Here is a 72089-nt window from a genome sequence, read left to right as displayed (position 1 = left end):
TCTTTTACATTGGTTTTACTTTTGTATATTTTATATAAATTTTACATATTAGTACAAATTTGTGATTAATTTTGTTTAAACATAATATACATACTTTTCTAATCTTGTTCAAGGTATTGTACCTATACAGCTGATGTAACAATATAATGTAAATTTCTAGTCCTTAAAAATAATTATTATTAACTGTTTAAGAAATAAAGAAATATAGGTTCACTTAATCCAAACTAACTAAAAAGCAGAGAAAGACTATCCAAATTAACAAGATCAGAAATTGAAAGGGGGACATAACAACAGACATGGAGAAAATCCAGATGACACTCATCAGGTCATATTTCAAAAACCTGTACTCCACAAAATTGGAAACCTTAGAGGGAATGGACAACTTTCTGAAACATATCACTTACCAAAATTAAATAAAGATCAGAAAAGCAAACTAAATAGACAAATAATTGCTAAAGAAATAGAAACAGTCATCAAAAGTCTCCCAGCCAAAAAATTAAAAAGCCCAAGACTGGATGGTTTTAGATCAGAATTCTCCAAGATTTTCAAAGAAGACCTTACACCAATGCTCCCCAAATTGTTCTACACAATACAAAGCAACGGAACATTGACAAACTCTTTTTAGGAGGCTATAATCACCCTGATACCCAAATGACATAAAGACATTGCAGACCAATCTCACTCGTGAAAATTGATGTACAAATACTCAATAAAATACTGGCAAATTGATTCCAAGAACACATCAGAAACATCATCCACCATGATTAAATTGGCTTCTTCCCAGAGATATAGGGATGGTTCAACAAAAGAAAATCTGTCAACATAATTCACCATTTTAACAAACTGAAAAAAAAACAACATGATCATCTCATTAGATGTTGAAAAAGCCTTCTACAAAATATAACATCCCTTCATGATAAAGGTCTTGGCAAGAGCAGAAATACAAGGAACATAACTAAACAGAATAAAGACGATATGCAGCAAGCCAACAGCCAACATCAAATTAAATGGAGAGAAACTGACAGCAATCACACTGAAATCAGAAACGAGAAAAGGTTGTCCACTCTCTCTATGTCTATTTATTATAGAACTTAATGTCCTAGCTAGAGCAATAAGACAGCAAAAGGAGTTCAATGGGATACAAATCAGAGGAGATGTCAAGCATTCACTATTTGCTAATGATATGAATGATATGATAGTTTACATAAACAAGCCCCAAAATTCTACCAAAGAATTTCTACAATGTATAAACCTTTCAGGAATGTAGCAGCAGGATACAAGATTCACTCAAAAAACTCAGTAGCTCTCATTTACACAGATGATAAATGGACCGAGAAAGAAATCAGAGAAACATCACCCTTCATAATAGCCACAAATAGCATAAAACATCTAGGAAAAATTCTAAACACACAAGTGGAAGACCTGTATGACAGAATTTTAAATCTTTGAAGAAAGAATTTAAAGAAGACAACAGGAACTGGAAAGATCTCTCATGATCTTAGTTAGGTAGAATTAACATAACAAAAATGGCAATCATACCAAAAGCAATCTGCAGATTCAATGCAATGCCCATCAAAATCCCAGTAAAATTCTTCAAACACCTCGAAAGAACAATATTCAATTTTGTATAGAACAGAAAAAAAGGTCAGGATAATCAAAAGAATTCTGTACAATGAAGGAACTTCTGGAGGCATCACAATCCATGACTTCAAACTCTACTGCAGTACTACAGTATATAAAACAGCCTGGTGTTGGCATAAAAACAGACAAAAGGATCAATGGAACTGAATCAAAGATCCAGATATTAATTCACACATCTATGAACAGCAGACTTTTGACAAAGAAGCAAAAGATATAAAATTGAAAAAAAGAAAGTATATTTAACAAATGGAGCAGGCATAACTGGATATCAGCATGAAGAAGAATGAAAATAGACCCATATCTATCACCATGCATAAAATTCAAGTCCAAATGGTTCAAAGACCTCAACTTAAAGCCAACTACACTGAACCTTATAGAAGAGAAAGTTGTTACACTTGAGCATGCTGTCACAAAAGACCATTTCCTAAATATAACTCCAGTAGCACAGACACCGAGAGAAACAATTAATAAATGGGACCTCCTGAAACTGAAAAGCTTCTATAAAGCAAAGAACACAGTCAGCAAGACAAAGCAGCAGCCTACTGATTGGGAAAAAAAATCTTTACCAACCACACATCAAACAGAGGACAGATCTACAACACATACAAATAACTCAAGAAATTGGACATCAAAAGTACAAATAATCTAATAAAAGATGGTGTATAGACCTAAACCGAGAACTCTCAAGAGAAGAATCTCAAAGAGTTGAAAGACACTAAAGGAAATGATCAACATCCTTGGCCATCAGATAAACACAAATCCATAATTCTTACTTTTAAAAGAATGGACAAGATCAAAAACACTGATGACAATTTATACTGGAGAGGATAAAGGGAATACTCTTGAATTGCTGGTGGGAGTGTAAATTTGTAGAGCTCCTTTGGATATCAGCATGGCAGTTTCTCAGAAAATTGGGAAACAACCTTCCTCAAGACACAGCAATACTGATTTTGGGTATATACTCAAAGGATGCTTTGTACCACAAGGACCTGTGCTCAACTATGTTCATAGTGCACTGTTTGTCATAGCCAACACCTTAAAACAACCTAAATGCCCCTTGATTGAAGAATGAATGAGGAAATTGTGGTATATTTACACAATGGAGTACTACACAGCAGTCAAAATAATTACATCTTGAATGTTGCATGAAAATATAGAAAACATCATATTGAGTGAGGTAACCCAGGCCCAGAAAAATGAATATTATATGTACTTATTCAAAAGTAGCTTTTAGTCATAAAGCAAAGAAAACCAGTTTACAATTTACAATCCCAGAGAAACTAGACAACAATGAGAACCCTAAGAGAGGCACAGATGGATATAATCTCCATGGTAAGTAGAAAAAGAAAGAACTTCTGAGTAAACTGGGAGCATGGGAGCAATGGGAAATTGTTAAAGGGAGGAGAGAGGAAGGGAAGGGAGAAGAGAAAAATGTTTAGCTCAATAAAATCATTAAAAAGAAAGACACGAGGGATGCGATCACCCACTGATACAAGGGGACGGATCTAATGAGAGTTTACCAAGGCCAGCTGGACTGGGACAGAACGAGGACGCGATCCAACCAGATTCTCTGAATGTGGCCGGATTCTCTGAATGTGGTTGGCCTGGAGTCTTTCTGAAAAGCCATTGACAATGACACTGGGACTTGTTTCCTCTGCATATGCTGGATTTTGTGGATCCAGTCTGTCTGGGCACTCACCTTCCTGGACCTGGAGGGAGAGGGGAGGAACTTGAACTTCCCACAGGGCAGGAAACCCTGAGTGCTCTTAGGGATGGAGAGGGAGGAGGAGAGGGAGTGGGGGGAGTGGGAGGGTGTTGGGAGGGGGGCGGAAATGGAAACTTTTATAATTTAATAAACTTTGAAAAAAATAAAAATAAAAATGCCCTACAACCACCAAAAAAACCCATGAATAAATAAATAGATACATTTATTCAACAGGATCCATTTAAAGTTTCTTGTACAGATTTATTAAATCTGAAGACTTTGATATTGAGTAACCAACTGAGGAACTTGTCTTCTCAGAAGTCCTTTATTAGCTGTACCAGTTTATTTAAAGTGAATCTAAGAAATTTCCTCCCTCTGTCTACATTGCCATGGAATCTATTCAAATTTTCTACATGCAGTTTCTGTGTCCTAAATAGAAGGCTCAAATCCTGATCTGCTAGCCATTCCTATCTTTCCCCTTCCGAGGTGTCCCCTCATAGCAGGGATTGTTTATTTCTTATTCTTTGCCTGACATACCAAACATAGGTTTTTCTCTGCATTTTGACCAGTTGTAATTTCTACAATTATCTATATTTGCCACAAGAAGTAGTTTTAGTGATGAGGACTGTGAGCTATACTTACCTGTGGGTATAAGAACAAGTATTAAAAAGTCAGTAGGAATCTCTAGGGTATATTCCCAAGAGTGGAATTGCTGGGTCCTGAGGGAGGTTGACTCCCAGTTTCCTGAGAACCCGCCACACTGATTTCCACAGTGGCTGCACAAGTTTGCATTCCCACCAACAATGGATGAGTGTTCCCCTCACCCCACATCCTCTCCAGCATAGGCTATTGTTGGTGTTTTTGACTTTAGCTAATCTGACAGGTGTAAGATGGTATCTCAAAGTGGCTTTGATTTGCAGTTCCCTGATCGCTAAGGAGGTTGAGCATGACCTTAAGTGTCTTCTGGCCATTCAAAGTTCATCTGTTGTGAATTCTCTGTTCAGTTCAGTACCCCATTTTTTAATTGGGTTAATTAGAGTTTTAGTGTCTAGTTTCTTGAGTTCTTTGTATATTTTGGAGATCAGACCTTTGTCTGATGAGGGATCTAATGAGAGTTTACCAAGGCCAGTTGGACTGGGATTGAACGAGGACGTGATCTAACCAGATTCTCTGAATGTGGCTGGCCCGAAGTCTTTCTGAAAAGCCATTGACTATGACACTGGGACTTGTTTCCTCTGTATATACTGGATTTTGGGGATCCAGTCTGTTTGGATACTCACCTTCCTGGACCTGGAGGGAGGGGGGAGGAAACCCTGACTGTCCTAAGGGACGAAGAGGGAGGAGGAGAGGGAGTGGGGGGAGTGGGAGGATGTTGGGAAAAGGGGCGGAAATGGAAACTTTTATAATTTAATAAAATTACTTTCAAAAAAAGTCAGTAGGAGAGTGATTATCCTGACTTGTGAAAGTGATAGTTGAAGGTTCCCCTCTATATGCCATGGCATCACTAACCATGTGTCTATGATTACAGTAGCGAAAATTTATCCCATCTTATTGTAGGGGCCATGAGACCAAATTAGATAGTTTTTGATTATTGCCAAGATATATGTTGCACTTTGGGGTCTCCCTCAATACTGGTCATTCTTGTGGGTTCACAGGTGCCAAGGTAGGTAGGTAGGTTAACAGGTGGGAGCCATGATACTTCTTCAGGGGACAAGGCTTGAGAACCACACAAACAAATTTACCTTGTTGTTGCAGGGCCTTAGAAAGACTATGGCCCATTTGGCAAAGCCTGAAGATAGTTTGCCCATAATTATGGGCATGACTCTAGGAGTGTGTATGCTATATGCTCCCCTTACTTTTGCAGTATCAGTCATATCGCTGGATACCTTTGGTTTCAAATTCTCAGAGTTATGAATAAAATAGCTATTTCAAAAGGAAAACGTCTCCCTGATGACTCTCCTCTGGGCAAGTCAGACGGAATATAGTTAAAAAAATACCTCCCAATTTTTTGTTTGTCTTTTCTTCCATTTCCTTAAGGGAGTTTTTCAAAAAGTTCAAGAAGTTCTGTTTAAAGTCATTTTCTTCTGCTTCTTCTGTTATAGTATGATCAAGTCTTTCTATTGTGTGACTACTGGGTTCTGGTGTAACCACGTTGCTTTTTAAGCTGTTTGGATGAATTCTTGCCTTGGCGCCTACCCACCTCTTCTTTCAAATGAGTCCAGCAGCATATCTGAGTTTTGTTTCAACCCTTGCCGTGGCTGTCTGAGTGTTTGTGACTTCCTACACTAGTGGTATGCTAGTGGTCTATAATAATTTGATTTATTTTTAAATTTACTCCTTTTCTCTCTGTTTCTTCTTTTGACCTCTGTGTGTAGCTTCATTATCCAATATTTATTGGTTGGCTTATTTTTCTTGATGCTTAGTTTTTTTTAGTTTTTGTATATTCTAGAACCTAATGTTTTGTCAGATAAAACCATCATAATTTTTCCCATTCTGTAGGTTCTTTCTTACCTAAAATGGTGGTGTTTTGCTGCATATAAATAATACTGACTTTAATAGGACTGAGTTAGTGTTCTCTCCTGCCAGCAGAAAATCAAGGTTCACCTTTGTGCAAGTTCACATCGTGTTGTCATTTGCCATTTTAACTGGCATAAACTGGAATCTGAATAAAATTGTGATAGCATTTACTAACAATTAGTGAGGCCAAATATCTCTTTACTGCTTATCAGTCTTTTCTGTTTCTTCTTTTTAGAACTGACTTCTTCCTCAAATAACCCATTTTAGAGTTTCAGAGAAAAACTATTGAAAAAACTTTGGTATATTACCTGAGTTAGTCTACTCGATACCAGAAAGAGTCATTTAGAGAAATGGGCTATCATTCAAAAATAGGCTCCATTAGATTTGCTTATAAGGATTTAGTGAATTTTCTTAACTAATAGTTTTTAGTGATTAGTTCAGTACACTGGGGATGACACCACTCTGGGCAAGTGGTCCTAAATGGTATATCAAAGCTGTCCAAGCATGTTATAAGAAACAAGACAGTAAGAAGCACTCCTCTGTGTCTTCTGTGTCATGTGTGAGTTTCTGCCTTCCTTTCCTTCATGATGGATAACAAATGTAGCTAGATAAACCCTTTCTATCACAAGAAGGTTTTGGACATGGTATTTTACCACAACCATAGAAAATCTAACTCAGCCTTAAGCTTAAGGCTTTCTAAACAAACCTCTAACAATTCATGAAAATGTCTCAATGGTTAAGGATAACTTCATAAAATTAAAATGCTTGCATACAGGAAAAAAAAAGTGCCGTTAGTGATGAAGCATCCTAGAAAATCTGAGGCTTCCTTTTATTGATGTATATCTTACAGAGGTTAATTAGAATGTACAAATAATTAAAGAATAAGTCAAAAAATCTAACATCTCAATCCACTTAAATCAAGAAATAAGATTTATATGTATGTTTGTATGTATATATAGGGGTGGGTGTTTAAGTATTTTTGTTATATCATTATAAGGCAATTCCCAGACTTTTGCATGGATTATGAGGAACAAAGCCTAGGTAGCAAACTTGTACTATAAAGCATTTCTCATTGGAGCCATCACCCATGCTTAACACAACTGAGTTTATGATTTTCTTTCTTGTTGGTAAATGTCCCCATCATATATAATGTTATAATGCAACCTATTCCCCATTTTTACTATCCAATTTTTTTCCTATTCCTCCTCAAGTTTTCTTCCCCAACTACATATGCTTTGTTTTAAAGCCCACTGAGTTTATATAATGTTTTCCTAAAATACCTGAATGTCGTATCAACAGTCAGAACACTAACAGAGTCTTAGAAACCAAAGATCCAAAGAAAACTGACTGACTCTCACTTCACCATCAATTGCTCCTTAGGCAAAAATGAGAATTCATGATCCAATATTCTAGCAATTCAGGGATTTTACTCGACTTGAACTTGTCCAGCTCTTGTGCATGCTATCACAGCTGCTTTGAGTCCTGCATGCAACAGCACTGTCACATCTGGAAAATATTTTTTAGCTGCAACCTTCCCCTCCTAGTTCCTACAATCTGTTTACTCAGTCTTCCATGATGATTGCTGAGGTACAGATTTAGGGGTTGTCTTACTACTGGATCCACAGATTTTCATCTATTTCCTGACATGTAATAGTAGGTCTTTATCTCTACAGACATATACTGAAAAAAATTATCTGCTTGTAGGGTAAAAGGGCCAGGACAAACACACATGTGCACACACACACACACACACACACACACACACACACACACACACACACACACACACATTTTGGCCCTTAAACCAGAGCCTGTGAAAGAAAAACTCCCTGCCTCTGAATCTAGAGTCAAAGGTCTGGAAAGGGCCAGTGAGAGAAACCAGAGCCAAATCTATGCCTGACCAACTGAGCATGAAACTAACTAACCCCTGAAAAAAGAAAACAATCAATTCCAAAAAGAATTTTGGGTGAGGACCTTCTTTCTCCAGAGTTTAGCTGAATCTGTGCTGGAAAACTATCTGTGCAGAATGAAGCAGATAAGCAAGGAACCTCTCTACATGGAAACTCCCTTTTGAAGTGAGCCAAGAAGCAAGGGGCATCTCTGCTGTGAAAATCCCTTAGGCAAGTGCAACAGAAATAATAACTTTTTGCTAGAGTCAGAGAAGATTGTAACATTTTTGTAAGGGCTTTCTCCCTAGCACTGAGCAGTAGAAGAAGTAATCTCTTGTACCAGAGCAGATAAGAAATATACCTGTCTGTTGGGAGGCTCCCTAGTTTAGTGAAATAGAGAAGCAAGGGATACCTCTGCTGGGAAACTACCTGAGGGGAGTGGAGCAGAACTCAATTGTAGAAGCTGTTTTTAATAGAGGAGTAGAATTGCCTCATCTTGCAGCAACCATTCCCCATGGGAATGCAGCTTCAGGAATAGCCTGACTTCTTGACAAATCAGGATATCATTCTCCTCACTGTTGTAGGTATCCAAAACATCACAGCCATATGTAGGTATAGTCTGACTTCTGATAGAAAAGATAACTTTCTCTCCAGAACTCTAAATCTTGCACTGATGGGGGTTAAGAGCTACACTAAACTAGGGATATATTGATAACAACTAAGGAAGAACTATTATTATACCCATTTTGCAAAATGATATTTTTTCATTATCCTCCAGGACATTGGACCTAACCAGTTACATGTTTTGGACAATGATAATCTTCCATACATTAATTCACCCCTATAGTGTAGGCTTTAAATGCAATCAAAAAGTGGTTAGCTATTCTCATACCTATTATATATCAGAGAGCTTATATACTCAGGGAGGATATTGTTTTATATCAACAGATTCAAAGACAATTAAGCGTTGTGTGATACTATTCCTTAGGGTGACATGAACAAACTACTCAACAAAGACAAGAACCCCCCACAGACCTATCTAAGGATAACACCAAATCAAAGTTGTTGAACAATTGAGCTTTACTTGGATCACTCACAGGATTGAGTATTTATGGAAGAAGATCCGACTTCTGGTGGTTTGAATGAGAATGACTACCATAGCCTCTTATATCTGGATGCCTGGTCCACAGTTGGTGAAAGTGTTTGGGTTTAGGGGATGACACAATGGTGGAGGATGTGTGTCACTAATAATGGTTTTAGAGTTTTCCAAAGGCCACAATATTCATAATCCTGTCTGTTTCTGTCTCTGTTTTTCCCTTGCTCCCTTTCTCTTTCTCTCCTTACTTCAGATGAGATTTAAGTTCTCAGGTATAACTCCAGCACTGTGTAAGATGGTAAACCCTGTGTTTCCTCACCATTACACTTGTGGAGGATATATGCCACTAGGAGTAGTCTTTGCTTTTTTGAAACACCACAGCTTCATTCCCATTCTCTCCCTGTTTAATCTCTCTCAATCTCTCTCTCTCTCTCTCTCTCTCTCTCTCACACACACACACACACACACACACACATACACACACACACACATGCACACACACACGCACACACCATAAACACACACAAGTTCCTTCCAGAGGATATCAGTTCTCAACCTTTCCTAGAATACTGTGATGACTGGTGTAATGCCCTGTTCTCTACCGTGAAAGTCACGGCCTCAAACATCCTCAGGAACCCTGAATCCAAAATTAAATTCTTTTTTATATGTTGCCTTGGAAATGTTGTTTTGTCACTAGAAAAATGAATAAAGACCTCCATCATTACAAGCCCACCAGCTCAACAAACCTGGAAATCTGGAGCTCCTAACTTTCAGGCAGCCCCACAGGTTACATAGTGTCTCAGAGACTCACAATTTGTTCAGTGTCTCATGTATCTTTATCTATATTTTCTTTTTTCTAGGGAGTTAAACTTGTTTTCAAGTTTTTCTCAGTTTTCCTTCCTACTTATCTTGACATTAAGGGGGAGAGTTTTAGTGTCTTTGATCAGTTCCAGAGAGTACTTGAAACCTTTGAGTGCTTTACATTCTAGTTGTAAGGAACCACCATGTAGTATGGGATGTTTTACCTCCTTTAGAGCATCATGTGTTCTAATGAACTTCATAGTATCTACATTCTATCTCTATTTCTTTACATCACTCTTTGGACCCTCTTTAATTTTCTGACTTCTATGTGTACTCTGATTAAAAACATGTGTAGATTTGATAAATGTTTTTCTATCTTGTTCTAACCAAAAGGCAGAAAGAGAATATCTAAATTAACAGGATCAGAAAGGGAAAAAATAAATATAACAACAGACACTGAGGAAATTCAGAAAATCATTAGGTCATGCTTTGAAAATCTATACTTCCTAAAATTAAAAAATCTAAAAGAAATGAACATTTTTCTGCATAGACACAACATATCAAAATTAAACCCAAACAAGATATACAATTTAAATTAATCTTTAACCCCTAATGAAATAGAAGCAATCATCAAAAGTCTCCCAACCTAAATAATAATAATAATAATCTCAGAGCCAGACAGTTTTAGTGCAGAATTCTAACAGAACTTCAGAGAAGAGCTGATACCTATACTCTTCAAATTGTTTCACACAATAGAAACAGAAGGAACATAGCCACACTCTTTTTATAATGCTACAGTTACTCTGATACACAAAATACATAAGGAGCCAACTAAGAAAGACTAGTATAGACCAATATTCCTCATGAATATTGATGTCAAAATATTCAATAAATACTGGCAAAACCAAATCCAAGAACACATCAAAAATTCACCATGATCAAGTTGACTTCAACCCAGAGATGTAAGGATGGTTCAATATATGAAAATCTGTCAGTGAAATCCATCACCTAAATAAAATGAATGAAAAAATCTATGTGATCATCTCATTAGATGCTCACAAAGCCTTTCACAAAATTCAACACCTCTTCATAATAGAGGTCTTGAAGAAATAAGTGATACATGGAATGTATCTAAACATAATAAAATCAATATATGGCAAGTCAACATTTAACATCAAATTAATTGGAGAGAAATTCAAAGTAATTGCACTGACATCAGGAACAGGAGAAGGCTGTCCACTTTTTCCATATCTACTTAATACAACATTTGAAGTTTTAGCTAGAGCAATAAGACAAGAAAAGGAGATCATGGAGATACAAATTGTTAAGGAAGAAGACAAACTTTTACTATTTGCAGATGATATGATAGTATACATAATTGACTCAAAAAAATCTATCAGGATTCTCCTACAGGCGAAACAACTTCAGTAATGTGGCATGATACAAGATTAACTCAAAAAAATCTGTAACCCTCCTATACACAAATGATAAAAGGGCTGAGAAAGAAATCAGAGAAACATCACCCTTCACAATAGTCACAGATATCAGAAAGTATCTCACGGTGACACTAACCAAGGAAGTAAAACACCTGTATGACAAGAACTTTACATCTTTGAAGAAAAAAATTGAAGAAGATATCAGTGAATTAAAAGATCTTTCATGCCCATGGATAGGTATAATCAACATAATAAAAATGACAATCTTACCAAGAAAACCTACAGACTCAGTGCAATCCCCATCAAAACCCTAACACAATTCTTCAAAGAGCTTGAAAGAGCAATACCTACCTTTATATGGAAAAACAAAACATCCAGGATAGCTAAAGGAACTTCTAGAGCTTTGCCTTTCCTGATTCAAGTTCTACTATAGAGCTATAGTAATAAAAACAGCTTGTGACTGGAATAACAGCAGACTTGTGGACAAAGGGAATTGAATTGTTGAAACTTACATTAATACACACAAGTATGAATACCTAATTTTTGAAAAAATCTAAACTATACAATGGTTAAAAGAAAGCATCTTCAATAAATGGTGCTGGCATGACTGGATGTCAACATGTATCATATATATCCATATATATCAACATGCAGAAAACTCATTTCTAAGTGAATGAAAGACCTGAACATAAATTCAGTTACACTGAACATGACAAAATTAAAAAAACCTTGGAAAGTAGCCTTGAACACATTGGCACAGAAGACCACTTTTTAAATATAACACCTACCATTGACTATGGTGATATTTTATTTATTTTTTAATAAATAAAGCTTCCCTAAGGTCAGAGAACAAGACCAAGCCACTAGAAGCCAGGCAGTTGTGGCACACAGCGTTAATCCAAGGATTTGGGAGACGGTTCAGATGGATCTCTACATTTCAAAGGCCATTGTGGGCTACAAAAGATCAAAGCAGAAACATATCCAGTTGGTGGTAGCTTACACTTTTAATCCCAGTACTAGGGATTCACACTTCTTGAATCCAAGCACTAGAGAGAAATATAAAATGGGAGGAGACAGAAAATCAGGGTTCAATCTGCAGTCACCCAGCCTTGGTGAAGGTAAGACTTCTCTAGTAGCACGATTGTTTTGCTTTTCTGATCTTCAGCTTGAACCCTAATATTTGTCTCTGGAATTTTATTATTAATACTATATTTGGCACCCAATTTTGGGGGTACAGATTCTCAAAAAAAGTTTGCCGGTGACTTTATGGCCACCTGCATAGGTTGGAGCTGTATGTGACTACTGTCACTGCTTTACCAGCTTGGTTTTTCTTTTTTTTTTATGGTGGGCTCTGCCTGAACCCCCTTCTCAGGCTACTACCAAGCTAAGTAGCTTCCTCAAATTCTAATAAAGATTTTATTGTTCGATGCAACAATAAAAAGCATCATATTTTCATCAACATCATTGGAAGATGTGGTAAGACAGTTTGAATTTGGTAAAACAAGGAAGAAATTAGTTAAAAGGTAGAGATTTTCCCACATTAAAAATTGAAAAAAAATTAAAATGGAGGAATTTTGGTCTCTGTATGATAATATGTTGGAAAGTTTGAAAATAGAACAATTAAATAAGAAGATAACAAATTTAGATAATGTCAATTTTTAGCATTATTAGCATTATCATTTTTGTTTTATCACTAAAAGTTTGGTTAATCTGAGTGGTAAGATACAGACCTTAATAAAACTTAATAAAACACATCACAGAGATATTCAAATTAAAGTGATTTAATGGGAAATCAATTCCAGCACTGCACTATAAGGTTAGAGAGGAACAAGTTAAGATTTTTAATAACCAACTTTAATGTATTCAGCAACTGTAGAACTCTAAAATAACTCTGAAGCCTCCCAGTCTTAGTACTTTCCCCCCCTCCCCTGGGAACCAGGAATCTAACAATTACCCACACACATACTGATATTTTGGGAACTTTCCATCTCTCTGAGTCCTTGTGAATGTTCTCCAAATAGAACTCAGTTATTGGAATAGGGGCAAGATAATCTTTAGGTGTTTGTTCAGTTCCTGATGTTTTGACCCAGTCCCTGAAAAGAGGTCAAAGTAACCCTCAAATGTTTTCTCTTACCTCACCTGATCTGGCAATCACTCTCCAGTCCTGGCTCAGACCAATTATTTTTAATAGCCCTTTGAATAAGGCAATCCCAATAGTTGGAAAGTAACCCCCAGACTCCCCCCCCCCCGCCTTCGCTGGCATTTTATTTCAAAAGTAGCCTATGCCAGCTATTTGGGTTCTTTCTGGCTTCTCGAATGCTGAAAGACCCTGTTGCAACAGACTTAATTAAATCCTCATGCTTTTACATCAACTGTGGTGTGAGATAAATGCCAATTATCTCTATAATAGGATGATTAGGCTGATAAATGTAAGGTCATCAGCTTTGAAGGAATGGATATGAGATACCATAAATATTGAATCTCTTGAAAACAGTATTGCATAGATAAAAGAGGTTATATCCAGAAGTTTGAGGAAAAATTAAAATGTCAAATGTTATAATTATGGGAAGGAAGGTCATCTTAAAACACATTGTAGAGAGAACATTCCTAGAAACTGTAATTTTTTTCTAAGTATAATCCAGAAATAATCCTTCTGGAATATGTGGAAGGTATGGCAAAGGCAGGCATTGGAATAATGAATGTAGGTCAACAGGAAATATTCAAGATAAACCATTGTCATCAGGAAACTCTACAAGAGGCCTCTATTAGGTCCCTATGTCAAATCCGGTTCAGTCATTTCCTGCCATCATAAAGGAAACTACTTACCAGAGAAATTAAAAGACCTAATGCCTACTGTAACAAAGCATACTACTCTGGATAATAGAACAGCTAGAGAAGAGAAAACATAAAGTTCAGGAGAAATCATAAACTAGTATTTTGTCAATCTTCCACAGATGAACAAAAATGGACATTAAATATACAAATAAATGGCACTGTCATTGAAGGTCTGGTAGATACAGATGTGGATATACTAATAATTTCAACAGAATCTTGGTATCTAAATTGGCCTCATCAGGATGTAAATATTCAGTTTTTAGGAATCAAAACTTACTCTCAGGTGAAACAGAGTGTGAGATGGGTTGAATGCATAGGGCCAGAAAGACAGAGAGAAATATGAAAATCATATGTGGCCAATATAGCAATGAATTTGTGGGGCTATGATTTGCTATGGCAATGGAATACTCAGGTTAACATTCCCCCAATTTACAAACAAACCATAAATTAATGTATGTTACTGGGAAAAATATTAGGTTTTATGAACAACTGTCACTGATTATTCAGGCTTATAAGAATAGGGTACAACAGCTGTTGTTATTTCAAAGACACTAACAACCCTACCTTTCGAATGGTTGACAGACAAACCTGTATGGGTTAATTAATGATATTTAGCAACAAAGAAACTACAGACTTTAGAACAGCTGGTACAGGAGTAACTAAATTATCAGCACATTTAAGAATCAAGCAGCCCTTCAAATGCTCCTGTATTCATTGTTAAAAAGAAATCTGGATCTGTGGGACATCTATGCAGGACCTTCTGACTTTTAGAGTTTCCACTGAAAAGCCAGGTGTAATTCTGATAGGTCTGCCATTACATATTACCTGACACTATTACTGTGCACAAAACTCAAGTCCAAATGGATCAAAGATCTCAACATAAATCCAGCCATGTGGAACCTCATAGAAGAGAAAGAGGAAAGGAGCCTTGAATGCATTGGCATAGGAGACCACTTCCTGAATATAACACCAGTGGCACAGACACTGAGATTGAATACTAATAAATGGAACTTCCTGAAAGTGAAAGTTTCTGTAAGCAAAGAACAATGTCAAAAAGAAAAAACAGGGACTTAAACAATGGGGAAAAAATCACCACCCAACCTTTGACATTTGTGTTTAAGTCATTGGTCAAGCAATGATTTAAATAATATAGGTTCTGCGGGATTACTTAGGTTCTGGGTATCTGGGAATGAATGAACAGAATCCAACTACAATGTATATAATACACAATTATTGATTGAAATTGTGCTGAAGGCCTCATAATTTCATAAAAACATCATGTCAATAGCAAAGGTTTAAAAATAGACTTTTCCATCACATGGCAACAAGCCAAGGAAATTATAAAATAATATTCTATTTTTTCTTTAAACATCCAAAACCATTTTACCTTCAGGAAGTAACCACAAGGGTTCTCAAAGGTATAAAATCAAGATGTGTTCCATTTTGTTAGAATTTGGAAAAGTGAAATATGTGCACCTCACTGTTGATACCTATTAAGGTTTGCAATGGGAAACAATTTTGAGTTTGGAAAAGGCTGATTAGGCAATCACACATTTGCTAGAAGGTAACGCCATCGTCAATATACCCATGTAAATATAGGCAGACAATGCCCCAGCATATGTCACTAGTAAGTTGAAACAGTGTTTTTCTTGTTATAATGTAAAGCATATTACAGTATACCACACAATCCAAGAGGCCAGGCATTTATAGAAAGATGAACTCTAAAGGATATGTTAAATTTTCAACTCTAAAAGATATATTGAGTAAACAGAAAGGGATGATAAAGACTTCCAGAAATTGACTACATAATGCTTTATTAACTTTCAATTTTCTAAATGCCAATGAGAAAGGAACAAAAGATATGGAAAGAAATTGGATAGTAGTAAAAACTTTGAAATTGAATCAGCTAATATACTTTAAAGATGTGCTGACCACAGAATGGAAACCAGTAATGTACTTCACTGGGAAAGGGGTTTTGCTTTTGGTTTCACAGTAGAAGAAAAGCTATAGAAATCACCAAAATTGATAAAGATTCCATTTGAACAAAAGACACCTTTCATTTGGACCTTGGGAGCTCAGTTCAGTGCTCCATTGTGGGTCTCTGTCTCTATCTCCATCCATCACCAGCTAAAGGTTTCATGGTGATATGCAAGATATTCATCAGTGTGGCTATGGGACAAAGCCAGTTCAGACATCCTCTCCTCTGATGCACAAGGAACAAGCTGGGGACATCTCCTTGGACCTGGAAACCCCTCTAGAGTCAAGTCTCTTGCCAACCCTAAAATGGCTCCCTTAATTAAGATATCTACTTTCCTGCTCCCATATCCACCCTTCCTCCATCCCAACCATCCCATTTCCCCAAGCTCTCCCCAAACCTCCCCTTCTCCCTTCTCTTTCCTCATCTTTCCTTACATCCACCCCATGAGCAAGAAAGTCAGGACCATGAGGGGTGCGTCCACCCACTGAGACGGTGTGGCTGATCTAATGGGAGCTCACCAAGGCTAGCTGGACTGGTACTGATGGAGCATGTGATCAAACTGGACTCTCTCTGAATGTGGCTGTCAATGAGGGCTGGCTGAGAAGCCAAGGACAATGATACCGGGTTTTGATTCTACTGCATGGACTGGCTTTGTGGGAACCTGGTTTGTTTGTATGCTCACCTTCCTAGACCTGGATGGAGAGGGGAGGACCTATAACTTCCCATGGGGCAGGGAACCCTGACTGCTCTTAGGACAGGAGAGGGAGGGGGAGGGAGAGTGGAGGGAGTGGGAGGGAAATGGGAGGGGGTGGAAATTTTCAATAAATAAACAAACAAACAAACAGTGTAGAGCCCTCTAAACTGAAAAACAAAAGCTATATGATTTTTGAAAAAAAAAGACACCTCTCAATTATAAGAAAAAACAGTTCATCAAATAGCATGGCCATTTAATCTAAACCAACCTATAAAACTCACAAATTCTTTTTATTTTCTCAGATATAACTTGCCAAAAGAGAATCTCCTAAAAGTTAGGTCTGGAGAAGTGTTCTGTTTTTGTCATTTTAGGAGAATAAAGGTATTCAGGTAAGGGAGACTTAATGGGTTTAGTGCCCCCCCACCCCTGAAAAAAGGCCTCAATAGCAAATAATTTTTATAGTCTCCATCTAGTTAAAGTTTAAATCTGACTTTGGATTTCAAGTCTGGCTCTTTCATTCTCTAAACCCAAGTATGATTATTAAAGTGAAATCCAAAATCTCTGTCTCATGTCTCAATAGCCATCTGACATGAGAGTGAAGAAAAACAAATATTTAAGGACTATTTTACTGTCACTAATGTCATAATCCTTTGATTTTGTATTGATAATTCAATAGCCTTTCTTAAGGTTTAAATTTTACAAGATATGCAAGACTGGTGGCTGGCCAGATGATGTAGGTGGGTCTTCTGTCTATGTGTTATTTTCATTGGTTAATAAAGAGACTGCCTTGGCCCTTTGATAGTACAGAAAATTAGGTAGGCAGAGTAAACAGAACAGAATGCTAGGAAGAGGGCAATGAGGCAGACGCCATGGAGCCAACCACCAGGTCAGACATGCTGAATCTTTCCCGGTAAGCCACCAACTCGTGGTGCTACACAGATTATTAGAAATGGGTTAATCAAGATGTGAGAGTTAGCCAGTAACTAACTCTCTAGAGATAATGGGCCAGGCAGTGTTTAAATGAATACAATTTGTGTGTTGTTATTTCTGGGGCTAAGCTAGCTTTGTGGGAGCCGGGCGGGATGAAAAGCAGGCCTGCCCACAGCTCCTCACTACATATGGCTCCCATACGTGGATAACTGACTCCACAGAAAGTCTGAGAAAGCTTGGGAAAGAATAGAGTAAAGCATATTTTCTTGGTAGCAGCAGTTTCTTGAGTCTGCTCTGCTTGCTAAAGGCAAGCAAATGCTCTCATCTAAGAGAGGCTACCTGACTCAGCTTTAGCTGCGGCTCTTTTAAGAGGTCCTGCCACGAAATATTTAAATGGTATTGATGAAAAGCTGAATGCATGCTTTTCGGTTTTCAGCTGTAGCAGGAAAAAAGCCATGTTGTTTTAAAATGCTGGCTTTCTAGGCCAACCTGCCAGGGCAAACTCTGACTCTTTCAAGCAAGCAGTGCTGATTACAGAGGTTTTGAGTGTTGCTTAACACTGTTGCAGCTTGCTTGCTCGCAAGGACCTTGAAAGGCCTTGGAGTTGTGGAGATGGGGCTACAACCAGTACCTCTGCCTTGAGGCTGGAAAGCTAAGGAATGGGCTGTATCCAGTGGTCAAAGCCACGGCTCTCCATATTGCTTAGTAAATTAAAGATTCATGTGGTCAAAAAAAGAGAGATATACAGTAAAGAGAGATTCAAAGATGAAGAAAACCTCTAAATGGTTTACAGTGTGTTAAAAATATATGCAGGCTTAAAGTTAAAAAGAAAGAGAGTAGGTAGGTGTGGTGGTACACACCTTTAATCCCAATGCCTGGGAAGCAGAGGTAGATTGACCTCTGTGACTTCAAGGGGCAGAGGTAGGTTGACCTCTGTGACTTCAAGGTGTGGTCTCACACACCTTTAATCCCAATGCTTGGGAGGCAGAGACAGACAGATCTCTGTGAGTTCAAGGTGTTGTAGCACACACCTTTAATCCTAGCACTGGGGAGGCAGAGGCAGGTGGATCTCTGTGAGTTCAAGGACAGTCTGGTCTACAGAGTTATTCCAGGACAAAGATATACAGAGAACCCGTCTCAAAAAGTAAAAGTAAAAATAAAAGAAATAGAGGTTAAAGTAAAGCCACATAAAGATGGAAAATACACAGAGAATCTTGATACTGTTTGCTATTATGCTCTCTTTGAATTGTTTGAATGCTGAGGAAGGAGCAACAGCTGCTAAAAGACTTTTGTTTATAAATGCTGCTGAACTAACCCAAGATAGGTATTTTCAAAATACCTTGGCTTCAAAATTGAAGTCAAAAGGTATGTTACTTTGGAGAAGAGATTCTGCTTTTGTTTCCACAGAAAACGAGAGGCTCTGGATTTATTCAGAGTTAAGAAAAATCATCTTTGACCAAGGGAGGCCGCCTGAAAAATTTCCGACAGGAATAGATGGCCCAGATGTCTGAGTTCTACATCCAGAGCAGATTCAAAACTGCTGCCTGAGATAATCAAGACTCACAGGATACTCCAGTCAGAACTTGTTTATAACTCTAAATTTTCTTTAGGTCCCCATAAGATCATCAGCGCCCCCAACCAGCAGGAAGTAGCCTGAAATACTACGCCCACATTTCCAACAAATGGACTATGGATATTTCCCTTTGTTTAAAAAAAAAAAAGAGGGAAATGATGCGGGAGAATTGTCTGTATTCTGTCAATCATGCATTTTAATAAAACGCTGATTGGCCAGGCAGGAAGTATAGGCGGGTCAACCAGACAGGAAGTATAGGCAGGTCAATGAGAATAGGATAAGGTTACAGAGGAGGAAACTCCCTCAGCCACTCCTGCGCAGACCACCGAAGAGGCAGCATGTAACTTGCCCAGGTGAAAAAGGTACCGAGCCATGTGGCTATCATAGATAATAATAATGGGTTAATATAAGTTACAAGGGTTAACAAGATGCCTGAGCTAATGGGACAATCAGCTTTATAACTTATGGAGATCTCTGTGTGGTTGATTTTCTTTGAGATATGCCGGCTGTAGGGTACTGGGCGGGACAGATACCCCAACAAGCTGGCCCCAGAAAGGGAGCACAGGCACCCTCCATTCCCCTAGACTTTCTGGCCATTCAGCAGAGGCTTCTTCCTGTCTAATGCCTTTCTCTTCTTATCCATCCCAACTTGACCCCCAAGCACCCCTTTCCATCTGTGGGGTCATAGGATCCCCCAACTCAGCCTGCTTTAAGGCTGAGGGTCTGTGGACAAAGTGGTGAGGGCAACAGCTACAGGAGATTCTTTGTCCCATTGATTCTGCACCCAGCAAGTGCACCCTTTTGTCTGCTACGTCTCTGGCCAGCAAGTGGCCTGATCCTGTACCAGAAGTTCCATCCCTCAGAAGGGGTAAGTGAGTGCCTGAGTGGATGGTTGGACGCCCTGGGAACAGAAAACAGGTACCCCCTAAACCCTTAAACTTTCTGACCATTCAGAGGGGCTTCACCCTGGCTAATGCCTTTTCTATTACTCCACCCCAGCTTGCCCCTCAAGCACTTCTTTCCATCTGTAGGCTCCTGAGATCCACCACCACAGCCTATTCCAGGGTGGAGAGGATCTGAGAAACTCCAGTGGTAAGGAGACCTAAGAGAGGGCAAAGTAAGAGAAAACTCCAAGTACATAGGTAGTCATAGCAAAGATCAGACCAAGCAGCCAAGACTCTCCTAACAGCATTTGAAGGCAGAAATGGGCAGGTGCCAATGCAAGAATTCCTTCAACAACCTGAAAGGCAACATGTTAACACCAAAATCCAGGGATCACGCAACAAGAAGAATTGAACACCCTACTCCAGAAGAAGCAGAGGAAATCAACTTTAAAGAGAACATTATGAAAATAGTAGAGGACCTAAAACAGAATGTGAAAAACTGATGTAAAGAAATGGAGAAGACAAACAAAAAGGTAGAAGAAATGAATAAATCTCTCAAAAACACCCAAGAAAACCAAGAAAAAGCAATCAAACAGGTAATGGAAACAGTTCAAGGCTTGAAAACTGAAATGGAAGTAATAAAAACACAAACCAAGGGACGGCTGAATATGGAAAATCTGGGTAAACAAACAGAAACTACAGAGACAAGTATAACCAACAGAATACAAGAGATAGAAGAATCTCATAGCTGAATATACTATAAAGAAAATAAACTCTTTGATCAAAGAAAACAGCATATCCAACAAATTCTTAACACAAAACATCCAGGAAATCTGGAACAATATGAAAGACCAAACATAAGAATAATAGGGGTAGAAGAAGGAGAAGAATCACAGCTCAAAGGCCCAGAAAATATATTCAACACAATTATAGAAAAAAACTTTCCCAACCTTAAGAAGGATATTCCTATGAAGGTACAAGAAGCATACAGAACACCAAATAGACTGGATCAAAAAAAAAACCCTCTCGCCATATAATAATCAAATCACCAAACATACAGAATAAAGAAAGAATATTAAGAGCGGCAAAGGAAAGGTTAAGTAACATATAAAGGTAAACCTATCAGAATGACACCTGACTTCTCTATGGAAACCAAGAAAAACCAGAAGGTCTTGGATATATGTGCTGCAGAAACTAAGAGACCATGGATGGAAGCCCAGACTACTATACCCAGCCAAGCTTTCTGTCCCTGTCAAAGGAGAAAACAAGGTATTCCAGATAAAAATGAATTTAAACAATATTTAGTCACAAACCCAGCCTTACAAAAAGTAATAGAAGAAAAAATCATAACCCAAGGAACCCAACAATACCCACAATAACTTAGACATCTAACAACCCTCCACAAGCAAAACCCAAAGAAAAGAAACACACAAACTCTACCATTAAAAAAAATAACCTGAGTTAACAACCACTGGTCATTAATATCACTTAATATCAATGGTGTCAATTCACTTATAAAAAGGCACAGATTAAGAAAATGAATGCAAAAGCAGGATCCAACATTCTGCTGCCTACGAGAAACACACATCAACCACAAAGACAGACATTTACACAGAGTAAAGGATTGGAAAAAGGTATTTCAATCAAATGGAATTAAGAAACAAACAGATGTGGCTATACTAATATCTAACAAAATTGACTTCAAACTAAAATCAATCAGAAGAGATGGAGATGGATACTTTATAGTCATAAGAGGAACAATTCATCAGGATGAAGTCTCAATCCTGAATATCTGTGCCCCTAATATAAAAGCACCCACATATGTAAAAGAAACGTTACTACAACTCAAAGCACACATCAAACCCCACACACTAATAGTAGGAGACTTCAAAACACCTCTCTCACCAATGGACAGGTCAACCAGACAGAATACTAACAGAGAAATAAGAGAACTAATGGAGGTAATGAATCAAATGAACTTAACAGACTTCTATAGAACATTTCACCAAAACAGAATAGAATATACCTTCTTTTCAGCATCTTATGAAAAGTTCTTGAAAATTGATCACATACTCAGTAAGAAAGCAAACTTTCACAGATCCAAAAAAAAATTATTAACTACCTGTATCTTATTGGATCTCCATAAAATAAAGCTAGAATTTAACAACAATTCTATCCCCAAAACCCTACAAACTCATGGAAGCTTAACAGTCAACTACTGAATCACTCCTGGGTCAGGAAAGAAATAAAGGAAGAAATTAAAGTCTTCCTTGAATTCAATGAAAATAAAGACACAACATACCCAAACCTATGAGACACAATGAAAGCAGTGCTAAGAGGAAAACCCATAGCATTAAGTGCCTACACTTAACGGAGAAAGCTCACATTAGACACTTAACAGCACACTTGAAACCTCTAGGGAAAAAATAGATACAGACTCACCCAGGAGGATTAGAAGACTGGAAATAATCAAACTGAGGGCTGAAATCATCAAAATAGAAACACTGAAAACAATCCAAAGAATCAATGAAACAAAGAACTGGTTCTTTGAGAAAATCAACAAGATTGACAATCCCCCATCCAATCCAATCAAATGGTGGAAAGAAAATAAGCAAATTAATAAAATCAGAAATGACAAGGGGGGCATAAAAACAGACACTGAGGAAATTCAGAGAATCATTAGGTCTTACTACAAAGGCCTATATGCCTCAAAGCTGGAAAATGTAAAAGAAATGGACTTGTTTTTAGATAAATACAATACACCAAAATTAATCAAGACCAGGTGAACAATTTAAATAGACCTATAAGTCAAGAGGAAATAGAAGCTGTCATAAAAACCTCCAAACCAAAAATAACCCAGGACCAGATGGTTTAAATGCGGAATTTTTACCAGAAATTGCAGGAAGAACTGATACCTGTATTCCTTAATGTGTTTCACATAACAGAAACAGAAGAGTGATTGTCAAACTCTTTTTATGATGCTACAGTTACTCTGATACCAAAACCACACAAAGACACAACCAAGATAAAGAATTACAGACCAATGTCACTCATGAACATCAATGCAAAAATTCTCAATAAAATACTGGAAAACCGAATCCAAGAATACATCGAAAAATAATAATCTATTATGGTCAAGTAGGCTTCATCCCAGAGATGCAGTGCTGGTTCAACATATGAAAATCTGTCAATGTAATCCATCATTTAAATAAACTGAAAGAAAAAAAAACCATATGATCATTTCATTAGATGCTGAAAAAGCATTTGACAAAATTCAACACCCATTTATGATAAAGGTTTTGGAGAGGTTAGGTATACGAGGATTATACCTAAATATAATAAAAGCAATATATAACAAGCCAACAGCTAATATCAAATTTAATGGAGAGAAACTCAAAGTCATTCCACTAAAATTAGGAAAAAGACAAGGTTGTACACTCTTAACCATATCTCCTCAACATAGTGCTTAAAGTTCTTTCAATAGCAAGAAGACAACATAAGGGGATCAAGAAAGAAGTCAAACTTTTGTTATTTGTGAATGATAAATAGACCTATAAGTGTACATCACTGACCCCAAAAACTCTTCCAAAGAACTCCTACAGCTGATAAATACCTTCAGTGATGTGGCAGAATACAAGATCAACTCAAAAAAAAAATCAGTAGCCCTTCTATACACAAAAGATAGAGAAGCAGAGAGGGAAATAAGAGAAACTTCACCTTTCATGGTCACCACAAATAGCATCAAGTATCTTGAGGTTACACTAACCAAGGAAGTGAAAGATCTATTTGAAAAGAACTTTAAGTCTTTGAAGTAAGAAATTGAAGAGGATATCAGAAAATGGAAGGATCTCCCATGCTCTTGGATTGGGAGGATTAACATAGTAAAAATGGCAGTTCTACCAAAGGCAATCTATAAATTCAATGCAATCCCTATCAAAATCCCAACAAAATTCTTCACAGACCTTGAGAGAACAATAATCAAATTTATATGGAAAAACAAAAACCTAGGATAGCCAAAACAATCTGATACAATAAAGGAACTTCCAGAGGCATTACCATCCCTGAATTCAAACTCTATTACAGAGCTACAGTAATGAAAATAGCTTGGTATTGGCATAAAAAACAGAGACGTTGACCAATGGAATCGAATTGAAGACACGGATATTAATCCACAAACCTATGGACACCTGATTTTTGACAAAGGAGCAAAAATTATACAATGGAAGGCAGAAAGCATCTTCAAAAAATGGTGCTGGCATAACTGGATGTCAACCTGCAGAAGAATGAAAATAGATACATATCTATCACCATGCACAAAACTCAAGTCTAAATGGTTTAAAGACCTCAATATAAATCTGACCACACTGAACCTGATAGAAGAGAAAATGGGAAGTAGACTGCAACTCATTAGCACAGGAGACCATGTCCTATTTGTAACCCCAGTAGCACAGACAGCAAGAGCAACAATGAATAAATGGGACCTCCTGACACCAAGAAGCTTCTGTAAAGCAAAAGATGTTGTCATTAAGACAAAAAGGCATCCTACTGAATGGGAGATCTTCACCAACCTCGCATCAGACAAAGGACTGATCTCCAAAATACATAAAGAACTTAAGAAACTGGACATGAAAATTCTAATTAACCCAATTTTAAAAATGGGGCACCAAACTGAAAAGAGAATTCTAATCAGATGAAATTCAAATTGCCAAAAGACACTTAAGGTCATGTTCAACCTCCTTGGCAATCAGGGAAATGCAAATCAAAACAACTTTGAAATACCATCTTACACCTGTCAAATGGCTAAGATCAAAAACACCAATGATAGCCTATGCTGGAGAGGATGTGGAGTAAGAGGAACATTCATCCATTGCTAGTGGGAATGCAAACTTGTAAAACCACTTTGGAAATCAGTGTGGCAGTTGAAGAGCAGAAGGAGGGGGAAGATGAGCAAGGAAGTCTGGACCACAAGGGATTGGTCCACCAACTGAGACAATTTGCCTATTCTAATGGGAGCTCACCAAATCCAGTTGGACTGGGACTGAATGAGCATGTGATCAAACTGGACTCTGTGAATGTGGCTAACAATGGGAGCTGGCTGAGAATCCATTGATAAAGGCACTGGGACTTGTTTCTACTGCATGTACTGGCTTTTTGGGACCCTAGTCTATTTGAATGCAAAACTTCCTATGCCTGGTTGTAGGAGGGAAGGCCTTGGACTTCTGACAGGGCAGGGTCCCCTGTCCTCTCTTAAGGAGTGAGGAGGAGAGAGGAGGGTTTTTATGGGAGCAGGAGAGGAATGGGAGGAGGGGAGGAAGTGTAAATTTTTAAATGGAGAAAAATAAATAAATTTTAAAAAACAAAACAAAACAAAATTTTTTTACAAGTCCAGAACATTTTGTCATGATATTAATGCTCATATAGAGTACCAACTAATTCTAGAAAAAAGGTTTGATCTACCTTCCTATACGTGATTTTGAGATTAAATCTCTCTTAGTTTTCTACCGTAAACTATGAGCATGTATAACAACAACTTTTGCAGTCTCCAAATGTAGAATGGGGTCCTACAATAACTACTTCTCCATTACTATGGTAGCATCACTTTGCAAAAAAGACAAAAAAACAAAAACAGCAACAACAACAAAAAAAAAACATCATCTAAAGATCAGTTTGGGGCTACAAACTGCTCAGAACAATTTTAGGTGGCTAGCTGTGATGATCCAGCCTCACAAACGGCTCTGGCCTGGACCTGAGACAAACCCTACACTTTCCAATTATGCAGATACTGGATAACAAATGATAAAGATACCTCTCTCAGGACTTGACAATTAACCATAAATTTTCTTTTCAGGATTCCCTAAAGATGTTATCTTCCAAAGAAACCCAATATTTTAAATATAAAGAGCTTTTGAAAAATAAGATTATAGTATATCAAAAAAACAAAAGACATAATTTTAAAGGAGTTATTTTGGATCATGGTAAAGGGAAACAGTGCATTACTGTGGGGAGGCCATATCAGAAGAGTGTGAAGCAACTGTTCTTGTTGCATCAGTCTTGAAAATAGAGATTCCCGAATATTGGTGTTTAGCTTACTTTCTCTATATAAACCTCAAGATTCATAGCCATGACATGCAGATTCTCTGCATTTTGGTTTATCTTGTCATCACCTGTGATATTAGTTACTTCATAAGACAAGAATAAATAACCAAATTTTCCTCAAATATGGTGAGAAAGCGTTTATATTGGGGGCATAATGTGAGTGAATGGGGGCTGAGAACACAGGTTACTTAAAATACAATATGATGGTACTTTCATTTAATTTTTAAGTAACAAAACAAATAGAGACAATTTCAAAATACATTTCTGGAAAGATCATGTGGTAGTTTATAACAATACTTGAAATTATATGCTATGATTAGTGTTGGATGCTATCCTATAATGCCTTGGTCTCGCTTTGGTGGTAACTATGACCAGATTCTATATTATAAATGTATTTATCTGGAAGCCACATACAAGTTATAGCTGGTTTAGAAGAAAAATAAGACAACCCAAGAAAATTTAGTCTATATATTCAACATTCCAATGTTGCACAAATACAGAAAATTTAGTCAGTCAGTCATCCTTGAGGAAAGTATAAAGTATGACCAGTAGTTTAACCTTATAAAACTCTGTTGTCACTGCTCAGAAACCATAAAATATATAACATGAGTTATCCAAAAGATTGCTTATATCCACTGACCTTTATCTCTCATAGCCTTTAATGAGTTCTTATCAGGTCTCATGAGAATGATATAGCACTTAGGGACAAAGATACAGCCTAGGAGCCCTGCACTGGAAGACAAGATGGAGGAGACCTCCACAGCTACCATGTCCTTCCCCTTAGTACTGTGGTATACAGGGAGGAAAGTGACCCAGACACTGCAGAACACCAGCATGCTGAATGTCAGATATTTGGCTTCATTGAAAATGTCTGGCAGGTTCCTGGCCAAAAAAGCTACTGTAAAGCTCCCTATGGACAGGGCCCCAAGGTATCCCAGGACACAGTAGAAGGCTGTGACTGAGCCCTTATTGCACACAATGATGATTTGACCATGTTCAGCGTGTGCATCTCTGTCTACAAAGGGAGGAGATGTTCCAAGCCAGATTCCACAGAAAATAATTTGTATAAATGTACAGATGGGAATGATAAATTTGAGTGCCCCTGATTTAAGCAATGCCCTTATCCATCTTCCTGGTGTAGTGATCTTGAAGGCCAGGACTACAGTGATGGTTTTGGCCAAAACAGTAGACACAGACACTGTGAAAACAACTCCAAATGTGATCTGTTGCAGGATGCAGGTGGCTGTGTTGGGCTGACCAATGAAAAGCAAGGAGCAGAGAAAAGAGAAGGCAAGGGAGATGAGCAGGACGTAGCTGAGAGTACTGTTATTAGCCTTCACAACAGGAGTATTTTGGTGCTTCACAAAAATCCCAAGAATAACTACTGTAAATGTACACAATCAAAGTGCGATGCCAGCCAGTGCCATCCCCAAAGGGTTTTCATATGCCAGAAATGTCACAGATCTTTGGAGGCATTGTGTTCGCTCTGTGTTGGCATACTGATCATCTGGACACTTCACACACTGATCAATATCTGGCAAGAAAAGTAATGTAACATCAGTACAACTTAAATGATTTTCATTGATTGCCACCCACCCCCTGAAAGTAGAACATTGGTAAAAGTAATCTAGCTATTCTTCTGATCATTGAATACAATGAATAATGGGATATTGCTTTTAAACTTTTACCTAGTTAATACTACATACCCTCTTTTGTACTCAGTAAATAAACAATATTCTTTTAATTTGTCATAAAAAGTCTTTTCTTATTTCCATATGAAAATATCATATAAAAACAAAAACAAAACATGAACATCAAAACTAAATAAAGCAAAACAAAAAAGAGAAGAAAAAGAAAACTAGTCAGGCATGGTGGCACACAGTTTATTCCTTCAATCAGCAAGCAAGGGCTTTGAATCTTTGAGTTCCTAGAAAGAATTGCTTACAAAGTTACCTGAAGGACATCCAGAAGTACAAAGAGAAACCATTTCCTGAAAACAAACAAACAAACCAAACAGACAACATACCTATTCTCGTTGTATGTTTAGTGTGCTATGGTATTATAGGGTAGGATTTCATAAAAATAAACTCCTATTATTCTTATTTCTAGAAAATATTTAATAGTCCTGTCTCTAAAACCAGGGCTTTTGGTGTTGGTTAGACAATATTATCATTTCTTCCCATGGCAGACATACACTGAAGCAACTAAAAATTGTGATTTTCACTGATGAATGTGAATCTATCATTTGTTAACAACTATCCAAGCTTATGTTTTCAAAATGTCATTTCGTGTTGTTTTTCAACTTAACACAAAGTAAAGTTCTTTTTAAAAATAATATCAAGTAAGAAAAGTCTCAATCAGGCTAACCAAACCAGTCTGGTAAAGGATTTAATCAATGATTATTTTAGAACAATCTAACTTTGTTAGGCTGTGCCAATGTGGGAAATTGATCCTAGGTTCTATTAAAAAGTGTCATATATGAGCCATGGGGAGCAATACAGTAAGCAACTTACATGCTAATGTAAACAGACCTCAGTTCCTGCACCTAGCTTTCTTTTCCAGGTTCCTTCCATTACTTCCCTTCACAACAGACTGTAAGCTTGCAGGTAAAATAAACTTTTTCTTTCTAATGGGTGTTTTGGTCAAGGTCTATAAATGCAATTGAAAGCTAATTAATGTATTACCTTTCATGTTAGACATAATCTAACATCAATTTTGGGAGAATACATAGCACATTTATATTGCAGTAAATCAGATCTCTGGAACCTATACACTGTTGTTTTAATTATGTAGTATATATATTCATATATATATATGAATAATATATATAATATATATATATATATATTCATCAAACTACCATAATCGTAATAATTTGAAAACTGCCAAGAGAACAGAGATGACATAAAATATCATTTCCTGGAACATGAGATTTCTATAAATGAGTTTTGTTTCCATCACAGAAAATGTTAATTTTTTTAGTTACACAGTAAAGGTAAATATGCTCGTTCATCTTTCCAGATGTCCCAGTCCCAGTTACCAAAATTTCTTTGTATAGGATTGGGAACTTGTGGTCTGCCTCCAATTCTGTTTAGTACATCTATTGGTGTCATCCTATTTCTGTTTACATTTGGGCGGTCATATTAATGCGACTTTGTGGTGCAGCTTCTGATACTACTGGAAGAGACGTCACAAAATACTTCTTGAAGATCTGGCTCCTGCAGCCTTTCTTTGCTCTCTTTCACAATGTTCCCTGAGCTTTAGGTGTGGAATTGTTCTATAGTTATAGCCATCATTGAGCCTAGGCATCAAAACTCTGTATTTGTGGGGTTGGAGAAATGGCTCAGTGGTTAAGAGCATTGCCTGCTTTTCCAAAGGTCCTGAGTTCAATTCCCAGCAACCACATGGTGGCTCACAACCATCTGTAACGAGGTCTGGTGCCCTCTTCTGGCCTGCAGACATAGACACAGACAGAATATTGTATACATAATAAATAAATAAATATTAAAAACTCTGTATTTGGATTGGTTCTGTTTTCTTTAGTGGATTCCATCTGTTATCAGTTGAACCTTACTTGATGACAGGTGAAGATCACACTTTTGTTTGTGTATCACCATGAATGTTTATAAATTGTTGTTAGGAATTATTGTGATTTAGTAAAGTAGTGGTTATATAGTCTCATCCAATAACCATGATTTCACTAGTACTTAGGAATAAACTAGACTTCAAATATGATGCATTAAATGTCTGTCTATTAAAGAGATTTTAAGTCTGGTTAAGAAGATGTCATTTTCCATTCATGAATGTGTAGTGTTGTTGCAACCTCAGGGTTGTAGTGTAATACTGGCAGTTGATGTGGTTCATAGGAATTATAAATTGTTATAACCGTTGATTGTCTCTTTCCATTGGAAGCTTCTATGATGCTTTCTGGCACCATGAAAGTGATTACTCAGGAATAGCGCTTACATAAGTACCAGCTCAGGGGTCTCTCTGGGTTCTGTTTCATGAGTTCATGGTAACATCAGTAGTAAGTGCTTGCATTGCACCTCTTTCGGGAAACACCGGGCAACAGCAATAGGCTTTTGTGCAGCCCTAAACAGTAACATAAAAAGACTTCTCATGTTTGATATTTGGGGTTTTAGTAGGAGGTCTTTGACTCTTGGATGTACCACCACCATACTAGATGAGAAGAGTTCATTAAAACTATAAATGTGGTCTTCTTCATAAGAGAGCTGAGTAGTTTGTTGCGTACTACCAATGGTTAACCATGAAAATATACATGCATACATACATACACACATGCACAAGCAACATTATATGGACTGAACAGATTCTGTTTAGTAATGTGTTTTTGTATACATATATGCATCATAAACAGTTTCTGAATGCCAGAGGCCATGAACTTGAAGAAGAGCACTGGAGCATTGTATGATAAGTTTGGAATGAGGAAAAGGAACAGATGGATGTTATAATTATAAACTGATGTGGGATTTTCCTCTGTATGCTAGGAATATGTTTTTTTTACCTTTGGTTAGTAAAAAAATATACTTTGGCCTACGGCAGGACATGATATAGCTAGGTGGGAAAACTAAACTGAATGCAGGGAAAAAGAAGGCAGGAGTCAGGCAGATGCCATGTAACTGTCAATAAGCAACATGGGAGGTAAGAAACCATAAGCCTCGTTGTAAAATTTAAAATAATGGAAATTGGTTCATTTAAGATGTAAAAGCTACCTAGGAATATGTCTGAGCCATTAGCCAAACAGTGTTGTAATTAGTAAAGTTTTCTGTGATTATTCATGTCTGGGTGGCCAAGAAATAAAAGAGCTATCTCCATTTACATAATGGCTCCTGATGTTTGGCAACATACATTCACATAATGTCTAATAAGATTACCAAAAGGGCTTCTGGCCCACAAAAATGGGAGTCAATAGGAGCATCTTGGTAGCTATATTTTTCCAAATAGGCTTTGGTTGCAAGCACAGGTGCACCTTCTTTAAGAGAAGGTTTCCTGGTTCATACTGGCGACATCAATGGCTCTAGCTCTTTCAGGAGGTTCTGCTACTGTTGACAGAGGTTTCTGCACTGCCTGGTCCCACAGTCTTTCAGTCCCAAAGAAATATATGGAGGGCCATTACATTAATTATAAACTGGTTTGCCTAGTAGCTCAGGCTTCTTATTAACTCCTTCTTCCATCTTAAATTGGCCCATTGTCCTTGTCTATGTTATCCACGTGTCTTGGTACCTTGACTTCAAAATTTGAGTCTAACCATATGTTACTTTGGAAAAGAGGACCTGCTTTTGTTTCCACAGAAGATGAGAACCTGTGGGCTCCTTCCAGGCTAGTGTGATTTGGTGATACAAGAATCCCTGATAGTTTGCCATGAACCATAAAAATACTTTGCCCAGCAAACAGTGGGAAACAATTTGTAGAAAATAGTGCTAAAATTTCCAAAATGATAGTTTATAAATATTTTTTTTCATCAAGTGGGATTGATTATAAGTGGTTAAGTCACAGTAAATCTCTTTCTAAAAAAGGATGGGATATAATATAGATATGAATACTTTACATTGGTATGGACTTTGGTTTATTGATACAAATTCAAGGTCAATTTTGTTATATATATATATAAATATATATTTATATGTGTGTGTGTTTCTACTCTTGTTTAATGTATTATGTTTATGCAGCTGCTTTTAAAATATAGTATATAATTTAAAATTACAAATTAATAGATAGTTATTCATAATAGTCAAACTTGTAGTCATGTTAGTTGTGTTTTCTAGATATGCATAGATATATTTCAGTTAGATAGATAATCATCAATACTTCAAAGCCCTAGAGAATAAGGCATTTAAAGTGTTTTATGAACTTAGACTTTTCTCAACAGTGAATCATGTCTGCTTCTGGCAGAAGCAATTACTTCAGAGAGGTTGATGGGCATCGAAGAAACTCATTGTAAAATTTGCCTTCAATAAAACAAGATTAGCCATTTTGGCAAGAAACTGCTCTTGCCTGGACTGCTTGATGGTACACTGTATAAGCTAGACATGCAGGACCCACAGAAGGATGACTAATGAAATTTCCAAAATAATATAAGACAGCTCTTCAGGGTTCCTGTCTCATAAAAGTGTCTGCCAGACATTCTGCAGGACAGAGAAGAAAGTGACTGACAAACTGACAATATAGGCAAAACAGTCTTACAAATTTCCTGTTTCATGGAAATGTCTGACAGATACTATGGGCCTATAGGCTGAAATGAATGATACTACATTACAGAAGAACTTAGGGTGACTGTCCAGGCAGCAAGATGTCTGTCAATTCTAAAATTTTGGAAGTTTCTTACAATGCAGTTTGTGTTTACTTAGGTATTACTGTATCCTTCTGGGGACTTTGATGGAGTTGAAGACAGATAGTTATAATTTTCCTCGGTTATAATAAAAGATAAATTAGATATGAAGATTTATACTCACAAAGATAGGATAGAGGATATAATATCTTCTTTAATTTTGCCAGATACAAAAAGACTAAATATTATAACTGTAATTCTTGCTTGATACCTGTTTTGTTATATATAATTTTACTATATTAAAGTAAAATCCTTCCTTTTTATTTATATAGAACAGGAGACATGATGTAGAATTCCCCTTTGTATGCTATGAATATGTTTTATTACCATTGGTTAATAAAGAAACTGATTTGGCCCATGACAGGGCAGAAAATAGCCAGGGGGCAAAACTAAACTGAATGCAGGGAGAAAGAAGGTGGAGTCAGGCAGATACCATATAGCCACCCAAGAATCAAGATATGAGGTAATAAGCCAAGAATCTCATGGTAAAATATAAAATAAGAGCTTAAGTTTAAGATGCAAGAGCTAGCTAGGAATATGCTTGCTGTTGGCCAAAGATTTTTGTAATTAGTATGGTTTGTTGTGATTATTTGAGTTTGGGTGGCCAGGAAGTGAAAGCAGAGTCTCCATCTACAGTAACCTCAACAAATTTGCCTGTATGTATGTCTGTGTACCACATTTATGCCTTGTTTCTTTAGATCCCAAACAGGGCCCTAGGCCTGGGGTTCTAGCCTACTGAGAACCACCACATCAGGCCTGATAACTGAACTCTGCTATTCGAAAAGAGAAGTAAGTACTGACAACCAGATTTTTTTTTTCTCAAGACTCCTGTTTGGAGAATTTGTAGCCAGGTATATGTGAGTAGCCTTTTAATTTTCTAAATGTTTTGCTATCAAATTTCTTTCTCAAATACCATAAAATTGTATCTATTTCATGATCTAACAATGTTAAAAATATTAATTCATGTTCAAAATGCAATATGACAAATAAAAATGGACAATTTGCCTATTATTTGTGTAACAAACAATAAGTAATATCAACTGAGAATATATTTTAATTAAATTTTATAGTTATACAAATATATCATATATTTTATTTTAACTATTTTGAAGGAAAATTGGGTTTATTTAGATTATGGCTTACAATTCAAAATCTAAGGAAGCAAAGGTAAAATTTGGGGCAAGTAGCTGGAAGTAGAAACTGAGACATAGAACATAGAAGAGGTTTCCTACTGTCTTCATTTCATTGGCTTGATCAGTTAACTCTTTTTCCCTAGTCCATGACTGACTACCAAGGTATTGTTCTTCGCACAGTGGGATAAGTACCTATATCTATTATGAATATATAAGATGTCTTACATACATAGCTACATGCTGGGTACTGAAGGTACTTCCTCAAGGAAGGTCCACTGTTACCAAGTGTTTCAATTTGACAAAAAAGATTGGGCATCACATTGACCAAGAATCAGGAGCTGATTTCATTGACCAAGTTACATTAGAACTGTAGATATTTAGGTAATAAATATAGCAAGCATCCTAAGATAAATAATTTCTTAGACATGTAACAGGGGATTATGTTTCTGCAATTTTCTTGTATCCTAAAATATTTTTGTTAAATTTTTGACAATTTTATATAATGCCTTTTTATCACATTTCTTCCAATGCCGCAACTCTTTCCAGATATCATCACACCTTCCTAGGTTACCCACCCAATATTCATGCTCTCTTCCTCCCTCCCTTCCCCTGTCAATAACAACTCCAGTTTCTGGAAACTACTTGTGGTACGGCACCTTCTGTATGGTGGATACACTACAAGTCATAGCATTAAAGAAACCTGACTCTGCCGTTCCCAGAAGTGAGCACATACCAATATCTTTTCAGAGAATGGTGGGATCATGTATCCACCTCACACCTCAAACCCATGGTAGGATTATACCTGGTGGAGTTTATATTCATTTATGTATTTGTCCTGTTATTTCTAGAAAACATTATTTTCTTCAAATCATCCACCATATAATCTTCCCATCTCTTCTTATGTGAAGAACCCTGATCCTTCAAAGGTTGGTATAGCATAGACCTACCCTTTAGTATGCAGCCCCCTCCAAATCTCTTGCACAATGGCAAGTTTGTGTCTTACTTTCCTTGAACTGTGAGAAAAAGGTTCTATAATTGGGGATAAGAGAGATTCTCTGAACAGTATTAAAACAAAATGCTATTAATATTAATTTTAATGTTCTATTTATTTAGCATAATAGTAGTAAAAATCGATTTTTCCACAGGACTTTGGCCTAGATAACACTGACAAATATGGTTGAAATATCTTTAAGAGAGAGGTAATACAGATAGAAAATGACTTTTTACACCTTTATAATTCATGCCACTACTGCATCAGGGGTCATGCTTTTCCAGGCAAGACAGTATTGTAGCCTGCAAGGTTCACTGCTCAGTTAAGCCAACGATTGCCCATTTTCTCCAATGGCATACCTACTAGCTTCTAGCTCTGTGAGTGATAACCAATGGGGGGGGAATTTCCAGGTTAGTACCTGTTTTAATTCTGCATGTTTATGGTTCAAGTACATGGTGTCAAGCTACAGGGACTTAATATTCAAGAGTAGTATCTGACTCTCTGGGGCCATATTGATCAATATCTCAAAATGATAAACAGTTCCTGGTATTTGAATTTTATTTGTTCACATGATATGTCTGAAATATTGATACCTTAATACAATGTAACACAATTTAAATTCTCTCACTATGTGTATGTGTATATATGGTATGTTCTACTGTATTAAGTTTCAATATGGGGTTTTCAAAGATTTTTTTATACTATTTGTCCTTTCTTCTATTTTTCCTTATAACCTTTATTTCCATTCCTCACTTAATTCCATCCATTTCATTTTTCACTTTCCCTTTTTAAAGAATAATTTATGCCCCTTTATTGAATGATCCCCTTCTCACCCATAATTCCTCCTCAATAGTTTTCTACTTCTGTGAATATCTCAAATAAAACATATCTAAAGAATGAAAGCAATTTTCTACACATTGGAAAGAATATGCAATGTCTGTCTTTCTGAATTTCTGTCACCTCACTTAGAACAAGAGCCTCCAGTATTACTTATTCACTTGTGCTTATCATAATTTCACATTATTTAAGTGTTGAATAATTTTCCATTTTGTAAGTGCATCACATTTTCACTATCTATTCATCAGTTGATGAATATCTAAGCTATTTCCATTTTCTTTCTATTGTGAACATAACATCAATTAACCTGGAAGAGCAAGGGTGTCATTAGGAAGGTATTCCCTCTTTTGGTATATCCCCTAAATAGATCCTGCTAGATAATGAAATAGATTTATTTGTAATTTCTTGAGCAGCCTCAATTTTGATATGCAAAATGGTTATAGCATAAATTCCCACCAATAATAAATAATTGTTCCACATTACCCATATCTTCACCAGAGTTAGATGTCATTTGTTTTTTGTTTAATCTTGGTAATTGTGACTTGGTAAGATTTCTTAAAGCAGCCTTAATTTGTATCCCTATGATGTCTACAATATTTAAACACATTTTAAAAATTTTCCCATTCATCAGAATTTCATCTTTTGAGAGTCTTGTTTACTTTCTTGCTCCAATTTTTAATTGCCTTTTTTACATTCTTGGTGCTTTTTTTTTTGGTTCTTTCTATATTCTAGATGGTAACATTTGTCAGACATAACAACCATAAAAGTTTTTCCTCTCATTCTGTAGGCCAGGCCTTCAAAAAATGATGGTAGGTTTTGCTGCACATAAGTTAATATCAACTTCTATAGAACTGAACTTGTGTGTTTTCCTGTCAGCAGGAAAAGAGATTCACTGTTGTGCAAATTCCCACCATGATTTGTTATTTCCTAATGCCAACCATTTTAATTGATCCAGAATGAAATCTGAATGAAGATGTGATTTGTGTTTATCTGACTCTCAGTGAGCTTGAATACATTTTAATACTTATCAGTCATTTCTATTTCATTTTTTTGACATATGACTGCTTCTTCAATTATAGCATTTCAGAATTTCAGATAAATGTATTAAAAACATTTCAGGATATTAACTGAGTTAGAGTCAACTTGACACAAGAAAAAGTCATTTAGGGAATAGTACTTTCAATTGAGAAAATGATCCCTTAAGTTTGTCTATATATAAGTATTTACTGAATTTTCTTACCTAATGGCTTTTAGTTGTATTTCCAGCACTTTGATGATGGTACCAATCTGGGAAGGTGGTTCTAAACAATATAAAAAGTCAGACTAACATGCTATAATGAGCAAACTAGTCAGCAGCATTCCTGCGTGGCATCTTCCTCCACCCCTGAGTTCCTCCTCTGGCTTTCCTTTATGATGTTAGAGTAATGTAATGTAATGGTGAGTTTCACAAACATATATAATGTTTTTTATCAAGCCTAATTCCTATTTCTCTCATCTAATTATTTTTTGCATCGTTTCTGAATCTTTTACCCAACTTTTTAAAAGATCACTGAGTTTATTTATTACCTTATTAATGTTTCTGGATGTGGCATCATCCACTGAACTATTCAGTTTCTCAGAAGCCAAGTTCCCAAAGTAAACTGACACAATGACTCCCAATTCACCATCAGTTGTCATATTGTAGGGATGTGAATTCATGATCCAATATTCCATCTACTCAGGGAGTTTGAATATCTTGACCTTGTCCAGGCCTTGAGCATGAAGTCATAGCTGGGTTGAATCATGCATACAGCAGTGCGATCACATTTGGAAAACAGTTTTTTCTGAAGTGTTTCCCTAACTTTGGTCCTTACAATATATTTCATCACTCTTTGATGATAATCTCTTAGCAATTATTTTAGAGGACGTCTTACTGGTGTATGCACAGATTCTTATTCTCTGTCTGTTAATCTCTTGTAGTTCTCTGTATTAACTGCCTTCTACAAAAGAATGAAGTATCTTTTTTGTGGGATGGTAGCTACACTAATCTATGAGCATTATGATTACAACTTACAATGAACTTAATTATTATGTCCACTAAAAAAAATGATATTTTCCATTCTTACCTAGGACCCATTGAGTTACATGTTTCTGGTCAAGATAATCATATCATACACAAATTCCCTTTTGTAGTGTGGGCTTAAATGCAATTAGAAAGTGGTTAGCTACTCTCATATCTATTGATTACCAGTCAGCATATTCTCAGAGGCGAGTGATTTATTTATTTATTTTACACAACTGATTCAAAGTTACTCCAGTGTCATGTGAAAGTATTCCTAGGGGGACATGAGTGAACTGCTCAACCAAGGTAAGTATTCGAAGCACAGTCTGCTAATGATACCATCAAAATATCAGTTGTTGAACCAATGAGTTTTACTTGGATCACTCCCAAGAATGATTATTCATAGAAGATATGACTTGTGGTGGTTTAAAAGAAAATGTCCTTCCTAGGCATATATATACACATATATCTACTGTGGGTGAAAATATTGTGTTTAGGGGATAGCACAATCCTGGAAGTGAGTCATTAGGGTTAGTGTTTGGGTTTTCCAAAGACCACAACATTCACTATTCTCTCTGTACCTCTCTGTCACTGCCTCCCTTGCTCCTGCTAGTGGATAATGTAAAAATTCTCAGATATGTGCTAGGAGGTATACTGCCTTTTTCCCCACCATGGCACTGTGCTAGAGGAAGTATGTCACTAAGGGTGGTCTTTGAGTATTCAAAAGTCTACCCCATCATTCCTTCATTCCCTTTTCTCCCTCCCTCCCCCTCCCACTCTCTCTCTTTCTATCCTTACTTCTTTCCTCCCTCCATACCTCTTTCAGCTCTTTCTGACCTCCAGCCTGTGGGTCAAATGTCATTTCTCAGCCTTCTCTAGAACACTGTGATTATATTTATATGCTCTGTTTCCCACCATGGCGGTCATGGTCTCTACTACTACCTGGAATTCTGAGCCCCAAATTAAATCCTTTCTCATATAAAACACCTTAGAAATGGTGCTTCCTTGCAATAGAAAAGTGAATAAGACATGAGTAAATTACCTCCAACATTATAAGCCCGGCCAATCAGAGGTGACAACTCACAAAATTTGGAAACCTGGAGCTCTTAATACAACTTGTAAGCAGCCTGAGAGTTTTCTTGGTTTCTCAGATGGCCTCACAGTTTGTTCAGAATTACTTCTTATTCTTTTAGTATGCTTCTCTTCTTTTAAAGTTTTTCTCTGTAATCCTTCCTGCTTATCTTGACTTCTAGAGGACAGTTTTAATGTCTCTAATGAAGTCCATGGACTTTCTGATTTCTCTGAGAATTTTTCATCCAGAGACTAAGAAACTTTCCTGTGGGATGGTATGTTTTACTGCCATTAGAATATCCTATGTCTTAATGAGCTTCCCTTACATAATGAAGTTTTCATCTAGGAAGAAATTGCTACACTAGAGTAAAACTCATGATAAATGTTCTCCCTAATATTGTTCATAAAAAACTTCCAACACGGTGTTAACTAGTCAGTAGAAAGTAAGTTTCCCGGTCAGTTACTGCCTACTATTACTATGTACATCTATAACTCAGGTATATTTCATCTATAACAACAATATGATCTTATCATCAATTTGGGGGAGCGATCAATAACAATGAAAATCACTTGTAATCGTTGGGGTATCTATGGTACCCAATTGTCCATCTTCTTTATACAAGTAAATACATATGTGACACTTGGTATTTTATCTGATAGCCTGGGGTGAATCAGTAAGTCATTGTCTGTATACATATATTCTGCATTGAAATTCTTGTTAGGTCTTCAAATTTTTGAAGCTGCTATAAAAGTTGATTTCCTAATGTCATTGTCAAAAATAAAAAATTAGCTTTAACTATCCTTTACTCTGCACATCAAACCTCACCAAACCCTTCTTCCTCCATTATTTCCTTTCTTAACTTTAAAGCATCATGTATTCTAGCCACTACTTCTTTAAACCCCACTCATCATGGACCCTCTCTAGTTTCTTGACGTCTATGGGTACTCCAATTTAAAAGCATATCTCAAGGTTTAAAGTTAATATCTGGTGTGGGAGAATTATCTATATTCTGCCAATTATATTTTAAATAAGTATTAATTGGTAAGAATTTTAAAATTAGCTGTAATAGTAGTGGTTCCCTGATTTATTTTTTTGGCATGTTGGCTTTTGGTACAGAAGAAGAGCCTTATCTGGGTTAATTTGTGTCCTGTTTCCTTTATGAATGTACTTAATGCATATAGAAGAAATTTTGAGTGGTGTAGAAGACAAAGAATCCTGTCATAATTAAGTAAAGATACTTTGACTTGATCATTTCCAACCCATACCATCATTTTCTACTTCAGTCCCTTATTTCTCAAGCTAGGACTTCCAACATTATGAAACAAAACATAGAGAGTGAATGAACTCCTCTTGTTCCTAAGCAGAAATATATTGTGTCTCTTTTTAGTGTGATGTTGTTTGTTGCTTTTATTATTTTGAGATTTGTCACCTATATGACTAAATTCTCCAGAAATATTATCATGAAGAATTTTTGGATCTGTTTTAAGAACTTTCCGGTACCTAATTATATGATCATGTGGTTTCTATCCTTGAATCTATTTATGAAATAGGTTAGAAACAACTTATGTATGTTGAAGAATAATTGCATCTAAAGGAAGAAGCCAATATTATCTACATGTTGGATAATGTTTCTTTTACTTTTTACTGAATTTATTTTACAAGTGCTTCAATGAGAATTATTATGTTAATTAGGTAGATTGACATTTTATATTTTGGGAGGTATTTATCTTGCTTTTGGCAAATTATTATATACTAAATTTTACATGATATGGTATTTTTTTATACTTGATCATTCTAAACTGTACTAGCAATCATTTGTCCTGTCCTTTGGCAAGTAATCATATGTTCTAGCATATTCTACCACAAACCCTCTTAAAATTCTTTGATTTACTCTCAAAATACATGTAATATCACATGCTTCATCTTGCACGGTTTTGTGCATATAATTATTAAACTTTATGTATAACCCTAAGTGTACCTCTCCACAAACTTTCTTCCCTACTCACCTTTGAATTACAGAGAGTAGGAAACACAGCTTTTCCACTGGAACCAATATATATCACATATTATTATATATGAGACTATTAATTTCTTACACTTCTTGTGCTTTGTTTACATATTTTGCCTGGAGATTGGTCTGTGTGGCAATTGTATATGTTGCCCACAATGACCAGAATATGACTTCAGATACTGTGCGATTTTAGTTACACAGTTGCAAGACATTTGGGCACTGGGAGTCAAATCTAGGTCCTCTAAAGGGACTGCCACTGCTCTTAACATCTAAGTCATCTCTCCAACTCCCAAATTGCATAAGAGAATATACTATCTCTTAACATATGATATATTTCAACAATAGTTCTGGGAACTGAAAGAGTGATTTTGTGCCAGATTACTGGTTTCAATATCAGGTTAATACAGCTCCAAAAAGAATGGGCAGCAATACATGTATGTAAATTCCACCTGCAAAGTTCTTTGAAAGAAGTGACTATTATACTCCTATCAAGATATAAAGATATCAAAAAGTATTAAGTAAATGACTTATATTCAAAAAAAGCTACCAAATGGGTCCTATCTCAAGGGGGTATGTAGCTGATGATTATTTATTGTGAATACAAAAATCTTAAAAATATACTGTAGCAATTGTCTTGTGCTTGATTTTTACTTTATTCCACATATTAAGGCAAATGTGGGTACCTCATCGTGAATTCACACACCTGTTCTATTGGAAATTTCATTATTTGGGCAGGGGTGGCAATCAAAACAGCAGACTGCTTTGCCTTCCTGAAGAGATTTCCTGAATCCAGGACCACAATTTTCACTGCATACAGAGATTGGAGTCTAAGCAAAGGCAATCAGAAATGTGAGGACATATAAAAATTAATCTGTTGACTGAATTTTATGAGAATAAAAAACCATTGAAATTTTAATTTTATAAACCCATATTCAATTAATTAAGGAATAAAAGCATAAATACACCTCATAATAAAATATATATAGTACACATATAAATGTACATATAAACACACACTTAGAATCATGAATATGCAAGGGGAAGAATGTGGTAGTATTTGCAATAATTAACTTTTGAAGAAAGTATTGAAATGTAGAAATTAAGCTTGTAAATATGCCAGTGCAGTCATCTTTTAATTTATGAGAAGGTTTGAAACTCACTAAAGGTGATCTTTGATTGTTTTCTAGTCATCTGTGTTCTGTAAAGCTTAATGTGACATGCCACCCACCTCTTGATCTTCTGTGCTCCATTCTATCCTGTCCTCCAACAACGACAGTTGTTGACCAGGTGGAAGGTATGGGGAAAATGTTCCTACTTTTACTTTATATCCCAGACCTTGAGGAAAATTCCAGAAGTTTAAAATGTCATACTCGACATATAATTTTTCTGAAGGATTTAAAGTTATTGAATCTCCACCAGGATTAATGAATTTAATGTTCTTCAGGATGTGGTTCAGCTAAGAAAGATGCAAGATTTAAGATAGGCATGCTATGGCTAAAGAAAAAAATTGAGTTCTGCCATGTTCACATATACATTAAATTGTTTTTCAACATGAAATATTATTACAGGTATATATCAGAAAAAACGATGATTATACTGAACTAAAAATTCAACTATTCTAATACTATGTGAGCATAATATTCAGATAAATCTCTGATTCGTTATTCATTCTAAAGCTTTTCAGCACTGAAAATTTCATGATGGTTAATTTAAACATGAACATGACACAATCTAAAATCACATGGGAATAAAGTCCCAGTGAAGAATTGTCTAGACAAGTTTGGCCTCTGAATACTTCTATGTGTGATTTTGTAACTTGCGTTAACTGAAGCACAAGGACCCTCTCTGGTTTTAAGCAGATCATTTTTTGAACTGGATCTGGACTGAATATGTTGGAGGAAACAAGATAAGTAATAGTATTTGTGCAATAACAAATTGCTCTCTGTTTTTGACTGTTGATCTTGGTGTGAAAAACTGTTTCTGTTCTGGCCACCTTAAGATTTCTGAAATGACGGATAATAAACAGAAATTGTGAGTCATATAATCCCTTTCTTGTTTAAGTTACTTTTGCTCACATATTTCATCACAGTAAAAAGAAATAAACTTAAGACAATGTTTCTAGCAGACACTTTTGGGAGATATTTTAGATTACATTGTTTAATATTCTCTACGCAATTTACGATTCTGAGACGTCAGTTACTCCTTGTTAATATTGAAGAACTTCATGGGAAGAGGTTAGAAGTTTTCTGTTGAGAACCTTTGAAGGGCAGGCTGCTATTGGCCTTTTTACCATCACTTTTTGCCCTAATTTCTAAAGTATTTCTTTCTATGAAGATCGCATCTTGATTACTATATCCACCCAGGTCTACATTTTTCTTTTTGGAAGTAAACTAGTACAGAAAACTTCTCTTTGGAAAAAATATGCCATGATACTCTTTTAGCGCACCTGTGGGGCCACTTAATTAAGTTGCCTTGGTAATAATGTGATTCAAAATAAAAAAGCATTACCTTCCAGTGGGGGTATTTCATTTTTACTCCAATTTTCATTGATTGCTTATCTACTTGTTGCATAAGAATCTTGTGGATGGTGTGGGCCACAGCATACACAGCATTGTATACATGGTAGCTGCCATCACTCATGGCGGTGTCAAAGTGGTACCAAGGTAACCATTCCAAGGAACCCCTAGATGAGCAATTTTCTACTGATTTACAGGAAGCATCAGAGAGTGTGCAATTGAAATAAATCTCCCACAATCTTGCAAGGAAAATGTCTTCTGGGTATTTGGAAGGGGTGACTGTCTTTACAAAATCTTTAAAAGTGGAAATCTCACCATGGTGTTGGGAAAAAATAAGAGTCCCATGGAATGAGTCAAGAATGAAATGTCTCATAGCAGTAAATACTTCCCACTGTGAAGTGGTGACCCAGATTCTCCATGGGAGAACGTGTTCCCATATTCTGAAGAAGACACCTAAAGATGAGTCAGTGTCACCATAAATAATAATAATTTTTGCTGAGTTCATCACAATTTGGCTACTGTATACATCTCCTCCATTCATGAGTAACATATGGTTGACTGGGATCATTTCCGTGAAGGCTACACAGACTCTGTTTCTTTCCATCTCTCGTACCAGTTCTGAGAGAAACTGAATGCCTTTCTCTTCTGAGATGACCAGCCCCACCCAGTTCCATCTGAAATGGACCATCAATGATACCATGCCTAAGACCAGAGATGAGTCCTTGGTTGCCATCTGATACACAGAAGGAAATTTCCCAGGATCATTCAAATCTGCTTCAAATGGTCCAAAGGTCAGCTAAAGAAAAGAGAACAGGGAGTGACGTGAAGTTAGGAGTTTCCAGAAATCATGGACTCAATGATTTGAGTATGAAACAGGAACTCAAAGTTTTAGAAAGTCAGATTTGTATCTAAAATCAACTCCAATATCTGGAGAACATTCCAGAAAATGAGATGAATATTTACTTTTTTCATAAACAATTGTGTATATCTCATGCTATTAATGTACATTTCACAAATTGCAAGTGGATATACCAATAATATCAGAGTACAAGCCTCAAACACTATGTGTTTTTAAAGGTTGGTTTGTTGGGTTCATGTGTGCATGTCTGTGTGTGCACACAAGTGTGTGTGTGCCCATGTTTGTATACCTGCTTATACATGTGAGTGCATTTAAAGTCTAGAAGAGGAAACTGGGTATCCTTCCATTTCTTCTACATATTCTAAAAGTAGGGTCTCTCTACAACATTGGGATACGTGATTTTGACTTGTTTAGAAGACAGGAATTATTGATTCCACAGGGACATGTTATCTCTGCTCCCTATCTTGAGGACATGGGTAGTCCTGGCACCCAAACTCTTGTCCTCATCATTACACAAAAAGCACCTAGAATCCTGATCCATCAACAACACCAAGACTATGTATTTTCAACAATACACAAGTGAAATCTTCTGTATGCTTCTCCTTGGTACTCAAATATTGACATTAAACGAGAATTCTTTTATTGTTTCCATCCATATAATCTCACCAAAGGATAGTTATAAAGTCCCAGAAATGTGCCAAATAGGGAAGAAATGTCCCATGTTGGTCCTGTGATTGCAGCCATAGATTTTTCCTCTCTTCTGCAGGTGTAGTTTGGGATGAATTTGCCCTTGCCTGTGAGCCAAAAGTGAATTTTCCAAGAACTATCTTGATCCTGTGGCCCAGCAGTGTGGATATCATATCCCAGAGATACATTAGGTAAAAGAAGTGGGTTCCTGTTGATCTCCTCAATGGCAAAAATCAAGGCTATTGCAAGTTGGTAGTTGCTAGAACTGATCCTGTGTAAAGGACATAAGGATCATTATAGAACAATATTCAAACACCATTGTCTTAGAAATGAATACAGTAACTGACATGCACAAAAATGAGTTTTCCCTCACAGAGACTATATTTAAATCATTACTTATTGCTTAATTGTGTTGCAGCATAAGATTGTTTGAAGGTTATTGCCATGTTTACTAACAATTTCCTTCATGAAGATAGAGCAAGCAGACTATCTTTTAGTCATATAGGGGATAATGCCTTGTATAATATTATACCATTTACTTCATCCATTTCCTGAATGGGGATAGTGCAATAAGACTCTCTTTCATTCATTAAGCAGGCTGTCATTACACGATCCTTGCATGCCTTTGCTTTGCATGCCCATACTTCACAAAAGCAATCAGTATAATTTGTTGATTTTTGGGATGGGAAGTATGTATGTTATGGGAGCCATAGTGAACCAAGAATTTCTAAAAAGGCCCCTATGAAAGAACAAAGAAAAATTTAGTTCTGTGTCCTTGTCTAAGTTTGTCCTTAGTACAGTCTTTCTAGGGTTCAAGCCAGTGCAATAAAGGAGTCAACGTTGAGTTTTATTACCCACCTCTTCCCCCTGGGATGTGTTTATCAGTCCTAAGGCAGCTGATTCTGAGATATCCTTTGTTCACTTTGAACAACATTGTCTGCTGTAACTTTCTACTCACTCTGGGCACTTTCCCATACTTCTTCACAAGCTTGCTTGGCATAGGTCATCGGTTTATTCAAGAGTTTCTGGTCCTTGATATTGCTTCTACCATTTGTATTCCTCATTGTCATTCCTTTAACCAACATCTTCCCACTAGGGACAATTTTTCATTCAAGTTCAGGTCAATATATTGTGAGTGTATGTATGCACTTGCGTGTGTATATGGTGTAGGTATACAACATATGTTTGTATATTTGTGGTGTGTACATGTTATGTCATGTATGTATAGTGCATATGGGTATATGTACTTAGTTTGTATGTGTGTGTATACATGCAGATGTGGTGTATCAAGATATGTACACCAACAGAGTCCAGAGGGGGATGCCATATTTATTCTGTCAGTGTCTTATCCTCTTAAGACAAGGTCTCTCAATTAAAGTGAAGCTTGTACTTACAGCTACACAGACCACCCGGTCAGTTCCTGGCAACTTGTCTCTGCTTCAAACACTGGGCTTACATGTAGCCATGCCCTGCTTTAATGTGAGTTTTAGAGTTTCTAACTCAGGGCCTCCTGCTTGTCTAGAGAATGTTCTTCACATAGTCATCTGCCCAACTTTAGGACACTTATTTTATAAGGATGAATTAACAATGAAGTAATTTACTTTCAATGATATATGGCTCACAGATCCTTTATTTTATATGTAAAGGAATACAACCAAAAATTTGATTTGAGAATTTCACTTTATTTTGTATTATGTATTTAAATTAATTATTTTATTATATGTATACATGTCTGGCGTTATAGATGCTCACATATGTACTTGAAGTGCTCCTTTATATGGTCATAGGGTGTTCTGCTCTCTCACTCTGCACATTTTCCCCATCACACAGATGTCTCTCTGCACCTGAAACTCCTCTGACAGGCAAGAAACCCCAGAGATCCTGTACCATACTTCGCACTGCTGGAGTTGTAGGTGCACAAGCATTTGCATGGATTCTAGTGATCGGAACTTCGGTAGCCATCTTGCTTGTTATTAGCCGTAGAGCCAGTTCCACAAGCAGCTTGAAGAGTATCTTCACTTGCACTCTGCCATTAACATGAAACCACACTGCCGTCTGTTGCACACATCATGGTTGCTTTACTTCTTTCTACTAAACGCTTAGTTTGCTTTCTTGTTCCATATATAATCCGTTATTTCTCATTCTGGCCTTTTTATTTAGTTTAACCTTAATATGTTCATAATCTTCATGCTCTAGATCTCTTTTACCTTTGCTATTAGACTTTAAGTATCCATATTCACTTCTGATATACCAATGGAATATGGATTGGGAAGTCCTTCTGTATATGTGTTGCTTTTATTGGTTAATTAAGAAAGAAGATTCTTTTGGTCAATGGCTTAGCAGAATAGATCTAGGCAGGAAAACTAAACTGAATGAAGTAGAAAGAAGATACAATCAAAGAGAAGTCATGGAGCTGCCAGAAGAGAAAGACGTGAGCCATTACTCTGAACCTTGCCAGTAGGCCATGAACTTAATGGTATAATGTAAAATAAATGGGTTAATTTAAGATAAAAGAGTTAGTCAGAAATATGCTTAAGCTATTGGTCAAATAGTATTGCAAATAATAAAGCTTCTGAGTGATTATTTCATGGTCCAGGCAGCCAGGAATAACAAGGAGTCTTCACCATCAGGAATACTTTTGATTGCTTCTTTTAATATTGAATTACTATGATTGTATCATTTTCCCTTTCCTTTCTTCCCTCAAATTCTCCTGTATACTCCTCTTTGATCTGTCAGTTCATGGCTTCTCATTTCTTCAAACGTTTACACATGACTGATATATAAACAGAAGACAACAATTGATATTCAAGGTTCCAACTCACTAGAAATAATACTTAATAGAGGAAAACACACCTTGCAAAGCCTTATGAATATCTGTTGCTTCTACCTGTAATTTTAAATATGTTAATGGCATTCTTTCCCTAATAGCTGTAGCAAATCCTTCACTGCCTGTATCTAGTGTGGGTATCTCATGAATAGAATTCCTGATAGAATGAGCATTTTATATGTGGATTGTCAAGGAGGTAGATTTTCCTTATATGTATTGTTAGCCTGTACAGAGTTTTGATGAATAAAATAAATACAAAGGAATGCTACCCAATCAAGGGTTATAAGTTCCTATTAAGAATTAGAGCATAACTTAAGAAATCAGCTGTAATTCTACAGCTGCAAAGATAACCATATACTATCAACTGACATAAAACTGTAAAGTAGCTTTAGATTATGCTATGTGTCCTGATAATGAATTCTATGGTATTTTTTTCCAGAAAAATGCAATCTTACTTACAAGAATAAATAGCCAGCTATCTGACTTGATGAGCCAAGTTAAATAGTGCTAAGTACTTTAATCACGATGCCAGGGACAGTAATTAAATCTTTGCATGGATTCTTATCCTCAGTTTTATTGGCCTTTGTTCAAGATTTACTATGGGACAAAGATACTCTATATATCCAGGGCTACAAAAAAATAAACTAACTTTATAGCCTCAATAAAGAGTTAAAAGTTTCCCTTTCTTTGGTCAAGGGTTACTTACATTCAGGAGAAAAAAATATTTTTAATATTTAAAAGGCCTTTTAATGTTACTGTATAGTATATTCATACTTCATATTGCTTCTTAAAGATATTTACAATCAACTATGGCATTGTTTTGACTATGTTTGCTTGTTAGTTTGATGTCTACTCAATACAAGCTATTTGGAGAAAAGGAACTTCATTGGAGAAAATATCACCTCTAGATAAACCTGTGAGTAAAGCTGTTGTGCACTTTCTTGATCGATGATCGATGTGGGATGATCCAGGCTATGTGTGCTGCCTATGCTGGGCTGCTGGTCTAAATGCAGTAAGAAACAGACTGAATGGTGGATAGGAAAAATGCCAAGTGAGCAGAATACCCCCATGCCCTCACTTTAATATCCTGCCTCAACTTTCTTCTGAAGTAGGATATGACCTGAGAATTGTAAGCAGAGGGAAACCTTTTCCTTTCCATGTTTCTTTTGATCATTGTGCTCAACACATCAGTGAGAACATCTTCCTTCCTTTATAGCTTGGTCAAGGATTACATTCAGTACAGAAAAATATATTTTAAAATTTAAAGTGCTTTTGAATGTCACTGTGCTTTGGAGAGTGCCTTAGTGAACTCCTCTGTGCTTAGGCCTCTGCCCCCTGCCTTGCAGCTCTGAGTTGGGAAGGACTTCTCAGCAATGCCTCTCAGCTTATGGCTCAGCACTCACTCTCTCTGATCAGAGTTGCTCTTTGTAAATGAACAGTCTCCAGGCTAATAAATCTGGCTCTTACAACCACGAACCATAATGTTTAAAAATGTTTATACAATAGAAGTATAGGAGATAGCACACAACTCCTTGATTTCTTTCAGTCTCCTTGGTAGTTTAGTCTTATAAGACTACCTATATAGATAACTGAAAGTCTCCTCTTTTGCAGCTGTGAGTTAGGGGATTGACTGAGAGAAAGAGCTCTTTTCTTATACATTTATTACATCTGTTTCTTATCATTTATTTCAGAAATGGTATGGGACCCTCAGTTACAATGCCTGAAACATTTTCTGGGTCTTCATAAGCTGTGATGAAGAAAGAGGGCAGGGAAGAATTCAACATGAGCGAATAAGAGTAAAATCAGGAAAGTGTCTTCCACGTTTTCCCCTTAACCCTCAAATAGAAAAAGTCAAGTTTCATGACACTGTGAAGTTTTTCCCCAAACCCTGCCTACAGCCCAGGAGTTGGATCCTCCTCGGCCATGGTAATATATATTTATATGGTGTATATTCTCTAAATGCAAAGGTATGCTTAAATTCATAAATATAAGCATTTCAATCAGTATATTTCTTGTACATATGTTTTATGACAAGGTCAACAATAAATGCACTAACATGAGTAGAGACAAGTCCACTATGCCTCAGCATTATACAAAGAAACCGAGGTAAATATGCAAGGTGCCCTTGGATTGTGGGCTGACTCTCAATAGATCGCAGTGAGGGAACTGCTCTGCTACATGTGAAACCCTGACCCAGAAGACGGTCGTCTATGAGTGGTTTAGCACAGGTTTCACATGAACATGCGTTTAAGCATTTGATGTGACAGGCGAGAGTGCAGCCCCCTTTCCTGCTGCAACCCGTTTCCCAGAATGAATGGCTCTCCACAATTAAATGAAACAAAAGATTAAATGTCATTATTGCTGAATGTGGACATATTTGTTCCTAAAATTACGCACAATTGAAAAATATTAAATATTCACTGGAATGGTCAGTCAGGTAAGCAATGTCAGAACAAATATACTTTCAATTTAGGGTGAATTTCACATGAGTATGTATTGTAATTGATCATCATTGCCTTTCACTCCTTACTTCATCACCCTCCCAACTTTAAGACCTCCTGTTTACAAAACTATGGCAAGTTAATATTGCCTATATATGAGTTGGTATAGACTATTCACTGGATCATGGACAGCCTGCCAAGATCTACATCCAAAGCACGATGAGTCTAGCTCCTCCAGCATATCACAACCCTCTTCTTCCCTCAAGACTTAAGGAACATCAGGAAAGAGAGGATGGAAAGCCAAACTAAAATGTTTAAGGAAATAAAAATGAAGAAATTTAAAATAGCAATAATATAGGCTAATATGTAAAATTATGATTTTGCCAATTTATATTTTAAAGGATCGCATTCAGCTTGGGAAAAGTGATTAGCCTAGGCCCTTTTCCTTGAATAACACATATTCACAAAGGAACCATGTAGAGCTGTGACCTTACTAATCTACTATTAAACATCAAGCTTTTGCCAGCACTAATGACTTTTGCTCAAGTTTAAAAATACATAGTTAGGTGAGAAGTGATAAATGATTCTTGGCCTCACATATTTTCGGACAGTCTACACTTTGTTGGTGCTGTCCTCTTGGGCATGTGGTAGTATAGCATGTCATAGCGATTAAAAAAGAAGCTCAGCTTAATAACTCATGGCTGGGAATTGAGAGGCAAAGGAGAAAAACAAAGGTCTCCACACCTCCTTGCTGGTTGTGCCCTAGATGTTGTAAAATTGCTCACTAGTTCTTATTCATTTCCTCCAACTTCTTGAACCAAAGCTGATCAGTCAGCATTGTATAGCCATAACTCTGGGAAGGGAGTTTAAAATATAACACAGGAAATACTTAAACTCAGGGAAGTATGGATGACTAAGCAGAGTGTGCCATTTTATACTGAGAAACTCCTACATGACAGAGAGCTTGCAATGCTACCCTGAGAAAAGCTCCTTTGCTCAGTCACAGAGACTTTGAATGATTAACTCTGTGGGAATTCAACAACTGTACTTGAAACCTAATTTGTTAAGTCAAACACTAAGAATCTGGTGTGGAAAAATTGTCTATATTCTGTCAATCATGTTTTAAATAAATGCTGATTGTCCAGGCAGGAAGTATAGGTGAGAAAACCAGACAGGAAGTAGAGGTGGAGCAAAGAGAACAGGAGTATTCCGGGCGGCAGGAAGCTCCCTCCACCACTCCTGCCCAGATGACCCAAGAAGCATGATGTGATCTGCCTTGCTGAGAAAGGTACTGAGCCATGTGGCTAACATAGACTATAATAATAGGCTAACGTAAGTTATAAAAGCTACTACGAAGCCTAAGCTAATGGACCAATCAGTTTATAATTAATGCAGACTCTCTATATGATTTTCTCTGGGACTAAACATCTGGGGGACCAGGCAGGACAAACACCCCAACAGGCTCTGCCTTCATGTTACAGAATGGTGCCCACATGGATAACTGAATCCACAGAAAGCCTGAGAAAGCTTGGGAAGGAATAGAGTAAAGCATATTTTCTTGGTAGCAGCAATTTGTTGGGTCTGTTTGGCTTGCTAGAGGCAAGCAAGTGTTCTCGTTTAAGAGAGTCTTCCTGACTCAGCTTTAGCTATAAAACCTTATAGCTCCTATAAAAGTTCCTGCCTTGAAACACTAAACGGTGTTGAGGAAAAGCTGAATGCATGCTTTTTGGTCTTCAGCTGTAGCAGGAAAAAAGCTCTGCTGTTTTAAAATGCTGGCTTTCTGGGCCATCCAGCCAAGGCAAACTCTGACTCTTTCAAGCAAGCGATCTGACTATGGAGCATTTGAGTGTGGTTTTTGAGTGCATTGCTGCAACTTGCTGGCTGGCAAGAACCTTGAACCACCACAGAGTTTTGGCAATAAAACTGGCTTCAGCACTACCTCTTCCATGAGGCCAGAAAGCTAAGAAATGGGCTGGATCTAGCCATCAAAGCCACAGCTTTAACCCTCTCCTTAAAGACTCATGTAGTCAGAAAAAGAGAGATATACAGTAAAGAGAGATTCAAAGAAAAGAGCCTCTAAATGGTTTACAGTGTGTTAAAAATATATGCAGGCTTGAAAAGAGATGTTAAAGTTCTTAAAGTAAAGAAAGAGAGAGAGTAGTTGGGTGTGGTAGTACACAACTTTAATCCCAACACTTGGGAGGCAGAGGTAGATTGACCTCTGAGACTTCAAGGAGTGGAGGCAGATTGACCTCTGTGACTTCAAGGTGCCATAGCATGCACCTTTAATCCCAATGCCTGAAAGGCAGAGACAGACAGATCTCTGTAAGTTCAAGGACAGCCTGGTCTACAGAGTGAGTTCCAGGACAAAGATACACAGAGATCCTGTCTCAAAAAGCCAAAAGTTAAAAGTAAAAATAAAAGAAATAGAGGTTAAAGTAAAACCATATAAATATAACAAATACACAGAGAATCTTGATACTGTATATTATTATGCTCTCTTTGAATTGTTTGAATGCTGAGGAAGAAGCAACAGCTGCGAAAAGATATTTGCTTATAAATGCTGCTGAATTAATCCAAGATAGGTATTTCGAAAACACGTTGACTTCAAAATTGAAGTCAAAAGGTATGTTACTTTGGAGAAGAAATTTTGTTTTTGTTTCCTCAGAAGATGAGAGGCTGTGGAGTCATTCTGAGTTAAGAAAAATCCAGTTTGATCAAGGAAGACTAACTGAAAAATCTCCGGTAGGAACAGATGGCCTAGATGTCTGAGTTCTACATCCAGAACAGTTTCAAGACTGCAGCCTGAGATGATCGAGACTCACAGGATACTTCAGTCAGGACTTGATTATAATTCTAAATTTTCTTTATGTCCCATAAGATTATCAGTGCCCCTAGTCAGCCAGAAGTAGCCTGGAATACTCTGCCCACATTCCTAAAGAATGGACAATGGAAATTTCCCTTTGTTTAAAAAAAAAAGAGGGGGAAGTGGTGAAGGAGAATTGTCTGTATTCTGTCAATCGTGTTTTAAATAAATGCTGATTGGCCAGGCAGGAAGTATAGGTGGGAAAACCAGACAGGAAATAGAGGTGGAGCAAACAGAACAGGAGTATTCTGGGAAGCAGGAAGATCCCTCCGCCACTCCTGCCCAGAGGACTGAAGAAGCAGGATGTGAAAGGTACTGAGAAAGGTACCTTTCACTGAGAAAGGTACTGAGCCATAGATAAAAATAATGGGTTAATATAACTTATAAGAGTTAGCAAGAAACTTGAGCTAATGGGCCAATCAGTTTATAATCTTATGGAGACCTCTGTGTGATTTTCCTTGGGACCTATCGACTGTGGGGTACCGGGTGGGACAGAAACCCCAACAGGCTGGCCCACATGCTACAGAAATCATCTTCATTAAGGGCAAAAATGTTTCTAAAACATTTATGCACAAACTAATAATCATCCAGATAAATTATATTAGATTGACATGATTATACGATTAATGCTCAAATGCAGTTGAAAGGATTTCAGAAGAGAAATAGGAGCAGGAAAGTACTGGTGGTAAGAGCATTGTACTTGACAGAAAAGTTCTCACCACCAAAGTTTGAATGTTTATGACAGGGTAATAAGATCCTAGAACTGTACATTCCATGTGAAAAGACAAATGAAGACAGCTTAAATCTGAACTAGGTCAAGCTTTCTTACTATGAATGTGAGTTGGGGAGATGATTGAGAAGGCACATGCTGGCTATACATGTGCATGAGAAGCTGATTTTATGTTCCTAGGACATGGTATATATTGCTTGCTCTTCATCTGGATGATCTAAAGGGAAAATGGGACCAAGATATAGGAGAACTCCAGAAGGCTCTAATTCTACCAGTTCACATGCAGAGTAATGGACAACAGGAGTCTTTCTCTTAAACAAGGTGGAAAGTGAAGAATAGTTCCCTAGATTCTCCTCTGAATACCACAGAGACACATACACTCAGTTACCTGAACACACTCACACCCACACAATCTCACACACCCTGACATTCACACATATATATGCATTCTGAAAAGCACATGACCACACACCCAGGCACTTCCATGCACTCAGATTCATACACAATCTCATGCACACCGATACACAAATTTGCAGGCAAACATATGCATGAACACACACTCTAACATGCATTCAGAAACATACCCTTTACATGCGTGTACAGAGCCACATACACACAAAGATTTTTAAAAGGATAGTGGTAATTGAGAGGAAAATGTGAAGCACTTTTAAAGACAAATAATAAATCTAGCTCTCCGGAAAGTGCAAGAAAAAGCACATTATTCAGAGGGAAACAAAAGAAAAAATTGATTTTGGGAAACCAGTATTTTACATTGCTTGAGTGTTGCTCCAGAGGTAAATTTAAATTCTTTATTACTTCAGTCATAAAAAATTGATACAGAGCTGAATGAATAAAAAACAAAATCTAGACTTTGTGGGTGATTTATATAATCCAGGATTTTTACAGGTACCTGTAAGGTGGATGCTGAAGAACCTCATTGACAAGTTAGCTTGGCATACATAGCAGTGAGCAAAAGATCATTTCTGAGATAAGATGGATGTCAAAGAAACATTTGAGGTTTACCTCATGTGTACTATGGCATGTCTGTGTCCACACTGAAACACAAACATGTGCGCAAACACATAAACACATTAAAGTCAGCAAAGTGATAAAACATGACTATTTGAGTCTAAAATAAATTATTTATGATCATAATGTGCGCTGTATATACTCATCTTTGATACAAAATAAATACAAGCTTATCTAAGTAGTTAATAAATAAACAATAGAATGAAACAAAGTTGTCTGTGAAACTGAAGGTTGAGATAGAGGCATAAAGGGCATAAAGATATCTAATAGGACTTAATATCTGCTCAACAAGAGGTTAATCATGACTGTCATGGAAACAGAGTCAACTTTCCAAAACTACTAAATCCATAAAATGTAGAAGAGAAGCTACAATCACCACTTCAGTGAACCCTCAAAGTCTTCAACTGTATGTGTTCTTTCCAAGTTCAGCACATCACACTCACAAATGTTTAAAACAAACAAACACAAAGTCATTTTACAACTCTTGGAAACCTGTGTGTGACCGTTATTTAAAATAAAAGATGAAGAGATAAAATAAATAGCTACCTTGTAAGAATATATTCTTAATATAGTCTGTACATATACAATCCTCCAAGAATCAACAAAATACTTCCCTGCTCCCGTATCCACCCTTCCTCCATCCCACCCATCCCATTCCCCCAAGCTCTCCTCAATCCTCCCCTTCTTCCTTCTCTCTACCCATCTCCCCTTACACCCACACCACCCACCCCACCCCTGTGCATCCAACCTTTGCCTGACAATCTTGTCTACTTCCAATATCCAGGAAGATAACATTATGATTTTCTTTGAGTTCACCTTCTTATTTAGCTTCTCTTGGAACACAAATTATAGGCACAATGTCTTTTATTTATGGCTAGAATCCACTTATGAGTGAGTACATACCATATTTATCTTTTTGGGTCTGGGTTACCTCACTCAGTAAAACGTTTTCTATTTCCATCCATTTGCATGCAAAATTCAAGATGTCATTGTTTTTTACTGTTGAGTAAAACTCTAAGGTGTATATGTTCCACACCTTCTTTAACCATTCTTCTATTGAGGGGAATCTAGGTTGTTTCCAGGTTCTGGCTATTACAAATAGTGCAGCTATGAACATAGTTGAACAAATGCTTTTGTAGTATGATTGGGCATCTCTTGGGTATATTCCCAAGAGTGGAATTTCTGAGTTGGTAGGTGGGTTGACTCCCAGTTTCCTGAGAAACTGCCAATTAAGGGAGCCATTTTAGGGCTGGCAAGAGTCTTGACTCTAGAGGGGTTCCCAGGTCCAAAGAGATGTCCCCAGCTTCTTTCTTGGGCAGCAAAGAAGAGAGTGCCTGAACTGGCCTTGTCCCATAGCCACACTGATAAATATCTTGCATATCACCATAGAACCTTCATCTGGTAATGGATGGAGATAGAGACAGAGACCCACATTGGAGCACTGGACTGAGCTCCCAAGGTCCAAATGAGGAGCAGAAGGAGGGAGAACATGAGCAAAGAAGTCAGGACTGCGAGGGGTGTGTCCACTCACTTGAGACGATGGAACTGATCTAATGGGAGCTCACCAAGGCCAGCTGGACTGGGACTGATGAAGCATGTGATCAAACCGAACTCTCTGAATGTGTGACTGAGAAGCCAAGGACAATGGCACTGTCTTTGATTTTCTGCATGCACTGGCTTTGTGAGAGCCTGGTTTGTTTGGATGCTCACCTTCCTAGACCTGGATGGAGGGAGGTGGACCTTGAACGTCCCATGAGGCAGGGAACCCTGACGCTCTTAGGACTGGAGAGGGAAGGGGTGGGGGAGAGGGAGGGAAAAGGGAGGTGGGGAGGAGGTGGAAATTTTTAATAAATAAATTTTTAAAAAAATCAACAAAATATTGAAGTCATAATCTATGGTAAGTCATGGGCTCACTTCAAATAAGAAAAACTTTTGTAGACAAAAGATAAATGCAAAGTGGCCTACATGATTACTAAGGATATATCAAGGGGTTAAAATAAGCATGAATTAAAAAATTTGAAATTGTAGATTTTTTTGTCAAAGAATTTATTACTTAATATAATAAATTTTATGTAGTTTGACATCATTACACCTTATTTTTCACACAGTGCACCATTTTAATTCCTTGAGAATACAAAATTGCTATTGGTTCATGCACAAAATTAGACAAAATGTCAATAACTTTTCACCTGGGCTTATATCTCAGCTTCAGATAAATCGGGTTTGCCATTTGTCCTCTGTTCTGGAAAGCTGCATTATTACCAAATTGAACACACACTGCAAATGACAGCTGTATTTAGATGCCAAAGGAATTCAGGTCAGAAACTTTTAAATCAAGCTAAGATTTCTAGATAACTGAATCTCTCTAAGGATTGACCATAAGAAGGAAGCCATTGGAGTCAACATAGCAGGTACCTCAGAGACTATAGCATGCATATGTGACTGACAGAGTTGCTGACAGTGAAAATGAGACCAACAAAAGAGAAAATGAAAGAGAATGCGGTAATATGTGCCAACACTTAGGTGTGAGGGGAATTTAGATAGGTTTTAAGCAGAAACAGCTGACTTTCCTTCCTGCTGTCTCTCTTCCCAACTGAGTACAGAAGCTTTGGGCAACACCTGTCATATCAACCTCTGAAAAGAGGTGTAAACTGAGCTCCTATTGACATCTTCTATGTTCAGAGGAGCAGAGGATCTGTAGAAGTCTTTCTCATTCCTTTATCAGATAGTTCTTTGATTGCAGTAGTGATATTTTAGACAAAATGTTATATTGGCATCTGTATCACAGAAAAACTGGAAAGAATGTAAACATCACAGCAGTCTGACTGTAGTCCCTGGCCAGACAAGTGTAAACAAGAAGGATCCCTGTACTCTGTTTTGTAGAAGGAACAATATTTTATCACATTTTAGTACTGAATTATACACATGCCCCCGACTGTTTCTTAGTTACATCATTAGGCTGCTGCACAGTGACTGAAAGATGAACACGTGGGTTAGATCTGGCTGCAGAGTGATTTTGTGCTCAATCACCACCCAGAAAAATTGAAGTTAATAGATGAAAATGAAAACCTCTTACCACATTGTAAGGAGAGAAAAGTCAGGAAGAAAAAAGATGAGATGGATTAAGGATGCATCCTAGAGAACAGGGCTAGGAAGAGAAGGCTGGAAACACTTACCGCAGAGAAATGTCTGTGTTCTCTAATCCTTCAGAGTTTGGAGAGGTTTGAAAGGTGTAAAGGGGTAAGAAGGCACTGATCACCATGTCTCCATCCTGGTATACATTGTCTGTCCATGAGAACAAACACCTTGGTATACCAAAATTGCACTGGAGCAAAAGAACCTTCATAGTCAAGAAGAAAGAACTCAAAGTCAGCATTGTCAGAGTTTCTCTGATCACAAACGGAATCTGCAGTGGTGACAAATGCACACTCTCAGCAAGGAAATGTGTGAACCTGCGTGTGGCTTATGAATGCTGAAGATAAAGGAGGCCACTCAGTTACGTATTCTCTCCACATCAGATTGCTACAGTCCCCTGGAGAAATCTTCAACATTTTCAACCCTCAGGCTTCACATCTGAGGACTTCTGTCCAATTGAGAAAAACACGTTGGAAAAATATGTCTGACGATCATCTCTCATGATGTTTGTATCATTATGCCATCCAAGACTAAGAACAGCAAATCCACAGGGACAAACCCAAATGAAGAAGATTGGCTACACAACTTGTATTCATAATATTATGGCACAAACACCAGTTGATATGATGCAATATGGATTGTGTCTGGGTATTCCAAGATAGATTAGTGGAGAAATGCCCCACTCTGGAAGGGTTCCTCTACATAAACAGAGCACAGCACCCACGGTGTCCAAGAGAGTGAAGGTCAGCTCCTATGTAGAGGATATGGTGAAGGCATTTAACATCTCACAGGTGCATATTCTCATCGCCTGATGGCAGAAATAAACACACTCATAAACTCACTCACATACAAACACACATACACATTTAAAGTTATATGTGTGTGTGTGTGTGTGTGTGTGTGTGTTATAATGTCATGACTTTTCTGAGCATAATGACTACTGTTGAACTGAGTCTGCAGTCCACACCACGGTAAAGGATTGTATGCTTCAGACATGTACCTGGTCAAAGCATTTTGGCTAGGAATGTCATATGTTATAGTGGTGGATTTTATCACTGAGTTCTGATAAATAGATACTTTTATGTATAGGTTTATGTTAACTTGAAACAACTTACTTTCATTTGTGAGGAAAGAAACTCAATTAAGGAAATAACTCCATAAGATTATATTGAAGGCAGGCATGTAAGGTATTTTATTAATTAATGATTAAACAGGCAGGTCCCAGCTCATTGTGGGTGGTGGCATCACTGAGCCTCTGGATCTGGGTTCTATGAGAAAGAAGACTAAGAAAGTCATGAAGAGAGAGTCAGCTCCTGGCTCCAGATTCTGCCCTGTTTGTGTTCCTGTCCTTGTTTTCTTACTAGTAATCATTGATATGGAAATAAAACCAATTAAACCTTTCTTCTCTAACTTTACTTTTTATTCATGGTATTTCATTCATCACAAGCAATAGAAACACCTAGAAAAGTTTGTACCAGAAGTGGGGGGTTGCTGAGACAGATCTGATGACATCATTTTGGGAGGATTATTGAAAGACTTTGGATCTTTGGGCTAGAAAAGACACAGGGTGTTGAGAGCTCAGCTAACAATTCTGTAGGAGTTTGGGAGAATAAAAAATGCTGAAAGGAGTACGAACAATGTAGGCCTTGCTGGTGAAGTTTCAGTGGGAGGAAAACACCACTGGGACTTTTGTGTGAAGGATCTTTAGTGATGTTTAGCTGTGGCTGAAGAGACAGCTTTGATTAACAAGGTACAAGAATTAATAAAATGAAATTTTTTCTTTGCTGGGATACTTTATGGTGGCCAGGTGGAGTGGGGAAATATGTAGTGATTAAGAAGAGACCTGAATATTTGAAGTAGAATATTCTGGAAATTGTTGTTGATTATCAGAACACAGCACCTGTATTGTTGTCATGGCCTAGGTTGTACCTTTGGCTGGCAGCCAAATATGGCAAGGTAAGAGTTAGCTAGGTGGTTTAATGTTTGTATGTTTTAAGGGTTAATGGAAAGGAAATAAATATTTTTTCACATAAACTGGTCATTTATTAGCATGGACCTTTGGACACAGCAAACTTCCAGATGCCGAGTGAGGGGAGGGGGCTGGCAAGCAACGAGATCTCACTTCTTCCACTCGCTCTTGTCGTAGTCCCACTTGGCAGAGAAGCCCTGAATGGGGTTGGCCCTCATGTTCAGCATCTGCTTCGTCTGCATGGCCACCCAGTCATGGTCAAATGTATGAGGGATAGGGCTGTACACATAGTGCTTCTCCCAAATCAGAACAAGTGCAGTGAAGCCAATAAAGAACATAGCCAGGCCCACAACTGTTTTCCACTCGTTGGTACTCTTGTTCATCTCAGCAAAGATCTCATTAAACTGGATTCGGTACAATTGGACTTTCTCATCCCTGGACAGACTGCTTCAGTCTGCCTTCTGCTTCTCCTTCAGGGCCTTCTGGCTGGCAGACAACTGCTTGACATGTACCACATCGGGCAAGGGGTACTTACACTGATCAACAAAACTAGGGAGAGCATAGTCTTCACTCTTCACAACACTCCCACGTGCTCAAACACACACCGTGGTGGAAATGGCTCTCTTGCCAATTAGGCTAAGTGCCCTTGCAGCCAACATTCTGCCACCGCTGCCCTAGCCACCACCTCGACCACCCTCTACACCCCGGCAGCTCGAGACCATAAGGGAAGGAAATAAATCTTGGCATTGTCTAACAGGGTTTGATTCCCTGAGGAGTACCCCCAGAAAGACAAGGTGCTGCAGCAAGTCCCACTAGTTTTGACTATGCCAGTATCTGCATAGGTATCAATGGTATTGTGTACATATTTTAGCTTTCCAAATTCGGCCAACTGGAATATATATATCTGCCATATTTCATTCCTTTCAGTACCTTTTGGTTACTTTCTGCAGGTAGTGGTGTTTGGTTATATAAAGAAAAAGTGGGACATCTCCTTATAAATTCCTTGGCTTGTTGCCCCTGATAGAAAAGTCCTTTTGTAAACCTTTGTTGTCGACATATGTTTTGTTATAAAGTTCTGAGATCTTCAGAACATTTCCAAGCAGTAATTGATTACTGCATTACCTTGTGCTAGAGGACCTGGAAAACCCATATGGGCTCAGATGTGTATTATGTATATAGGATATTCCTGATTATATCTTGAACCTGAATAAATTTTGAAGTCAATCTGTATCACCTGATATAAATTCAGTGGTTTCAAGATAATTAATAACTCAGTGCACATTGCAAATCACTAACTATATTTAGAGGCTCTTTAAAAATTCTTAGTGCCATGAGAAAAGCATATAATTCTGAATTTTTGACAGAATCATGAGGGTTCTGTTCCACTTTTCTTAAATCATATGATTTGTAACCTGCCATTTCTGATTTATTTGTATCAGTATAGAATGTGTGGACTCCAGTTATTGGTGTGTAACATACAATGTGAGGAAGGATCCAATTAGTTCTCTTTATAACTCAAGTTCTCTCACTTTTGGGATAGCTGTTACTAATCTCTCCCAAAATATCAGTACAAGCTCTTGGAGAGCGTTCATTGTCTTCCCATCAATGTTAATTTCATCATTAGTAAAATGTACTAAAATTTCTACTGCAAATTGACAAAGTATAAATTTCCCTCTTATTTTTTTTGGTGAATAGTATTATAAAATTCTACATCTAGTGATTTATTAGGTTTTTAAAGGTTAGTTGTGCACAAATTCATCTTTTGATAAATCATATACAAATTTGAATATTGGCCTAATATTACAATATCTAGTCAATTTACAAATAAATTAAATACAGAACATTGTCTTTAGAATAATATTTCGAGATCATTCAATTTAGCTCTCATTATTGAGGTACATAAAACAAATATCAAAATTCCATCTTGGCATCCTTAAATTTTGTATATGGTTTAAACATAAAAACACTTCTGGTTATATATAAAAGAAAAAGAAATTTTGTTCAAAGAGAATTGTTAATAAAGTTGATATAAAACATATTTGCAATGAAAACCTGTGAATTCCCGGGGTCATAGTTCAAAGTTTAATAACTATGCCACCTAATAGACACTTTGTTTGAATTTCTGAAAGAGAGAAAATGAGGAAATAAAAAAAAAGTTCCAAAATTTAGGCATGATGAAAGTGTTGATTTTCCTTCTCCGCATCAACACACTTGCTGCTTAGGGTAAGGCTGATGCAGGAATAACACCCGCTATTATATTTTTGTTTAGTTTGGAAATCTCAGAATATATTTCTCCATAATAACACTGTTAAAGATCCTTCCCATGTATAAGCAATATATATTGTAATACAAATTACTTTAAAAACATAGAAATAAAGTTCAGAAACATTAGTGAAATATTTCCTTACTGTACATTCAGGATTTTCCCTTTGCTATACTATCTAAATATACTGTATATGAGTTGCACCAGTCTGCAAAGCAACATGTAAAGAATTTTCTTATTTGAAATGAGTATCAAGGGGGAATTTAATTAAATTTCCCTCTTATAATTAATTCAGATTTATTTTTCACATAAGGTTTTAATTTTTTTACTCAATTTGTGTGGTCAAAAGATCCATTTTAAGATAAGATCTTCCTTCTGCATTAAAATTTTTGAAGGAAAAAATTTGGAGGATAAATGACCAGAATGCAGTTAAGTTTCAGATATACACAATCCATATGTGCTTCCTGTAATTTCTAGTCATTTCAAGTCAATTCTCTTTCAGCTTCAGCTGATAATTCCCTGGGACTATCTACATTTTTGTTTCCATATAAGGTTTTGTTTAAATGAACTATTTTGATCTGGTTTTATGCCAGTAGTGAGCCATGGGTTAGAAATGTCTCCTATCGAGGTTGCCTGAACTGGCCTTGTCCCATAGCCACACTGATGAATATTTTGCATATCACCATAGAACCTTCATCTGGCAATGAATGGAGATAGAGACAAAAACCCACATTGGAGCACTGTGCTGAGCTCCCAAGGTTCAAATGAGGAGCAAAAGGTGGGAGAACATGAGCAAGGAAGTCAGGACCACGAGGGGTGTGTCCATCCACTGAGATGGTGGGACTGACCTAATGGGAGCTCACCAAGGCCAGCTAGACTGGGAGTGATGGAGTACGTGATCAAACTGGACCCTCTGAATGTGTCTGTCAATGAAGGCTGAATGAGAAGCCAAGGGCAGTGGCACTGGGTTTTGATTCTACTGCATGGACTGGCTTTGTGGGAGCCTGGTTTTTTGGATGCTTACCTTCATAGACCTGGATGGAGTGGGGAGGATCTTGGACTTCCCATGGGGCAGGGAACACTGACTGCTCTTAGGGCTAAAGAGGGAGGGGAATGAGGGGAGGGGGAGGGAAAAGGAAGGTAGGGAGGAAGTGGAAATTTTTAATAAATAAATAAATTTCTAAAAAAAGAAATGTCTCCTATCAATCTTTAGAAGTCATTAAGAGTCTGCAATCAATCTCTTCTAATTTGTACTTTTTGTGTTCAAATTTTCTATAAACCTATTTTATAACCTAGGCAATTGATAGAATCTCCTCTTTGTGTTTTTCCAGAGCAATTTATAATCCCCAATAAAGAAAAAAAATTCTTTACTTCTTTAAACATTCTTTCTAAAGTATCTACATTTGAATCAGATATCAAAATGTCATCCATGTAATGGTAAGCTATAGATTCAGAAAATTGCTTACCTATTCCAATGACTAATTCATAAAATATCGGTATAGGGTGGTATTATTTAATGTAGAACCTTCCACTGCTATCTCTTTGTAGGCTGAGAATTATTATAAGTAAACACTGTAAATGCACATTTTTCTCTGCCCTTTTCTTATAAATATGTAGTGAAGAAACAATCTTTTAAATCAGTAACTATAAGAGATCATCCTTTAGGCAATAGGAAAGGCAAAGGGATTCCAGACTGTAGAGAGTCCTTTGGCTGAATCACCTTCTTAATAGCTCTCAGATCTGTTACCATTATCCACATTCCAGATTTCTTTTTAACAACAAATACAGGAGAATTTCAAGAACTGGTTGATTCGTCAATAAGGTGAACATATAGTTGCTCCTGTACAAGCTGATATAAAGCCTAGACCTATTGTTAAAGGTCATTACTTAACCCATACATGTTTTTGTGTTAACTACTTTAAAGTAGGGCTGTTGATTCTTCTGAGAGTTCCATCAGTTGTTCTGTGTTTTTGTACAGCCTGAATGGTCAGTGTCTGTTTTTTATAGCACATTATAATATCCTTCCCACAAACATGAACTGGTTTGTGGTCTGTTTATGATACTGCAGGAAGGTTTATCTGGGTATTTCACTGTTGTAACAGGTCATGACTCCATAGACTCACTGCTATATTAACCACATATCACCTTAACCTTCCTCTCTGTACTTCTGGCCCTGTGCATTTAACCCATCTTCTACTTTGTTTTATCTGAGAAAGGGCTCCTATTCCTAAGAACTGAGTATGTGCCTCCTGAAGAGTCTAATTCAGATGCCATGATTCTGGAGTAAGAGGAGTCACAACTGCACTAATAATCCTTTCATTATAATGTATTTATTTGTATTCTAAATTTTTGTATTTGATTATTTGCAGAAGTCTGCCAAAATATACTTTTCTATTTTAAGTTGGATTTTTTTATTTAATCTCCATTTGTTATTCTGTCATTCATAGCACTACAGTTTTTCATAACAAGCATTGGATTGTCTAATTTCCTGGGGAGGTGGGTCCTCTACAATTACTGGGAATAAAGGACCTTGTTTGACCTGGGAGTCTGCAAGAAGCCCCTCAAGTCATATACCTGTGATAGCAGGCTGTCTTGCTTGTTTCTTTTTGCTCTGCACTCATTGGTTCAGTGGAAGCCTTTGTCACATCTTCTACATAACCCAGAGGTTGGGGCCTTTGATTTGGGTGATTCCCAGAAGAAACATTATTTCTGATAATGCCCTGTCTGCAATTCCTTCTCAGATGGCATATTCAACCACAATTAAAGCATTTGGCATTTTCATGTCTCTTCATACTTTTGAAAATTGTTTCTCCTACCCTGGTCTCAGTGTTAAAATCAAAATACTCAACATTGGCTGTGTATAGGATCCAATAGTCTATTTAGTGCTGATCTGAACTTTAAGGGTCCAAGTATCTTTTTGCATTTTAAGTTAACATTTTCAAAAGCAAGAGACTCAGTGAGTACTCATCTAGTTTCTGGATCTGCTACCAATATCAGTACAGTTTTAGTTAATCTTTGCAAAAAGTCACTAAAGGGCTTTGAATAACCTCAACTCTTTTTCGTTGTTCTTGAATCTTGTCCCAAGCATTCAAGGCTACTGTACGGCAAAGGTACAAGATGTGTTTACTGTATACAGTTTGACTATCCAGATCAGCATAAGGATCCTCACCAAGAATGTTGTCTTAGAAGGCCTCAGAATCTCTGACTCTACCTTGATGTTCAAGAATCTTAACCTCTTCTCTCCAAAAAATCTTACAATGAAGTTGGAGACCATGGTTTAGTACAGCTCAGACTAGTTGAAACCAATCATGTGGAGTAACCTTATATCTTGAACCCCATAACTTTTTTTTGGTTTTTTGAGACAGGATTTCACTGTAGTTTTAGAGCCTGTCCTGGAAAGCTTTACTATCTCCATTACATATAGTTAATGCATGACTTAAGATATTACTGCTTGCTTAATATCTTTCTGATCATTCATACATATAGGTTCCCATTTACATTCTGTATATCCTTTTGGGTATTGAGTATTTGCTGGCTTTTCAGGGGTAATAAAAGTATAAGTAGCTAGAACTCTTGGTAAGTCTCTCTGATTCTGGGAGAGGTACTAGCAATGCTAAATTTTTACTATTGTCTTTTGCCTCTACCTCCTCTCCTTGTTTAATGAATTATGACAAGTTCCTCTATCAATTCAAATATTTTCATGACTGTTTTTTGTAAAATCTGAATCTCCTGACCTGTGAACATTTCTAATGATTTATTAAAATCACTTAAGTTCTGGTTCTCATTCTGCACATGTGATTCAAAGTTTTTAAATTTTTCCATTATGATATCATCTCATCTTTTTATTATTATTTTATTTTTTATTACTTTATAAATAATACCATTCAAATTTTCTACTTCCTCCCCTCCTCCCATTTTTCTCCTGCTCCCCTATTCACCCTTCCTCCCTCCCCTTCCAGTTCTAAGAATGGGCAGGGTACCCTACCCTGTGGGAAGTCCAAGGCCCTCACCCCTCCATCCAGGCTTAGGAAGGTATACATCCAAATGGAATAAGATCCAAAAGATCAGTATATGTAGTAGAGACAAATCCCAGTGCCATTATCATTGGCTTCTCAGTCTCCCCCAATTGCCAGCCACATTCAGAGGGTCCAGTTTGATCCCATGCTTGTTCATTCCCAGTCCAGCTGGATTTGGTGAGCTCCAATTAGATCAGGCACACTGTCTCAATGGGCAGAAAAACCCCTCGTGGTCCTGACTTCCTTTTTCATATTCTTCCTTCTTCTGTTATTCAACTGGACCTTGGGAGCTCAGTCTAGTGTGGGTCTCTGGCTCTATCTCCACTTGTCACTGGACAAGGGTTCTATGGTGATATTCAAGATAATCATCAGTCTGATTACAGGACAAGGCCAGTTCAGGTACCCTATCCTCCACTGCCTAGGGTCCTAGTTAGTGGATACATGGATGAACTCCTCTAGAGACAAGCCTCTTGCCAATCCCAAAATGGCTTCCTCAATTAAGATATCTTCTTCCCTGCTCCCATATCCATCCTTCCTCCCTCTCAACCATCTCACTCCCCCAAGCTCTCCCCGACCCTCTCATTCTCCCTTCTCTCTCCTCCTCTCCCCTTCCCCACCCCACCTCCACCGCCATGTTCCCAACTTTTGCCTGCTTCCAATTTCCAGGAGGATCTATAAATGTTTTTCTTTGGACTCATCTAATTACTTAACTTCTCTAGGATCAAAAACTATAGGCTCAATGTCCTTTGTTTATGGCTAGAATCCACTAATGAGTGAGTACATACCACATTCGTATTTTGGGGTCTAGGTTATCTCACACAGGATAGTGTTTTCTTTTTCCATCCATTTGCATGCAAAATTCAAGATGTCATTGTTTTTATGGTAGAGTAGTACTCTAATGTGTAAATGTAGAGATTATTTGGATGGCATGTAGATTGCCTTCCAAGATGAATGTTCTATCTGCTAGCTTGTCAGAACTTTGTAACAGATTCTGATTCTCAATTTCAACAGTATAAATTTTTTCAGTACTCTCTCAGTACCATTTTGGAAGGTTTTATACCCATTTACATGGATTGAATTTTGCCTATTAAATTATGGTTACCATTTTCAATGATGTGAATTCTTTCAACCAATTTTTCATTACTAGTCGGTAAAGAATGTATCATTTCTTAAAAGTTTCTCATTCTTGACTCTGTTATCAATCATTTCTTATAGATAAAACATAAATTAACAAACTGATAGAATCTATGGCTAAGAAGGTATAAGTCCCAGGTAGGTCATATCCCTCTCCCAGACTTCCATAATTGAAATAAAAAGGTAATTAAATTCTTGGATCGGGATGTTACCCACAATTATCTAAGAAGTGGTTTACAAATTGCAAAAACATAAAATTATAGTTAGCAAAATCTTGTTTCAGTTGAGACTTCTAAGGTGTGATAATGATGTGGGCCCGAAAAACCTGTAGACTTTCTATGCAGAACTCAAAACCAAACTGAACAGAAATCTGTTAAAGAGATGCAGGTCAGGGCAGCGTATAGTAGTAGCACATGGTTCATAGGATTCAGGGGAAGCTGCAGTAGCCGAGTGGGAGCTGCATGCACAGGGGCTGGAGGCAAGTTGGGGGACAGCAGAAGGCTTTGAGAAACTGTGTGGGTTGCTGTAGGGTAATAGCAAAGATGGACATGGCAGAAGAGATGCTACGCCAGGGCTGATGGGAGTTGGGAGCGGTAGAGCTTCTCCTGAGCCCAGGTCCCTAGGTGTGGGTTCCAATCCCTAGAGCTGGAATTCCAGTCATAGCTTTGCCCTAGGCTGGTGCCTAAAAAGCCTTAGGCAAATGGCTTTTTCATCAATTAGTGCCCCACATTGAGTGCCAAAATGAAGCATGATAAATAAAACTCAGAGAAAGATTTAGGTTGATCTTCAACCTAAATATCTGAAAAGCAACACAGTCAGCAACTGGCTCTTACTTCAACCTCACTCCAAAGTAGTGATCCTGCCTCCAGGAATCTGAGAAAGGACTAAGACTAAGTGCTGCCCCCTTCCCACCATATAATCCTATCAAGGGCTTAAAGTTGTGTACCCCTACCACCTGGTTTCTATGGCAAGTTATTGTGTCTACTGGGATTAAAGGTGTATGTTTTTACTGCCTTGTCTATAAGGCTAGTCAGTGTGGCTGTTTTGCCTTTCTGATCCTCAGGCAAGTTTTATTTATTAAAACACAAGTAAAATGCCACTTCGCTTCCCCAACTTGTTTTTTCATCACTGTGGTTTGTTACAACAACAGAATCCATATTTATTGGACTGTTTGCTTCAATTACTTTGACACTACCATGTGGAAAGTATACTACTTTACAAATATATACAGTGAATTTTTCATGGAAAGTCCAATTTCTATAGTGAATTCAAAAAATAAGAATGGATAGCACTTGTATTCTATTTTGAAAAAAAGTCACTGGGAAATGCAAATAGATAATCAGGGTGCAGTTGAAATCACTGTAAACTTGCTGGAGGAATGAGTCTGATTATGGTGAATGAGTTATTACTGTCCTCTTTTTATAACTTTAGTGTTGTTCTGAGCAATTAGATCTTGAGCAGTGGAGTTGAGAAATGTCCTGATATGAAAAGTCACTTGATAGTAGAGACTTTTTCAGATGTACTCTGAACTGTGTGTAAAACAATATGTCCATGGAGATCAAAACAGGACTATTTGGTGAACTGTTTTATTTGGGCGCCTACTTCCTCTGGGTTATTTTTCCCTCAGACACAAGGTTCCGTGTAAGTCCTCACTCCATTTCTCTCTAATACCACAAGCTCTGGGTGACTTTGCACCATCCCCTGTGTCTCTGCAGACTGTGAAGCAACAGCAAAATACCCAAAAAGAACATATTTGCAGTAAGTCAGCTTTTACCCTAGTGTCCACAATAACCTAGAGAATGGGGCCCCTTCTGAATGAATTAACATATTATGATATTACAAATTATAATTTTAGGATAAAATTGGTTTCCTGACAAAGATTAAGAGTTGTCCTTATGTAATGCACTTTCAAAATATGTGACTTTTTACTGAATGGGGGATATGAATATACATGTACCTCAAGGTTTAAATCTCTCACAATGTGTCTCTTTAAGTCCTTTCTTTGTGGGTGAGTGAATGCATAAGTATTTTGAAAAGGTATCATTGTGGCAGTATTTGTTCAATTTTCCACAAATTATGATTCCATATGTTGAAGTGTAAACATAAAAATTAGCATATAAAACATAAAACAACAGCTCCAACAGAAGGCAAAGATGCTGCTGCTGTTTGAAACTGTTCTGACCTTTGGTTTTTCCTGAGGGGATCCTAGACCCACTCAATCTTCATCTACTACATAAATAAACTAGGCCTGTGTGAGTTAGGAGGCTTGTACAAGTAGCAAGTTGTGAAGCTGTCTGGACACTTGGACAGACTTAGTAACATCTGCCTCAAATCTCATGTCTTTCTTTTCAGGCATTGACGAAGATAAAGTGACAGCAGAGGAACCCAGTGTGGCTGATCCTGATGAGACCCCACCATGCCACTTGATGGTAGTGAGAGTGCTCTTTACAAGGGAAAAGGAAGTTGGAGCCCTCTAGTGGGAGCCCATGCCTTTAGTTGAGTTTCCCTGTGGCTCACCACAGCAGCTGACAAGGCTTAATCCACCTGGCTTTTTTCTTCTGTGTAGTAAAGCACCCCTATACTGTCCTTTTGCCTTAAGGCAGGAAAATTTCCTCCCACAAAACAGCAGAGTTTTGAATTATGAGCGTTTTTCTTGTTTTGTTTGTTTGTTTGTGGTTTCTTTTTATACTTTTTTAAAATTTTATTTTATGTGCATTGTTATGAGAGTATCAGATCTCTGGATTTACACACAGTTGTGAGCTGCCATGTGGGTCCTGGGAATTGATCATGTATGCTTCGAGAGAACTCTAAACTGCTGTGTCATCTCTCCTGGCATTATTTCTTTGTTTTGTCTTGTTTATTTTATTCTGAAATTAAAGCCGTGCAAAACAGTGAAGGTGTCATTTTGTGAAGTCCTCCTCTCCTTTTAAAGGAGCACTCAAAACGCTAAGATTCTTTCCTGAGTTGTATTGGGAGATGATGAGAAAGGCATTTGCCCACTGTTTTGAACTCTGAATACTGCCCTTTGAGTCCCCTTCAGCCAATCAAAACTCAAGGTCCATGTCACTAAAGCAATTTATTCCAATAATAACAAAAGGCACCATTTCCAATTACTGAACTTGTTCTGAGAACACTGAGGTTCCCATGGCTCTGGGAAAGGCTATCCCTGCTGGTCCAGCACTGTTTTCACTATCCTTAGAGAAATCACATTAGAGTTTGGAATTCTCTTCCTGAGGCAGCTTCTGGTTGTTTTATGTAGTGAGTGTTAAAGGTATAAACAAAAGATTGGTTCCAGCCAAGTAAGTCCAGATATCTGAAAGGGTAGATGATGGCTGTGTATCTGAATTACTCTGCAACCAGAATTGACAATTATCACTTCTTTTCAGTAGTTCAGAAGAATGAACTTCATGGAAATGTAGGGGAAGGAAGCTCTGATGTCAAAAAGACAGCCTCCTGGGCTCCAATGCTGAGAAACCATTTTGCCTTGAGCTAATATCTGGGAATGATAAGAAGGGCAATCAGGGTTGCAGCTTTACAGTCCCTCTGCCCTCCTAAGTGGGCTGTACCAGGGAAGTGCCCTGTGGTCTACTTGCCCCCTCTGTTTCAGCCCAACATGTAAGAAAAAAGCCTTTATCTCCCTCTGTTAGGGTTCTTGACAGGTTGGGCAAAATCTCCCTATTCATGGGCCACCCCATTTGTCCAACCACATATGTCACATCGGTTCCCTCCAGCACAGCATCTTGGGCCACAAGCTGACACATCTGATCTAGAGAGCCACAGTCCTGCACCATGTCTGGGCAGGAATCCTGAAGTTTCCCATGGAGGGTAGGCCCCAAGCCACATCTTCATCCACACTATATCCTAACAGTGAAAGAAGTTTGGTATTCTGGGAGCCCAGTCCTGCTTTCCAAGATGCCCCCCTCATGATATTCAGACCTGAGCATGGATGGGGGGGCATTGGAAAATTCATGTCATTTTGGTGTGGTGATATTTTATTTGTGTTTTAACAAATAAAGCTTGCCTGAAGGTCAGAGTGTAGAGCTAACCCACTAAAAGCCAGAAAACGGTGACACACACTTTTCATTCAGGAGACAGGAGCAGATTGATATCATTTAGCTAAAGGTCACCCTGGGCTACATGAAATGCATCCAGTCTTAAAGAGAAACAGAGTTCACACATAGATGTTTCCAGCACTTGGGATCACATGCTTTTAATCTCGACAGTAGGGAGGTGGAGACAAGAGTGATATGGCTAAGCAGAGATGGGAATATAAATTGGGAAGAGATAAAAGATAATCCAGTCTGAGGCAGCAGTCCAAGCAGTCAGGTGAAGCTTGCAGTTGGAGGATTATTAGAGACAGGATCACCCTTTGGTCTGAGAATTGGTAGAGGAAAGAATTCTCTAGTGACTGGCTCCTTCAGCTTTTGCCACCAATATCTGACTCCGAGATTTCATGCTACATTTCAGCTCTCTGTCCTGTCTAGCTCCTGCAGTTAGGGAATCTGTGGAAGTGCCACAAGCTTCCTGCTGTGCCCATGCCCTCATCCTCAGCCTCCACCATGAATGCTTGCTGCAGGGCATCAGCATGGCCTGAGCCTGGAGGAAGATCAGGAACAGTTCCCTTGTAGAACCCAGTAGTGAATATTTTTCTTTGTACTCGTCAGCTTGTTCATGGTTATCAGATCTTGGAATCCCAGACACAGTGATAACCTCTGCACTTAGACAAACTTTGTGACTATCTGAGGCTGTGGTGGTATGAGTAAGAATGGCCCCCATAGACTCATAGATTTGAATGCTTGGCCAAAAGGGAGTGGCACAGTTAGAATGTGTGGCCGTGTTGGAGTATAGAAGGAAGTTAGAATGTGTGGCTTTGTGTGTGTAGGAGGAAGTCTGTCACCGGGGGTTTGCTTTGAAGATTCAGGTGTTCAAGCAGATTCAATGTCTCTCAATCTGCTGCCTGCAGATCTAGATGTAGAACTCTTGGCTCCTTCTCCACCACCATGTCTAACTGTGTACCTCTTTGATTCCCACCATGATGATAATGGACTAAACCTCTAAGACATCCCCAACTCAATGCTTTCCTTTAAAAGGGTTGCTATGGCCATGTT

General features: G+C 37.5%; 2 pseudogenes; both read right to left on the bottom strand.

Moving 5' to 3' along the window:
• Positions 1 to 26701: 26701 nt before the first annotated feature.
• LOC146893997 (vomeronasal type-2 receptor 116-like) lies at positions 26702 to 57840 on the bottom strand (annotated as a pseudogene).
• Positions 57841 to 59677: 1837 nt separating this feature from the next.
• Positions 59678 to 60277, bottom strand: LOC148117932 (cytochrome c oxidase subunit 4 isoform 1, mitochondrial pseudogene; annotated as a pseudogene).
• Between the last annotated feature and the right edge of the window lie 11812 nt (positions 60278 to 72089).

This window comes from Myodes glareolus, chromosome 25, assembly GCF_982192425.1.
Source record: "Myodes glareolus chromosome 25, mMyoGla1.1, whole genome shotgun sequence".
In the NCBI taxonomy this organism is placed as follows: Eukaryota; Metazoa; Chordata; class Mammalia; order Rodentia; family Cricetidae; genus Myodes; species Myodes glareolus.
Note: the sequence above shows the minus strand (reverse complement) of the source record. Positions and strands in the feature narration are given on the sequence as shown.